This window comes from Chenopodium quinoa, unplaced genomic scaffold (assembly GCF_001683475.1).
Source record: "Chenopodium quinoa cultivar QQ74 unplaced genomic scaffold, ASM168347v1, whole genome shotgun sequence".
NCBI lineage: Eukaryota > Viridiplantae > Streptophyta > Magnoliopsida > Caryophyllales > Amaranthaceae > Chenopodium > Chenopodium quinoa.
In genome coordinates, this window is record NW_018743977.1 from 2,390,632 (window position 1) to 2,454,400 (window position 63,769).

Below are 63,769 nucleotides of genomic sequence, written 5' to 3' on the forward strand. Positions count from 1 at the left end.
TCTAAGGATGAAGCCTTTGACATATTTAAAATCTACAAAGTGAAGTAGTGTTGCAAACTAACGGAAAGATTAAAAAGTTAAGAACCAGTAAAGGAGGTGAATACTATGATCCAAGTTATTTCCAATCTTTAGATTCAGTACATGAAACTACCGTGGAATATTCACCAAGCCACAACAAAATGGTGTAGCGGAAAGGAAGAATAGGACTTTAGAAGAAATGGTTAATTCCATGTTATTTTATTCGGGTTCGAGTGATGGATTTTGGGGTGAAGCCGCTTTTATGTCTTGTTACGTGTTTAATCGTGTTCCCATGAAAGGGAATGATATCACCCCATATGAGTTATGGTATAAAAGGAAACCAAACTTGTGTCATCTCAAAGTTTGGGGTCGTAGGGCAATCGTAAAATTGCCCGAACCTAAACGTAAAATTTAGGTGAAAGAGGAGTGAAATGCATTTTTATAGGATATGAGAAACATAGCAAATCCTATAGGTTTTATGTAATAAAGCAAAATGACTTTTGGTCGGTTCACACTACCATTGAGTCAAGGGATGCATTGTTTGATGAAAATAGATTTTCTTCAATTCCTAGACCGAAAGATGTTACTCCAAATACCGAAGCTCAAAGTTTTGATCAAATTGTAATTGATCATGAAGTGGATGACCAAACTCATTTAAATGAGGCATCTACATCATCATCACAACCTACGAAAAGTAAACGGGTAAGGAAAGAAAAATCTTTGGGCCTGGATTTTCATGTGTACTTGATTGAAGGATCAAGGGATGAAGTTTCAATGTAACATCCATACATTTTTAATGTGGAATGATCCTTTGAATTATGAAAAGGCTATGAAGTCTCGGGATGCTCCATTTTGGAAGGAAGTAATTAATGATGAGATGGAATCCATCATGAGAAACAATACTTGGGTGTTAGCTAATTTACCGCCTAATTTTAAACCAATAGGGTGCAAATGGATCTTCAAAAAGAAATTGAGGAATGATGGAACTGTTGAAAAGTTCAAAGCCCGGTTAGTGGCACAAGGTTTTACACAAAAGCCTGGTATTGATTATTTTGATACATATGCACCGATAGCTAGATTCTCAACTGTTAGATTGTTTGTTGCTCTTGCGGCCATTAAGAATCTAGTGATCCATCAAATGGGTGTCAAGACAGCGTTCTTGAATGAAGATTTGGAAGAAGAGGTTTATATACAACAACCGGAAGGGTTTGTTGTGGAAGGTCAAGAAGGAAAAGTTTGCAAGTTGATTAAATTACTATATGGGCTAAAACAAGCACCTAAGCAATGGCATCAAAAGTTTGATAGGTTGTGTTGTCTAATGGTTTCAATTTAAACAATTCAAACAAGTATATATATAGCAAATTTGATGACAATGGTCAAGGTGTCATAATTTGTCTATATGTAGATGACGTGTTGATCTTTGGAACGGATTTGTCACAAGTTGAAATGACAAAGTATTTCCTTAGTTCTCAGTTTTCCATGAAAAACATGGGAGAAGCGGATGTCATCTTGGGCATAAGAATATAAAGAGAGGAAAGGAGAAATTGATCTTGTCACAATCTCATTACATTGAGAAAGTGCTCAAGAAATTCAATGTTAGTGAAAGTTCGACCTTTCTTTATTCAACACCTATGGACCCTAGCATAAAGTTGATACCTAATGAAGGTAATGCAGTTTCACAACTGGAATATGCTAGAGTTATAGGATGTTTGATGTATGCCATGAAAAGTACTAGGCCGGATATCGCTTGTGCGGTTGGTCAATTAAGTAGGTACACTAGCAATTCTAGTATGCTACATTGGCAAGCGGATCAACGCTTGTTGAAGTACTTGAAGAAAACCATGGATTATGGTTTGTCGTATAGTGGATATCCTTCGGTTGTAGAGGGGTATTCGGATGCAAGTTGGATCTCTAACAAAGATCATTCCTCCACAAGTATATGGGTTTTCCTATACGGGGGAGTTGCTATTTCATGGGCTTCTAAGAAGCAAAATTGCATTGCGGACTCCACAATGACATCGGAGTTCATCTTCATTCCTTTGCAATTGGCTAGTAAAGAAGCCGAATGGTTAAAAGATCTCATGTTTGAGATTCCTTTGTTACAAAAGTCAATATCACCAATAGTGATAAATTGTGATAACAATGCAACCTTGGCTAAAGTATATAGCCAAGTGTATAATGGTAAGTTAAGGCATATTGATGTAAGGTATAGTTACATCCAAAGACTTAACAAAGATAGTGTAATTACTATTGTTTATATTCGTACGAAGTTTAATCTCGTCGGTTGCTTCACAAAAGCATGGGTAAGAGATGTTAATAAAAGGATGGCAATCAATTTGAGATTGGAGCCTTATAATAATCACAAATAAGGGAATCTTAACTTAACGCCCAATAAGACTTTGGTCTTAAGTTCAATAATATTACTTTCCTTGTTGGGTGATTGGGAACTTGTTATTCATCTTAAGTAAGTTCTGGTTTTCTGTAATAAAAAGAGGTTGTACAACTTAATAGATTTCCTGATATAGTGCTCAGTCATAGGAGTATGTTTTGAAAGTCTACTTATATAAGTACGAAGTTTAGCCGCTTCAAGAAGCTATTGGAGCATAGCTTTGAAGTACTTACGAAAAGATAGGGACACATGGCTTTACGTGTCAAGTATTAATGTAATCAAGTAATTGCTCTTGTGTGTGTAATATATTCAAGTGTCTAATATGTATTGCCTTTGGTTCAATCATTTTATGATACCAAATGGAAACGAATTCTTGGAATGTGTATTGCACTAAGTGTGAGTTCAAGTCTTTGTACACTTTCATTTATGCATAAGATTGTTTTATGATGATGATGTTTTGCAATGAGTCTAGTTAAATACTCTAAATGGGGGAGAATGGTTGAATAATTTAGAGTATTGTAGACAATAATCATATTATTTGGTTAATTAGCTTAGGTTAAGGTGTTTCTATTAACATATACAAGGATTAGAAGCAATTATATTCTCGGTGTGGAGAAGTGGTCCTCCTCCTGGTAAGTCGTCCGATAGCGCGCCCGGCAGGGCGAGTCACTGCCCGGTCAGGGCAGGCCTCTACCCGGTAGGGCGCGAGAACGAAGAAGATTATTGCTGGGCAATCGCCCGGCAGGGCCACCATCGCCGGCTAGGGTGTGAGAGCACCTAGATTTATCTGGGTTGCTTGGTTTCTCTCGCCCGGTAAGCCAAGGGCCCGCTTGGTAGGGCGCAGGTCTGGGCTGAGCAATTTCTAACGGTTATTTCTTCAGATTTGCTTCATTGATTTGCTTCATGTATGACAGAGTGATTTCAAGAAAAAAAAAAGAAACAGTTTATATTTTCTTCTTGAAAACCTTTTGCAATTTCCAATTATCATCATCATAATTTCTCAAGTTTGATTACATTAGATCACTAACATATTACACACTGTTGTGATTGTATTCGTTGTATCTCCAAGTAATTTCGTGATACCCGGTGTGTATATTAGGGTCGAAATTTTTTACTTTGAAAAAGTGATTTGGTTCACGCTTCGAAGTGATTAATTTGTCTATTTTCGTTCCATTTTTATGACCCTTGTATCAATTTCCCCAATATAAAGGATATGAAGGACTTATCCTTTAGGTAGGTATGATTTACAACAACGCTATATTGAATCTCTAAGATGAAAAACCTAATTTAATTTCATGTTCTCTTTTCTTTTCCATTGTATTTCACCACTATTTGTATACTTATATATTATCTATTTTTAGTGTATATCACTATTGAAGATGGTTTTAGCTTTTAAGTAGAAAATTCTAAATGGTTAATGAGTAAAACAAAAAGAAGAACAAGTGATGAAAAGTAATTCTTTATACTATTTCCGTTTCATTTTTTTTTATCTCACAAATAATACCCCAAAGTTGCAAAAAAAAAAAAAATTGAAACAGAGGTAGTATCTATTTTCTCTACTTTTAAGTAATTCAACTAATCATCTACTTGTTTAAGGATCAAAGACGAAGTGAAGGCTATAGGCTATAAATTGTTGTGTGTCACTACTATTCTTTCTTTCTTATAATGCATCCAAATGTCGTCTTCACCTTAGATCACTTGACCTAGAAAATAACGAGTAATCAAGAACCTCTCCTATGATTCTCAATCATGCATTTTCGACCGTTATTTTAAGGATTCGAGGAATCCGACTTTGACGATCATTAGGTTTGGCTGATATATACTTTATTCTCCTATCCTAGCTGCTCACGAATCATGATTGCTGTGTTTCTAAGAAATAACGGGCCATATCAAATTATTATTGGGCCAAGCTTGGACTTATTGGCTCTCACATAGAGTTGTTATGGGCTAGCCTTTACTAATTGTGTTGGTTGTCTTGTTACATTGGACCATATCTACCATGGATTAGTAGCCATGTCATGAGTATTTAATGCTATGGATTTTGGGTTTTTTTGTTTGCTACTTTGGATAATTAGGCCGTGTAATTGATCTCAAGTATATAACAATTGAAAGTGGGCTATGCCTAAATGTACTGCAACTTTTTCCAAGTTGTTAAGCAAGTGCTCAATTGATCTAAATTGCACCCTTGTGTAGCTACTCTAGCTGTAACACCAACCCATAAGCCTAATTTCAAACACACCCTACTAAAAAAAGCCCCAAATCAAAACGAGTCTACCCAAAAAACTGAACATATCTTTAAACTGCAGCCCACCCAATTGTCATTTATACAAAACCGTCACTTCCAACAGCTACTTTTTAAAAAAAAAAATTAAAAAAAATCGTCACTTTCAAACTTAAATTTTTGAAATTTATTATTCCTCTCTTTGATTTTCTCTCTCTTACAATCAAACACAATTCACTCTCTCTCCTCCAAAACAACCATGGATATATGAAAATCAAACTGATTCTCCTAAAAAATGTAATTTTATGTAAATTTCACTTAATTTTGTTTGAATTTATATGAATATCACTTAATTTTGTTTGAATATTGTTCGATACTCTGTTGTTCGAAATTTTTATAGGTTAAAAAATTAATGAAATCATATGGATACCTTATGTTCATAAAATGTTTTGAAATGTTCATAATATTATTATTTGGTGTTTGATGTTTATAAAATGTTCTCATTTTGTCTGTTTTGTCTGTGTTATGCTTATGTTCACTTTCTGAAATGCATATGTTCATATTTTTATGTATATGTTCACTTTCGTTTTTAAATGCTTATGTTCATATTTTGAATTCTTTTGTAAACTTTCTGAAATGCATATGTAAACTTTCTGAAATGCATATGTTCACTTTCTGAAATCCATATGTTCATATATTTTTATGTATATATTCACCTTCTAAAACGCTTAATTACGTTCATACGCATTCAAAAATGAACCAATGCATATGTTCATATTTTGAATGCGTATGTTCATTTTCTAAAATGCATATATTCATATTTTTTAGTGCATATTTAATACTTATAATGCGTATTTTTCATAATCATTTTATTTTTATTTCTTCAATTTTCTTATGTTCATATTTAAAGGCTGTAAATTCAATTCATATGAATTGCATGTTCACAAACCTGATCAAATTGATCAAAATTCATTACAAAATCACCACAAAAAAGATCGAAATTCATACATAGATCAAATTGATAGAAATTAAACAAAATACAATTACAATTGAATATAACCTAAAAAAAACCTAATTTTAATCAACAAAACAAAACACTAACCTGCATTGACGATCTTTTGAGGAATAACAACTAATTTCATAGTAAGCAACATAGTCAATCGAAAAAGTAAAACAAAAGAGAAAAATAAAGAAAACAGATCGAGGAGAGAGAAAATGAAGAACGAAAGAGGAAAAACAGAGGAGAATAAAATTTTGATGAAAATTATGATCGAAATTTTGATGAATTTTGATTAAAATTATTATAGGAAAGAAAAGTGAAGAGAAAAGTACTACAATCAATTTGTGTTCATCACCTATTACAAATTGGAAAATATCCCAAAAATTATATATGTAATATCAATCACAAATTTAGAAATATAACCAATTAAACCAAATTACAAATCAATAACATAAACTAACTTATATCAACAATCTCTTCAAGATTCCAATTAAATCCATCACGAATCAACGAAAATACAAAAAATGGAGGAGAGAGAAAATCTTAAAAGAAGAAGATAATGCCAAACACAGTGGAGAGAGAAAATTTCAACCAAAATTAAGAATTAAGTAAAGAATTTGCAAAAAAGAGAAAAATTTATGTAAAAATTAAGAAATAATAAAAGAAATAAAATAAGAAGAAGATTGAAGGAAGGAGATGAAGTAATATATACCAGTACTCCATTAGTACATAGTATATATGTGTGTTTGGTGTATAAAAGGGAGTATTTGATAAGTGGTGCAGCCAGCGTAGATGCATAAGTGTGCATCTAAGAATACGCGGCAATCGTATTATCCGAGTTATTCATATCTCACAAGTTTGTTAAGTGTTGTTTTTGCTTTCTTTTTGACAAATGATCATATTGACAATGTAAAAGTGTATTTGCAACTCACGTGCTATTGCCTCAAGTGCATACAATTATTGCCCATTATAATAAAGGAGAAAATTCAAGTTTATACCCTAGATAAACAAGTTTTGTTTATCCAGGGCTAGCATCGTAATTTTCTCGTTTAGTTGCGAGGGCAGAATCGTATTTTTGTCTGTACGTTGCAATTGGTAATAACGAAGGACTTGACGTCTGTTAACTAGTGCTAACCAGAAATTTTTTCACCGGAGAAAATCAAGCAACAGGGAAATACTCTAACAATGGTTTTCAACTACTAACGTAAAACCAAAAGTAACCGGCGTTAAATCACATGTTGGGCCCACGCTTGTTACTTTCCACTAACCTTTTCCAACTTTTATAATATTTTAATCAGCACTAAGTGCTTTATGACGTTTATACTTCCTCCGTTTTTAAATACTTGCTCCATTTTTTCGTGTGCGAGCTTTACGAGAAATTGGAGAAAGTAATAAAATATGAAGGTAGTGGGGTAGGTGGAAGGATAAAAAATTGTAAAAAAAAACAAAAGTAGTAGAGAGAATTGGAGGTGAGAGAATTGGAGGAAAGAGATTATGAAATTAATAAAATATAATTTATGTTGAGTTCATTACGTGAGAAATGAATTAAATATTGTAAAAGCATTCTCAATAAAGAAATGGAGCAAGTATTTAAAAACAGCCGGAAATGAAAAGTGGAGCAAGTATTTAAAAACGGAGGGAGTACAAGTTTTGTATATCTAGGAGATGAATGGGGACGTGGTCATAACAGAGGCTAATGATTTGGATGTCAATTAGTTCCCCTTTTTCTTTTTCTTTTTTTTTTTTTTAATTTATTGTTGACTTAAATTGTCCATATCATAACTGTAGATATTGGACAAACAATTAGGGATGGATGGAGTACTGACATACTGTGATAATAAACACAACTTAGAAAAGGCATTAAGGTGTACATAATACACCGATGTAAAATTACACAATCTTACATTCTTTTTCTAGTACTATGCAAGGAAAAACACATAGGACTATTAGACTATAGGAGTAGCGTTCAGCCCATGAGCAAACCTACATATGAGTGGAAGTGTTGTCCCACATTTATCTAGTGTAAAAGTAAGAGTGGGTATTGGAAACATTTATCTAGTGTAAAAGTAAAAGTGGGTATTGAAATATGTATTCCACATTAAAGAAAAAGAGAATATTGTATCCACCTTATAAGAGTAAGGGATTATTCCCTTCATTGTCATATGCTTTTGAGATGTAATCTTCTTAGACTTATAAATTAAACACTTATAATGGATGTGATTCAAGCCCGTTTATAAAGTAATTACTATTTACCCTATTATGTAAGAGAAAGCATAACATTTAAGTACTTAAAATTTACTCCCAGATATAAGATGAAAAAATTTCCGGGAGTCGAAAGCTGTCTTTGACTCTCGCCTCTCGGGCTCTCGGATATCTGAATCGAAAAGATCTAGCAAGGGAAGTTATGCCAAATAAATGTTTACTTATTCAATTTGAAGACAATTTTAAATTTTATCGTTAGATGAGCTTAGATATTTGGATTTTGCTATTACAACTCTACGCTGGCAGTTCCTCTGACCTCCACGAGCACCAGCACAGAAATTTCAAAGTGGAAATGACTGCCTATCCTCACATTAATACTTCACTGACCACTGTATTTGTCCACGTATTTTCTCAGCAACATTGAGCAATTACATCCAGGGGTTGTTTGGTTGAAAAATCAAAATGAGGGAAGTGAACATTCACGGAATTTTGTAATTTGGATAGTTGTTTGGTTGACACAAAAAAAAACAAAAATGGGAGAAGTTGAAATTCCCGAGAAGTTGAAATTCATGGGAATTTCCACTTCCCACAAAATGTAGGAAGTAAATTACCTAGCTCCCCCTTGGTCATTCAAAATTTATGGGAATTCCAACTTTCCATTGGCACAACCAAATAAATTAAAGAAATTCCTAGGAATTTCATTTGGGAAATAATTTCCCATGAAATATAACTTCCTATGGGAATTTATTTCCCTTTGTCAACCGAACGATGCCCTACTCTTTTTTTGATCCATTTTCTGTGATCATTTCATCACGTATTATTAGTTTGAATTCCAATTTTTTGTTTTGTTTTGCTTTTTTTCTTTGTTTTTTTTTTTTTTTTGTTTTTTTTGTTTTTTTTTTGTTTTCCTTTTCAATTCAAACTTGACTTAATTGAGAAATTTTGTTTAATGCTACTAAATGGTTTAATTTTCAAAATACGGTTTCTCGCTCTATCGTAATTTTTTTTATTCTACCGTCCAAGTCACATTTTATTTTTTTACATGCTACTTCAAATATCGGTTGTGGCTTAGTAGATGGTTTTAAAGGTTATAATTTTAAGTAGAGGCTTTTCAAATGGAAATTGCTACTTGAAGTTGTGGTTTTTAGGCTCATAAATGTTTTCAGGCTTATAAATCCCTACTTCATAAAGCGATTTTCTTTTGAAAAAGAAAAACAACAAAGCGTTTTTCCTCATTGACGCGGTGGATTGGGAAATTATAAAAAGATGGACTGTAATTTGAGAATTGTATCGTTTATTAATATTATTAAGGGAAAGCGCTCCTTTAGGTCTTTAAAAGCGCGTTTTGTTGTTGACTAGGATTGTTTTCCAATATTCCGACTGTTGCTCGCCACCTTTTAATATTGACCACCACTTTTCGTTCTGAACATCATGAGCAAAGCACGTGCCTTCATCAAAAGCCTTAAAATTTCTCCTTTACCTCCTCAACCACCATTTCCATCATCCCACCACCAATCTGCCATTTTTCGGCCTGGGTGACGACTTAAATAGGGTGGTTGCATGATGTTGTGTTTGAGGAGGGGAGAGAGAGAGAGAGAGAGAGAGATGTCAAATGCGCATGGGGAAAGAGTGATAGGAAAAAGAATGGTTGAAAGAGGGTGGTAAGGGGCGAAAGGGATGCAAGGTGGTGGCAGTTATGGTTGCAAGAAGAGAAAGATATGTAGGAGAAAGGATATTTGGCAGTGGCGGCTACATATGTGTGATCGATATTCATAGGTCTTGGTGGCACTGGGAGATAGTGATGTCGGTTTGCTATTGTAATACCCCAAGTCAACATGAGCCCACTATTAGATATTGTCCTCTAGAAACCTAGCCCGCAAGGATTTGCTTTGGTGAAAGGACAAGAAGTCCTACCTAATAGGCCTCTACTAGGTTAAGGTATCAATCCTCATATAAGGAAAGCTTCGTTATCTTCAACTTCATCACCATATTTTTGGTTAAACAAAAACCCTAAAAAAAATGGAATGGTTAGTCTTAAAAGAGGTAGGGGTGTCTACCTCCTCCATTGAAGCTCATTGTCGTGTTCGATTTCTCCATTGAATACAAGTTTCTCTAGTAATGTTCTTTGTATCTCCATCGAAGGTCTTTTGATTATGCTTGAATACATTGATTTGTTAGCCAAATTTAACCCAAACTTATCGGCTGAATAATAAATTTCCCCCTTTGAGATCTTTAGCAGGTTTCTCAGGTTGAGAAACTTGTATTTTCTCAATTATTATACAATAATCAAGAAGAATATCAATTACTCAATTTTTTTTTAATATATAATATAAACTCGAAATCAATGCTGTTTAATTATTATTTTATACGATATTTTATCGAATTAGAGTGGATATGACAAACTCACACGAGTCAACCCAACTCATTAGTTGGCTAAACATTTAAGAATTATGTGTTGGATAAGGGATGTCTTTCACTGAAAGTGCCCATAGTCGAAATCTAGAGATTTAATTTACAAATTTAAGGTTGAAAGATGATTTCCTTTTCACTAGGCTAACCCTTTGCTTAACTATAAACCGTACGGAGTTGGAAAAGCAAAAGACCAAAAACTAAAAACCAAAACAACCATGAGTATAGTTAGATTAGAAGAACAAATAACTATATTAACAAAAAAATGCGCTACTTAAGGATGGAACCCAATTCTATGGTGGAGAAAAGCAAAGCATACCCCCCACATTTTAATATCCAACCTGGAAATTACAATTCACATATACATTCTCTCTCCTCCCATCTTCACTCTCTTCTCTGCTGCTCTTCACCTTCACCCCTCTCACCCTCTTTCTCTCTCCTCCCCCTTCAAGAGAGAGAAATTCAGAAAATACCCCCATTTAATTTTATTCTACGGAGTACATCACTAATTTAACCAAAATAAATAAATAAATTATTATTCACAAAAATATAAAGTTAGAGGAGAGAGAAAAATCAACCATCATCATCAATTACAGTGGTTGGGTGGGGTTGTACCACCGCCCTTACCACCACCTCCACCACCACTTTCGCCGCCTTCATGGATTCTCTCCCTCCTCCCTCTCTCTCCTTCCCATTTCTTCTAGAAGGAGGAGAGAGAATTTAATTTCACCATTATAAAAATTAGATTCGGATTCTCATTTCAGGTAATCCACGCATTTCAATTCCATAATATCATACAATTTGAATTTTGTTAGTTTGTAATGAATTTTGATTAATACCCTAATTTTTGTTTGATGGGAGATTTTGATTTTTTTTGCAGATTTTGGGAAGAATAGAAACAAGAAGAACCAGAACCCTAGTTTTTTCAATTTTTTCCCCAAATCAGACCGTTAAAATGCAGTGGCTTCTTCGATTTTCCGGCTTCTTTTCCGCCGCATTAATCATGATTATTTTATCTCCTTCCCTTCAATCTTTCCCACCAGCAGAAGCAATTCGATCATCTTCGCCATTTTTAGATCATCGATTTTCATTCCGAAGCTCCCCGGCTTTTCGCAACGCCGATGAATGTCGTTCAACAACTCATTCTAGCGTCTGTGACCCCTCATTGGTCCACGTGGCTATCACCCTTGACGTCGATTACCTCCGTGGGTCAATCGCCGCCGTGCATTCCGTCTTGCAACACTCTTTCTGTCCGGAGAATGTTTTCTTCCATTTTCTCACCTCCCACGAAACTCGAAACCTCGAGAGTCTCGTGAAATCCACCTTCCCTAACCTCAAATTCAAGCTCTACACCTTCGATGATCGCATCGTTCGCCCGTTAATATCGACCTCTGTTCGTCAAGCTCTTGAACAACCCTTGAATTACGCGAGGAATTACCTCGCTTCCCTGCTCGAGCCCTGCGTTCGTCGCGTCATCTATTTCGACTCCGATCTCATTCTTGTCGACGACATTGCTAAGCTATGGAACACGAAACTCGGGTACAAGACAATCGGGGCACCGGAATACTGCCACGCCAACTTCACCAAGTACTTCACCCCGGTATTCTGGTCACAACCCCGGTATTCCGGCACATTCAAAAACCGGAAACCATGCTACTTCAACACAGGGGTAATGGTAATTGATCTTGTAAAATGGAGGGCGCAAGGTTACACAAGAAGAATTGAAAGGTGGATGGAAATTCAAAGGAAAGAAAGGATCTACGAGCTCGGCTCATTGCCACCGTTCCTATTGGTGTTTGCCGGACATGTAGCTCCAATCGAACATCGATGGAACCAACATGGATTAGGAGGTGACAATGTAAGAGGGAGTTGCAGAGATTTACACCCTGGTCCGGTATCTCTTCTCCATTGGAGTGGCTCCGGGAAGCCATGGTTGCGACTCGACGCCCGTAACGCTTGTCCTTTGGACTCGCTTTGGGCGCCTTACGACTTGTACGTTCACACCACGCGCCGGTAACTTTCACCCGTGTTATTTTTTTCTTTTTTCAATGATTTTTACGGTTCTTTTAATTGTTCATTTTTTATTTACTCTTCTTCCCCCTTGTGATTTTTAATTTATGTTCTTTGTTTTTTTTTCTTATAATTTTTATTAAAATGGGGGAATTTGTCAATTTTTTTGGTCTTTAATTGGATGGATGGAAGGTTGGGTACTAGCTTTTGTCATCAATTATCGGGTAATGGAGAGTATAATCATGATATGATGGAATATATTATTATCATTAGTTTCTCAAAGTGTTTGTATTTGTTGCTAATTTGCTACTCTTACTCTCATTGTTACTGTTGTTATTACCCTCAATAAAAAGAAATAAGCAAAAAAATTGAAAAAAATAAAAATAAAATTATGATGATTTCTTTCCATTTTTGCTCGTGTTATCTTTGTTCTTTTGCTACTTCAAGTGTAACTTATTGGTGCATATAGAGTCACTCCTAACGGTAGTGATATTCGAGTAATTGGGATTTAATCGAGGTCTTGAGTATTGACCAAAAAGCCTTTATTACTAATTAAGCTAGTTTACATCGATATTTCGAGTGCATTTTGATCAACTAGGTAATTACCAACTACTCTTGACATTTGGTAGATAATTCAACGGTTATATAAGTGCTGCTTTTTTGTGTAGAAAAATTTTGTCGGTGAAATATTGAAATGTACTAGTATGTTCTTCTGTCCAAGTAGTAGCAATTAAGGTGTTTCTTTTTTCCCTTGACTAAACTGGTACAAAGCTGGGAAACTATTTCTGAAACAATAAACTGAGTACTATGCTGTCTTGCTTTTGATTTTCTCAATAAATTACATTTGTAACATTCTACTGTATGAACTTCGGATACGGGTACGGGTACAATGAGTACCGTGTGTGTTCTGGTTTACAGGTGAATGTACCAACTTGTATTATAATTTGCTTATCAAGCTAATCAAGTAGTTGATCATTTTTTTTAATGCGAAACTTACTAGTTGCTGATTGAGATGGTTGAAGAATCCTTTGAGCCTGTAGATGGTCCAAGTTTAGCTCGAGATTTTAGCACCTAAGCTAGCAATAAACAAAGTAAACCCCAAATGCCCTGCCCCTACCCCTGGGTTTTCCCGTGTCGTACATTTTCACCCATCTTCTATAAAATGTTTACCCGTCCGTAGTTAATTTTCATGGGAGAATATTTTGAACACTTCTTTTTCCATCCGTCTCAGAATAGTTTAATTAAACAGATCATAAGATTATTTAATTAACAGTATTAAGTTATGTTGGCTTATTATCCATTTGAACATAATAACAAAGGTATTACAGAGACAAAATAATAATGTCGGATAGTATAGTAAGTACAAGTACATAGTAGGAGTACATGTGAAATAATCTCTCGGCAATTGATGCAGGCATTGTAATCTTGACTAGATTCTTGTTGCTATTAATAGGAAAGAAAGATGCTGCTGCTCCCTCTTCTGTTCTCTTCAGTTGTTGCAGTCGTTCTATTTAATTGAATTTTTAATTACTTTTTATCTGTTTTAAGCAATTATCTTAATTAAACTATCAAATTAATTAATTTCACTGCAACTTGTTCTATAGAATAGGTAGGAAGGTTTTTACTCTAGTGTTTTGAGTTGTCAGTCATGTTGTTCAATTCTTTTATCAATAATAATTTCTGACTTGTATTTTTTATTTCTGATAACTTTTCCCTAAAAGTTCGTTTGTTTTTAATAAGTAGAGTATTTACTCTTGAATGGAGGAAGTTGGGTATATGCATGAATTAATTGCACTAGGTTATGCAAATCTATTGTGCTACAGGTGTACTATATATTTATATGACATGGATGGGTTGATTCTAGGTCATATAAAGTTTATGACACTAGGCAAATCTGTCAATAGGTCTAATGTGATTCATGGGGTTTGTGGGTGGGCAATGACTTTGAAAATAGTAAATATTCGAGGTGAGAGTCAAGTGGTTTGGATTGAGTCATATTCAGGTGATGAATCATCTGGTTAGTCTTAGGTCTATTTGGATTGACTGACTTTAAAAAAGAATAAGTTCCATGGCTAATCAGTTTAAACTTCAAATAAGCTCATGTGAATAGAATACACCTTTAGGTTTAATGTCGGTTAGTTGTTTACCTTGTTCATCATTTGACACATTAGTTTTTTTTTTTTTTTTTTTTTGACACATTAGTATTCACTTTCAGTAAGATATTTTTAATCATTATGAATTTAGGTAGGTGGTGAAATTGAGTGATTTATCACACTAATCAAAACAATTAAACAAGTGATTACTTCACTTCCTTTTAGATTGATGAATTAGTTATGGTTTGATGATATTTTTTTTGGATGAGTTAGCTCAAGTACCTAGGATGGGGGGTGGGTATCGTGTTGGTAGAAACCTATGCGTAAATAAAATAATATTTCCTGTTATTGATGGTGTTTTATTTTATCCTACGTTAATGCTAAACCAGGTGTGTGATACTTTTTCAAATTCAATTGATACCGTACGTTTCACCATTTGCGTGTCCATTTTTTGGTAGGAATCACCAAAGATAATCCCTCTTCATAGTTCTATTGCAACTCACCTTGGATTCAGGGGATTGGAAAAAGGAGATGGTTTGACCAATCAACTTAACTCATGAGAATGGTCGATAAAAAAAGGGTAAAATATGTTAATATGATTAATGTAAAAATCAAAATGTATAAACGAGAAAGTAGTGAGAAACAAAGAAAGTATTCTGTATTTATCGTACATAACAAGTACTTTGTTAATGTAATCAACTAACCGGTTATGCAATTAGTTAGTCAAATCACATGTTGTAAATACTCCCTCCGTCCTTGAACAACGTACTTATTTCTAACATTTATTACTCACATAATAAAGGAAATAGGCACGTAGTTAAGGGACGGAGGAAGTAGCTTACAACAAACCGTAAAAACTGTTAATGAAATCAACTAGCTAATGTAAGTAGTATTAATCATGTAGAATTTGGTTAATGAAATCAACTAGCTATTGTAAGTAAGTCAATTAACTATTATGAGTATTAATCATGTAGAATTTGGTTTAGTGGTAAGGATTATAATCATGAGATTTTAGGATTGATATTCATTAAGAAAAATTTGAGAGTTGAGATTGATCGAGTTGACTTATGAGAAATTTTAATATGATAGGGTCGAAAAAAAATATTGAATTAAGCAAACTTTTATATGTGTCCGACAATACAGTGTGGCCAACCATTATAGGGTTAATTTGTTAGTGCTATAGGGATTATTCACTCGGTCGGGGGTTATTCACTCGGTCAAGGGTTACTCGGTCAGGAGTTACTAAGTCGGTCAGAGGTTACTCGATCAAAAATTGCTTGATCGGTTAGGGGTTACTTAATCGGTCAGGGATTACTCATCGGTCAAGGTTTACATGGTGTGTGTCAGCTGACCACCGTGGCACACAAAAGTTGCTTATTGAATTATGCTTTTGCTACAACCAGAGATTAACGGGATTTATTTGATTGGAATATCATTGTCCTAATTAAATACCTAGCCGTTTACCTTCAAAAGAAAACTAAAATATTTTATTCAAACATTTAAAGGCCGTTAATCTTTCTTAATGTACTAGGTTTGTATACAAAACTCAAAAGCTTATGGTACTTTTTATATTTATTTGTAATATTTAGAAAATTTGTATTCCGTATTTATTAGTTTCATTAATGCTCAAGTGGGGGTAGTAATTTATTATTTTTGTGTCCAATAAAATAGCGACAAAATAGAGAAAGTCCCAAATATTAATACTCTTGGAATATTTAACTTATAATAATAAAAGAAGGAAAGTGAAACCATAAAGGGATTAAGATGTGTGTGTCAATTTCCTCCAAAAAACAAAAAAAGTGTGAGCACTCAACATTTATTAAAAAAATAAATCTAAAGATGGTTTTTATTTTTATTTTTTATATATAATAAAAAAATTAAAGAAAATAAATTGAAGGATACAATGTAATAGGAGAGAGAATGGGAGTGTGTGCGGTGGCAGCGGTGGGAGTCTTGTGAACTACCTCACCTTTCGCTGTTGCCCTCTTCCCCTTCTTCCATTTGTTTGTTTTTTTAATTTATCATTAATTATAATTGACTACCTTTCACCATTATCTTCTTCTTTTCCTCTTTTTTCTCTGTTTTCTTTAATTAATAAATAAAAATCAACTACTGCTGGAGTGTTACAATTTGTCTGAACATGGTGGAGCCTAAATAGAAGCTTCTATGAGTTCCATAACAAATTTTTTTTGTTTTTGTTTTTTTCTAGATGTATTTATACATAAAATGTTATATTTTTAGTTGATGGTGTGACACGTTCAAATAAGGTACAAATTATAGACAAATACGAAGTAGATAGTCATAGACTGATATGCATTGGTAGAGACATTAAATTAAAGCTTTACTCCATTATAGATGTAATTGGTTAAAATGTGAAAAATTAACTTATAATGTTAAATAAGTTAATTTATCAATTAATCTATCGATAAATGCACCAATGTTAGATAAAGACAATATCTACAGCCAAAGTTGTTACTTGAGGAATACGTCGAATGATTATATAAACATATGAGAATGAAGGGAGTAATAGTTACATGCAATTAATAAATACTCTGTAATCATGCATCAATGAAAAGAGTACTAGTTAATTATATCCATTTCATAAAAAATAAAATGGTTAAATCACTTAAATAATTATGATAATCAAACCACTACATAACAGTGTAACCAAGCACTATTTTTTTTAAAAAAAAAATATACATCTTACAAGTATAAATAACATTATACCTATACTCCCTTGATTTTGATTTTTTATTTATATTTTTCTACTATTGTTTTATTCTTTTACATGGCAAATAATTCAATCTTTTACCATCTCTTACCTATTTCATGGGTTTTTACTTATATTTATTTCTATACGTATCTTTTTCCTACCCAAAAAGTCTTGAAGCTAAGGCTATATAATTTAATTCATAACAATTTATTTCAAGAAAAATAAATTCAGATAGATAAATTTTAAGAAAAAAGAAAAATACTTTTAATAATCTCAACTATAGGCGATTTACTTTTAATAATTCCAACTAAGTTTTAGTATCTAATAATCCCAACTATGGGGTCAGTTTGCCTCTAATAGTCCCAATGACCGGTGACCTGCTGAAAGAGTTTTTTGTTTTTTGTTTTGTTTTTTTTTTTTTTTTTGTTTGTTGTTTTAAACGCCACGTGTCAACACTTGAATGGTCCAAAATTAAATTTTTTTAAAAAAACATATAAAACATAAAAAATATAAAATATAAAACCGAAAATTCCACCCATCCTTTCCCACCCCCTAACCTCGCCGGAACCCTAACCCCACCCCCTAACCTCGTCGGCAACTGGCCAACCGACCCCATTAACCACCAAAAATGGCAGGTTGGCCTCTGCCACCCATCCTCGACCCCCGAAACCACCCACCCACCCACCCACCCCCCGACCCCCAAAACCACCAAAATTCCAGTGAAGCTCCCATCGACAACGACAAAAGCTCAACACTGCCTTTGAGTTCAGCGCAATTGAATCCACAAAATGCGCCTTATAATCCGCAACAACGAGTCAACGACGATGAAGAACACGGAAATCGTAGCAATGGCGGAAGAGGAAGAGAGAGAAATGGTGGAGAGAGAAAATGGAGGCTTTGGAGGTCGGGGTGGGTGGTTTCGGGGGTCGGGAATGGGTGGTAGAGGATGGACGGCTGTTTTTGGTGGTTAAGGGGGTTGGCAGGCCGTTTTCCGGCGAGGTTAGGGGTGGGGTACGGTTAAAGTTCCGGCGAGGTTAAGGGAGGGGAGAGGGTGGTTGGATTTTTGGGGTTATTTATTTATTTTTTTTAAAAAAATATTTTGGACCATTCACGTGTTGACACGTGTCATGGTCACTTATTATAACAGGTCATTGACCCGTAGTTGACCAGTTGGGACCAATGGAGGCAAACTGGCTCCATAGTTGAGATTATTAGAAATAAACCTTAGTTGGGATTATTAGACCACTCTCAATGGTGAGCAAAAAAAATGCTCACCCACTCTCTCTCTACCCACTTTCTCTCTCAAGAAATAAGTTTTGCTCATGGGCAAATTTTTTCACATATTCTCTCCCAATGGTGAGCAAAAAAATTGCCCACCCACCACTCTCTCTCTCTTACTTTTTCAATACCCCACCATTACTTTCTCTCTCCTACACAACACTTCTTTATTTATTTATTTCATTTATATTTTAACAATGTTACTCCAAATAAATAAAAACTAGTTAAACTAGTTCGGGAACTGGTGGAGGATATTGCGGCGTCTCTGGTACGCTGTCCTCTTCGCTCTCATTGAATTGTGTGTTGCTATCATGTACAGTTTCAGGTGTACATTCTTCAATAACATGGTTTCGTAGGGGAAACTGAGTGGGTGTCTGATACTGTGGAGATGGTTGCAAAGACGTATTGCCCATTCTTTGCAAGAACAATTGAAACTCGGGATTAGTTAGCAAATCATCACTAAAACCAGAAAATTGTTGGCGGAAATTTGGGTTGTTTGGATCCATTAAAAGATTCTACATCACAAAACAAAAGATAAATATTTGTACTAAAATTTACTAATTTTTTACAAAAGATAATTTTTTTTTTTCACATAATCACATATATACTAATTTTAATACATAACTAAATTTATATATTAAAAAAAAAATTAACCAATAATTGGAAGACTTTATTAACTACGAATTTAGTAATGTTTGAATTTAGTAATGTATGGAGAAAACACACATATACTAATTTTAATACATAACTAAATTTATATATTAGAAAAAAAAAAGTAACCAATAAATGCAACACTTTTGCAACTACAAATTTAGTAATGTATGGAGAAAATATCAACAACTTTCTTCAATTACATAATGCAATTAAACAACATGGTTTTATATTTTTTTTTTTTCAAAAAAACACACATATAATAATTTTAATACATAACTAAATTTATATATTAGAAAAAAAAGCAAATATATCAAATAAATGCAACACTTTTTTTACTACAAATTTAGTAATGTATGGAGAAAATATCAACAAATTTCTTCAATTGGGTTTTTCAATTAAGTAAACATGGCATATAATATTTTTTTTTTCAAAAAAACACACATATACTAATTTTAATACATAACTTAATATTACAAAAAAAAAAAAAGTAACCAATAAATGCAACACTTTTTTTACTACAAATTTAGTAATGTATGGAGAACATATCAACAACTTTCTTCAATTACATAATGCAATTAAACAACATATATTTTTTTTTCAATTACATAATGCAATTACATAATATTTTTTTTTTCAAAAAATCACATATATATTAATTTTATTACATAACTTTATTTAAATAATAAAAAAAAAAAAAATTTACCTCAATATGGGTGTGTTGCAACAAAAATGCTCTTCAACAAATTTAAAATGCTTAAGAAAATAAAAAAGTGGAGGATTTTAAGTGATTTCGAAAATATATCAAAATATATCAAAATGCATGTCTATTTATAGAGAATTTAATTTTATGACCGTTGGTAATTTTTTTTTTTTTTTTTACTGAAAATATTTTTCAGAAAATGCAATGGGAAGATTATAACCGTTGTAAAACGGCTAATTTTGTCATTGGCCAACACCCTGAACATGCCACGTGTCGCGCTCCTACTCGCTGGCAGCCTGGCATGAACAGTACCCGTATTTTTTTTTTCCAGCTTTCCTCCAGCTTGTGGGCCCCACCGAGATCACTGTTCATCAGAAGAAATGCCCATGCTATGGACATTTTCATTTTTGCCCATGGGCTTTTTCTTGCATTTTTGGTTTAGCTCATCATTGTGGGTGATGAGCAAAATATTTGCTCACAAGAAATGCCCATGAGCATATATTTTGCTCATGGTTGTGAGTGCTCTTAGAAGTAAATCGCCCATATTTGGGATTATTAAGTGTTTTTTTTCCTAAGAAAAATAAATTACATGAATTAATTTTAGGAAAAAGAAGGGTTATAAACTTTAATTTAAAAGCATAATAAGGTACAACAAGTTCATATAAATTAGAGTTTGTTATTTTAACTTATAAAATTATATCACGAGTATTGATACTCTTAGAGTTTGTTAAAATGACTAGTCATTCTCCACGCTTATCCTTTTAGTCTTTTACATCACTATTTTATAAATACTACGTTACACTTACACTCTTTAATCATAATCACAAAGAAAATTGACAAGCGTAAAATTTTAAGCAGGAAGTATAAATTGTACACCTCAATTTATGATTTCATACAATCTTACACTAGTATTCGTGAATTGTCCCATGAAGTCTAGCGAATTCTTGACGTAACAAAGTAGGCACTATGAACATCAAGAGAGAAATCAATCATACTAGTAGAAACAAACACTACAAGTATGATTTTAAAGTGTTAAATAAATGTTGAGGAACATGGGAAGGTACTCAATACGTCATTGTTGCTTAATATCGTATATAAGGAATAGAATTTTCACCTTCAACTTTTTTTATCTATTTTTTTTTTTTTTTTTTTGCTTTTTATTTTTGTAAATTTTTTTTAAAAAAATTAATGGATAGGACCGATTCTATACCCACGTGGCCACTTGCTTACATGTAACATTAGTCGCTTTTCAACTTTGATCACATCATAAGCCTCTCTGGCATCTATGATTGGATTTTATTTTAACATTAATTTTCGTATTAAAATCTTGATTGATAGACCATACTAAATATTACGTAGTATTAGAAATTAAAATAAAGTTAATTGTTTCTTAATTTTTGGCAGTTTATAGGGTGAAATATGAGCTGGGGTTTTTGGGTTTTTAAAAATGATTGGGATTGAACAACCGACACCTCCTCTTAGGCCAATTTTTGATAGATTTTTTTTTTCATATTTATTTTGCTGTTGATTTTGACAGTTTTGTTGTTTTGTCTTCAACATTCCAATCATGTTATCAAACTTATTTTATTATTTTCTTGCACAAAAAATGGACCATATCCTAGAATTTGAGTTACAAATTGGAATAGATTATATGGAAGCACATGCGATATACGGTTTTTTCATCTAAGATTTTTAATTATTTGATTTATTGTATTTAATAATTTTATACAAAATTACAAAAGTTTAATATTTTTTTTACTATAATTTATAATGAATTTATTAAATATAAATAAATTATAAATATGATATTTTTTCCGTTGTATAAAATCTTTAATGTGAAATGATAAATTTTTAATAATTTAAATCTTAAATCATTATTCATTGTTTTACCATATCTTTTATTTCGATAGAATCACCAACCTTGTCCACAACCAACCTACTACATCAATAGATAAATTCAACCGAGAAATGTTAGCCAAACTGAAATTGATATAAATTAAATCTTTACATTTATATAAAATAAATCAATATATTTACCAATAAATGAAAAATTGTTGCGATATAAAATCAAATCTATGCATTGGAATTTTTTCATCATCTCCAAAAATAACCAAAGTCATCCATATATTAAGTATACAACATCTAATCGTTAAGTATCCTAAATAAATACAATGTAACTAATAATTACAAATATAAATTTAAACATAAGATTTTAAAAATTACCCGGACATTGATGACCTAAAACTAACACAAAATTTGCTTGATGGGGTTTTGTATTAATACGAAATTTTATTTGTGTTTATAATTTTTTTTGGATTTCTTATACTCGTAGCATTGAATTAATAAATATATCTTTTCCTATATTTTTACTTTATTTTTTTCATTAATTTAATTTAATTCGTGGATTATAATCTACGTGGCATTAAAATTTTAAATATATTAAATCTAATTCATTACTTTTATCTAGGTGGCGACATAATTTTTTAATTTAAAAATAAAATACAAATTTTTCTTCTTATTGGTCGAAATACGTATATTTTTTACGTGCCGCTCCGAATGCTCTCCAAAAATACCTACTTTATTATATAATATTAGATTAAAGTGATCCTTATTGAGGAATTAACATACCAAACTTGGATATAGGATATATAAAATCAACAAGGTTTATGATAGTAGATGATTTGGTGCTTGTATATTTCTACTAAAGGAGATGTTTTAGAGAGAAAAAAGAGCGTGTAAACTATTAAGGCTAATTACTACATAGTACACAAGATTTACAATTTGACTATGTTATCACTTTAGTCGGGTACACTAAGTTTATGACCTTTAACTTATATAAGGGTTATATCTTAATCCACAAACTAGTTATCAGACTTTCAACATGAGGTCAGATGACCCCACGACAAGGATCATTATTTGCTGATATCAAGATAAATATTAACTTAGTTTATCACAAGTTTATGTTAGAAAAGAATCTAACCACATACATTTTTTTTTATTTTTTTTTTTTACGAAACCACATACAAGTTAAGCCGTGCAAAATCATTTAGTAATAACAATTTCCGCATATACGTGAGTTGCATCTTAATAAATCTTGTATGGCCCGCATCTAATTCAATTACGTTTGGGCTTAGCCGGGCTGTTTACTAGCCAGAGTAACTTACTGTCACTTCTCAATTACTATGAAGGTCTTGTTTGAATTGGGGGTAATATATTAAGGGAGTAATAAAAGTCAAATTTGAAAAAATATAAGTAATTAGAGGTGGTGTTGTATGAGACATGGTGTTTACAAATGAAATAAGATACTTGTGCCATGAGGAAAAGAGAGAGATGGAGGAATTATTACCCTCATAATGAGGGTAATAGTTACACGCCTCTCCTAGTGTAACTATTACCCCCAAAATGAGGGTATTAGTTCCTCTTTCTTCACCTCATATCACACCATCACTACATAATTTTCCTTACAATCACACCATCACTATCTCCTCCTTCCTTATTTTCACTTTCAGTTTGCTTAGTTTGACTTTACCCTACTAATACATCTCCCCCAATCCAAGCATGCCTAATAATAGTAGGTTAGTAGTGTTTAGGGTAAAAATTACCCTGGACACGTGGCCCTATAGGGATCTGACACGTGTCATCACCCTATTGCACCATGGGCATCCAACCAACGGATGCCACGTGGCATTGTACCCCTAATGGGGGAGCAGACCCATCTGCTATAAATAGAGGAATCTACCTCATTTATTGACATTCATAAATACACCCACAAAACCCGAGCAATAGTAATTGCGGAATCTCCCGGAATCCGAGAGAACCAATCTACCTTCCGTACGTAATTTCATCCGGAATCATACTAACTTGACCTTCGGAGGTGGAACTCCACCCAACCGGAGTTTCGTGGTTTTGCAGGTACAGAATTCAGGCGTACATTCCCGGTGCTGTAACTCTCCCGTAGGACACCTCAAAAAACCCCGAAACATTTGGCGCCGTCTGTGGGGAGAGTACCACTTGAATGACATCTGAAAATGTACCAAACGTAGAGGGCAGCCGGCCCACGGCTGACCCTGAGGTCCACACGGACCATGAAGGCGGAAGTGGGGACGACTACAATGTCGAAACCTATATGGCCCCAGACGGGTCTTTCCACTCTAGGCGCACCCGTTCCATAGAAAAGAAGGAACGGGGCCAAGACAAGGCTTACCCCAACAACCCAGGCGGCAAGCATACCGGACAATCCCAGGCGGCGGAGGGGTCGGCCCCCGTCACCAGAGATGAGCTCATGAACCTCATGAGTAGCTTCAAAGGGGAAATCACCGACATCATCAAAAAGTCAGCTGGTTCCAGCAAGGGCCAGTCGGCCAAGAGGGCTTCAGTAAAGAAGCCAATCAAAGACCGGGTGCCTACTCCTCACCCGAAGCCTAAAGGGGTGGATGGGCCCCTAATTGACCTTTCAAAAATTCGTTTCCCTGAATCAGGGCTGCGAAAGGCCATCCGGCAAATACAGCCGGATGGGTCAAAAAAGACCTTCACAAATGCCCGGTTGTTTATCCAGGATAAGAGAGGTCAGAGTATGTCCCAGACGGCTTCTACATCGACATACCCAAACAGTTTTCGTAATTCTTCGATCAAGCATTCGGAAACTCACCCTAGGAGCCAGACGCACGGCACGTCCGTCCGTACTGCTCCTCAAGTGATCCACCAGGCTCCATTTGTGCCTCAGCAACCATATGGAGCTGGATCACCATACATGCAGCATTCTCCTTTTGGGGGAATGGCGGCAAACACCGTCCAACCCATGGACTGGCAGCTCAGGCTGCTAAACCTAGGGGAACAGCCTTCGGCTTTCTCCCGCGAAATAACCGAGGCGGCACAGCCGGCTAAGGTTAAGAATGTGTTGGTAGGTACCTACGACGGTACCACCAACCCAGAAGACCATTTGATGGCCTACACCAACCTCATGTACCTACAGGGGTTGGACGACGTCGCCTGATGTCGATGCTTCCCGGCAACACTAAAGGGCATAGCCCAACAGTGGTTCGGCAACCTGTCGACTGGGTGCATCAATAACTTTAAGACGCTTGCATATTTGTTCACGTCCAACTTCTCCATGAACATCCCGGCCAAGAAAACCAGTCTCGACCTAGGGGCAATCCGGCAGGGTGACAAGGAGGGACTTCGGTCCTATGTCAGGCGGTTCAATCTGATGAGAATTCAGATACAAGGACTGTCTGACGAAGTTGCGTACACAGACTTCTTCAAGGGTCTGAAAGATGGGTCGACTTTCAAGTTCGACCTAGTTCGCAAGAGGGTTGCTACCCTCCAGGAGGCACTAATGGAGGCTGAAGCCTATATACAGGCGACGGAGCTCTGTGCCGTCAAGCACCCGTCAGAACCTAGGCGGTCTGACATAAAGGAAAGCCGGCTCCATCAGCCGGCCAGAAAAGAAGAAAAGAAGAAAAGAAGAGAAAAGAAGTCTGGGCAGCTGACCGCCCAGGTCAGTCATCCCAGAAGAAGCAAAAGAAGTTGGAACCGTACGTCCCTAAGTACGAGTTCAACAAGGACTGCTCCTCCATCCTCATGGAGATAAAAAAACCGCTTGACCATTGAAAAGCTAGCTCCTCTAAAGAGCGCTGTCAAGAATCGGGATAAGAGAAAGTATTGCCAATTCCATGAGGACATTGGCCATGACACCAATGGTTGCTACAGCCTCAGGCGGCTATTGGACCAATTGGCTGATGAGGGGGCTTTGAAATCCTATCTGACAAAGTCCAAGGGTAACCCTACAAATGGAGGGCAATCGTCTAAGAAGCCGATGGTGAGCTCTGACACAGATGAAGAGCATATCTACACCATTGCAAGCGGCTTCGTTAGTGGTGGCCCCACCATTCGGGGTGCCAAGGACAACATCAGGAAGTTGTCCGCCTCAGAGGACGAAGGCCAGGCGTCGATAGACGTCTTCCGAGAAGTCTTCATCTCTGAGAAAGACAGGGGTACGGTCAGGCGGCCCCACGATGACCCCATTGTCATCGAATGTAAAGTTGTCAATCAACGAGTTGGCCGGATCCTAATCGATACCGGGAGCTTGTCTGACCTGATAAGCTATCGCTGCTTGGCGAAGCTGAAATACAAGCCCAGCAGTATGCACAAGGCCCACCACCCCCTAGTCGGCTTTGGAGGTGGGGTAGTGCATCCGGTAGGTAGGATAGACCTACCCATCCGGCTGGGAGGCAAGGGGAAGGGCGACACATGGTCGTCAAGTTTCTGGTAGTCGAAGAGCTCACTGCCTACAATCTCATATTGGGACGTCCAACCCTCAATGAGTCCAAGGCGGTAATCATCCCCCCCCTCATGCTGATTAAATTCGAGAGGGATGATTGGTCAGTAGGCTCCCTAAGCGGGGACCAAAAGGCGACAAGAGAGTGTTATCTCTCGGATGTTAGGCCGACTGCCCATGCAGCCGGCCCCAGCGAGGAACCTACTGACCTCGATGACAAAGAAGTCGGGCCTGTGCCTAAGGCAGGCGGTACAAAGAGAAAGGCGGACCAATTGCCCCTGCCAAGAAAATAAAATAGCAATCACTAGCCGGGGAAAGGCCGGATGACTCCCGGCCCCAGCCGGCTGGTGAAAGCATTGATGTCGTCCTGGACGACAGCTGTCCTAACAGAACAATTAAAGTTGGGGCTGTTGCTTTTGAAAAGTTGGGGGCAGACTTGCTCCAACTCCTGAGAGAGTTCAAAGACCTCTTCGCCTTTGAAGTGGAGGAGATGCCAGGCGTCAGCCCGGATCTAGCCGTCCACAAGCTAGCTGTTGATCCCAAAATAAAGCCAGTTAGGCAAAAGAAGAGGGATCATGGCGAGGAGAGGTCACAGGCGGCAGCCGCCGAGGTCAGAAAGCTCCTCGACGCTGGGTTCATTCGGCAATGCTACTACCCGGATTGGATAGCTAATGTGGTCCTTGTCAAAAAATCGAATGGTACCTGGCGGATGTGTGTAGACTACACTGACCTGAACAGGGCATGTCCAAAGGATAGCTATCCGCTTCCTAAGATAGACAGTCTGGTTGACTCTACAGCCGCCATGCCCTGATGAGTTTCATGGATGCCTACTCAGGCTTCCATCAAATTCCCCTATGGAAGAAGGATCAGGAAAAGACGGCCTTCGTCACTGATCAGGGGTTGTACTGCTACACGGTGATGCCGTTTGGGTTGAAGAATGCGCCTGCTACTTTCCAACGAATGATCAACACGGTTTTCACCCATAAAATTGGAAGGAATGTAGAGGCTTATATAGACGACATGATAGTCAAATCCAAGCTCCAGGCGGATCACCTAGCTGACCTCCGAGAAACCTTCACCACACTCAGGCGGCACAAGGTCATGCTTAACCCCAAGAAGTGTGTCTTTGGTGTTGAGTCTGGGAAGTTTCTCGGATTCTTGATTGATCAAAGAGGCATAGAAGCTAATCCGGAGAAGGTCCAGGCGGTGATTAACATGCAGTCACCTCGAACCGTGAAGGAAGCCCAAAAGTTAACCGGTTGCCTGGCGGCATTAGGAAGATTCCTCAGCTGGTTAGGCGACAAGTGCCTTTACTTCTTTCAAGCAATCAGGAAGAGGTCCAGGTTTGAATGGGGAGAAGAGGCTGAGGCGGCATTCCAAAGGTTAAAGCAACACTTGCACTCGTTGCCCAGACTAGTTAGCCCCCTGCCCAAGGAGGTTCTCTACATGTATTTAGCCGTCTCAGATCACTCCCTTAGTGCCGTTCTCCTCGCTGAGAGAGACGGCAAGCATCTTCTAGTGTATTTCATCAGCCATATTCTCAGAAATGCTGAACTCCGGTACCCAATGATTGAAAAATTTGGGCTGGCTCTCTACAAAGCAATCAAGCGGCTGAAGTCATACTTCTTGGCCCATTCAGTAACTGTCTATACTGATCATCCACTCAAGCGACCAATGACCACCATGGAGTCATCCGGCCGAATGATCAAATGGGCTGTTGAAATTCAGAGCCTGGAAATAACTTTTGAGCCTAGGCAGGCAGTAAAGGGTCAGACGTTTGCTGACTTCATTGTCGAAATGACTAGGCCCGCTCAGCCGGAGGATGCTGGCCAGGTTTGGAAGTTATTTGTAGTCGGAAGCTCTACGGTAAACGGTTGTGGTGCAGGCGTAATTTGCATATCTCTAGAAGGAGATACATACGAATATGCACTGCGGTTCAAATTTCAAGCTTCAAACAATGAAGCTGAGTATGAGGCCCTGCTAGCCGGTATGCGCATGTGTAAGGCGGCGGGGGCAAGGAAAGTTGATGCCTGCTCCGACTCTCAATTGATCGTCAGCCAATTCAATGGTGACTACGAGGCCACCCATCCGGCAATGATCAAATACATGCAGGCGGTAAAAGAGGAGGCGGGGGCATTTGATGAGTTCCATTTGGAACAAGTGCCCCGGTCCGAGAACAACCAGGCGGATGCCTTGTCCAAACTGTACCCTGCCGGATGGTAAACGACACCCTGCCGGATGCCTCTTCAGAAGCGGCAACACTTAAAAAGCGAGCTTTAAGCTTTGAAATTTTCAAGGGGGAACTCTTTAGAAAGGGGTACCTCCAGCCGTTACTGAAGTGCGTAACCCCAAAGCGGGGAAGAGAGGTGTTAGAGGATCTGCATGCGGGCTTTTGCGCTTCACATATAGGCGGCAGGACTCTAGCAAAGAGAGCCAGACGGCAAGGTTATTTTTTGCCGACCCTTGAGGCGGATGCCATGGACTTGGTGAAAAAGTGTGACAAATGTCAGAAGTTTGCCCGGCTCATACACCGTCCGACAACCGACCTGACGGCAATCTACAGCCCGGTTTCCTTTGCAAAGTGGGGCATGAACATCTTGGGTCCTTACACACCTGCCTCAGGCGGTAGGAGATACATTCTGGTGGCTGTAGATTACTTCACTAAGTGGGTTGAGGCCGAGGCGGTCAAAGGCATCAAGACAAAGGACGTCATCTCCTTCATATGGAGAAACATCATCACCCGGTTTGGGGTGCCTATGTCCATAGTTTTTGACAACGGTCCTCAGTTTGAAACGCCTGGCCTCAAGGATTGGTTAGGAGATCAGGGGATCTCGCATTTTTTTGCATCTGTTGGCCGACCCCAAGAAAACGGTCAGGTTGAGGCCTTCAACAAACTCATCTCAAACGGCATAAAAAAGAAGATCGAAAGAGCCGGTGGTCTGTGGGCGGATGAGTTACCTCACGTCCTTTGGGCCATCAGAACGACTGAGAAGGGGGCAGCCGGTGAAACCCCGTTTCTAATGACGTACGACACTGAAGCGGTTCTGCCAATAGAGCTCTATGAGCCAACACTCCGAGTCATGCTCTATGACGAGGAGGCTAACTGGGAGGCCATGCGCCTAGCATTGGATTCACTCCCAGAACGCAGGGGCAATGTCGCCTTACGTCATGAAATATACCGTCTGAGAATGATGTGGGCTTACAACAAAAGAGTACGTCAAAGTTGGGGACTTCGTACTCAAAAGATGGAGGCCACTGGCAGGGCAAATGAGCAAGGGAAGCTGACCCCCAATTGGGAAGGCCCCTATCGGATATATGACGAAGTCAGAGGCGGCACCTACCGCCTGGAAACTCCAGACGGTAGGAAGCTACCTAGGACCTAGAATGTGGATAACTTGAAAAAGTACTACTTCTAGGAAGATGTAGTCATTTTTTGTAAATAGAGTAAATTAATGAGAAATACTTTATTTTAATTTCTTTGTGTACCAAAGTCCCGATGTGAACAACACATCCAGGTATTTTTTAAGATCGGGCAACCGTTTGCCCCAAACATAAACCAAAAAACGCTAAGTACCTACTTTAGTCGGTTAAATGGCACAAAGCTTACAATAAACCGTCTGCTCAACCTCCGAACAGACATCCGGCAACGCCCATCCGGGTGAATTTGTCGAAGAGAAAATCTCCCTTCCGGGTGGTATACTGTTCTAAGCGTCAAAACGTCGGATGGTCTTAACCGACTAGGTTAGGCCCATGACCGTCCGAATGACCTATTGCAAACAAGATAAGAGCCGGTTATTGCCCCCAAGGCAATACAGGCGGCAAAATTAAATTTTGTTGGGCAGGCGGCTATTGCCAAAAAGCAACCTAGCCGGCTTATGCGCCCATTAACCAACTTATAACAGATCTTGACCGACTGTTACCCCATGGTACCCCAGACGGGGAAATTACAATTCAAGCCACAGCCTTCTTTGCCTCAAGGCAACTAAGGCGGCGAAAATTCCATCTAATTTACTTCCCACCAATTTGGGAAAGATTCCATATGGCTGTTACCCCAAGGTAACCCAGCCGGTAAGAAGTCTATAGTCGGCCGGAATAGACTGGCTCATACTTCTCTCGCAAGAGGTCACATAAACCCCTATTTCGTTCTCTAAGTGCGACTCAAGCGGCAACCAGCACATTAACTTGTCTGACCTAAATCCGCTTGACCCAGATCGGTTGATTGTTGATCTAGGAATGTATGGGCGGCTATTTTCTTAGTGTTTGCACTAAACAATCACCCACCCAGGGGCAGGCATAGTCAACCCATTCAGCATTATCAGTTCAAAAAAAAAAAGAAAAAAAAAGAGAAGAACAGAGAAGCAAACAAACAGTGAAAAGCAAAAAATAGAACAAGGTTTGCAAAGATGACCGACTCAGTCGGCATAAAATCATATTAACATTAAAATTTGTTCAAGTGTTAGCCGGACCCCCGTCTGGTGAAAAAAGATGCATCAGATACACGGCACGCAGGCCGGAAAGTTAGAAGACAAAAAGCTTAAGGCTGAGGCGGAGGCTGATCCTGATTCTGGCTCTGCAAGGCGGCTCTTGGGACAGGAGGGACAATCTCCTCTTGATTCTCTCCCCCTTCTGAGCCGTTCTCCGCCTGCATGGCCTCAATTTTCTTTTGGACCCTCTCCTCATAAGGCTCCGGAGCCGGCTGGTTCGTTTCTTGCGCATCAATGGCAAGATCTGCATATTTGTAGGCAAGTTCCCAGACGGTGTATTCCGCGTTCGGATGGACCAGGGACCAAGCCTTCTGCATTCGAGCGATGCAGTCTTGCTCATTCTCTTCGATGAGCCGTATCTGTTCAGCCTCCAGCGTAGCCTTGAAATTGTCGTTGGCCTAGGCTGCCGCCTCCTTCAAGCGGACGTTGTCAGCAAGGAGATTTGTGTTCTCCTTCCTGGCCACCTCCAGGAGTTTGGAAGAGTCTTTCACCTTCTTCAGCTCCGCCTCGACATTATCCTTTTCCGCCTTGAGGTTGTGGATCTTGGTGCCGGCTTCATCGAGCGCCTTTTGGAGCCGCTTGATGTTGTCCGCTTGATGTTGTCCGCCTGTTGCATGATTATGCTTCTAGTTTTCAATTCATGCATAATCATCGAATACTGGGCAACGTTATGGGCGTCAGACGCATCCTGTTTAGCCCGTCTTACCTCCTCACACTTGCGGGCATAAGCCTTCTTGAGCCCTTCTACGTGCAGCATTGACTGCAAAAGCCCAGACGGGGTCAGAAGTGACCAGGCGGCATAATAACTTAAAAAAAAAATTGAAGGATTATGTACCTCAGACAGGCCGGCCAGAACCTGGTCGGCATTGAAGGAATGGATCCCTGGGATCGCCTCCTTCTCCTCTTTTGGGATGACCTTCAGCATGGCCCGAGCGTACCTTTGTACATTCGGCCAGCGAGGGGAGTGATCTGCACTAGAAACAGATGGTGAGAAGGAAACATACTTCCCTCCTATCGACTGCCGGCTGCCAGAAGAGTCTTTTGGCTGGAGCTGGGAGTGCAACTTGACCCGCATAGGCTTGCCAAGCAAAGAAGGGTTGAAGGGGTCAAGAGTACCTTGGGTGGTAGGCTGAAGGTCGTGACTGCCCTCAGCCGGTATTGAAGCATCGGATGCCCTAGGCGGCTTCGTCTCCTTTTCAGGAACATCCAGTTGCCTCTTTGACAGATTGAACCCCAAGCCGAGGTTCTTGAGAGTTTTACCCCCAATCGTCAGACGGCTAGGTACCGTCAAAGAGGAAGTCTTCCTCGCCTTATTCTGGGAAGGCGGCTCCTCTCCAGGCCTAGGCCTGATTATTTTTGAAACAGAATGGGGCACCTTGCTCCCATCCTAAAAACAAACAAAGCAATCAGGCGGCATTGAAGCCAAATGGAAATATATGTAGAAAGAAAAAAGGAAAAGAAAGATACCTTCTTCGCCGCCTGAGCAGCAAGTTTTTTCTCCGCATTTGCCTTGCGGATTTCAGTAGCTGACTTGGCGGGTGTCTTGTCAGCAGGCAACAATACTAATCCACGCACTGCACAAAAGAACCCATCCGGTCAGAGAAACAAATAAAACAAGGAACAAAAGATAAGATAGGGGCAATCTCTAATGTGACCTACGTTTGTCAAACTGAGTGCTAAGCATACAGACGGACAGAAACGCCTCGTCTCGAAGAAACTCGTGCCTAGGCACCCAATTTCTGGGTACGCTTAGTAAGTCTCCATCGGAGAGGGTGGCGGTGGTCTGTTCAAAGAATTTGGACTATATTATTCGCTCATAGTCCTCATCCAGGACACGAGGCTTCTTACATTTATGACCCAGGAGGGCTGGCTTCTGGTTGTATACCCTATACTCCCGGTTCTCCGCCTGAGTAGGGGCGGAAACCAAGTAGAACCTGTGCTTCCAGTCGGACCACTTAGACGGTTTGTCTAAGGTCATCAGGTACTGGGGATAGGTGGTCAATGTGTACCAGGCTCTCCAAGCGCCTGGACTTTTGCTCAAGTAATGCATGTGAGCGAAAGCCTCCCATCCGGGGTTGATTTCCTGCATCTCGCAGGCGGCAATATAACCCAATATGTTAACCCATGAGTTGGGGGTTAATTGCCAAATGCCAAGGCCATATCCTCAAAGGATGGCCTTTATTGTGTTATGAAGGGGGAAGCGGAGACCAGCTAGGAATGCCGCTTCATAGCAGCCAAAATATCGGTTTGCATTGGGCTGCTCGTCTTCCCAAACAATAGTGCCCATCTCAGGCGGCACAATTATTTTCCATTTCTTCCCAAGCGGGTGAATTTTTATGAAGTCCTCCAAATTATTTGCCATGCTTGCCCTATCTTTGGCAGAAACGGCGATAAGGAACAGGTCGCCTTTGTCATTCCAATTAGGCCTCTCCTCCGCCTCGCTATCAACATCCGGTGTCAAAAGGCTGCTGCTGCTGCCGCTCTACTCTCTACCGGATGAGGAGGCGGTCTCGTCGTCGCTGGCACCCTCTTCTTGGTGTTCCAGCTCAGCTTTAGAGGGCGAGGCGACATCTTTGTCACCTCCCATTCCTATTCCTAAAATCCCATCACTGGGAGTGCTTGGGGTGCCAGGCGAGAATCTCTTGTTCCCTCCGTCTGACTGGGGTCAGGCGGCAACTCGCCTGAGTCTGCCTCTCTGTACTCTGGGTCGAAGGCAGTCTTTTTTATGCGAGCCATTGCGTCCTGCACAGAGACAGAGACGGTCAGTTTCGGAGATGAAAAAGGAGACTCCCCGTACCCAGAGGCGGCACCCCCAGTCCTAGACTCAGCCGTACCAGGAGACCGGCTGACCTCTAAATTGTGGTGTGCCGTGTGTGTGATGGGTGAGGTCATTATTTTAAGGTATTTACAGCCAAAAGAATCAAAAATAAAATCCAAAAGACAACCAAGACGTTACCTTGAGATTGAATAGAAATTTGGAGACGGTTTTTGACCAAAGATACCCCAAACGGTATCACTTTGAGCAAACTGCAAATTGGCAAAAGAAGGAAAATTAATCACCAATGTTGCCCAAAGATACCACAGGCGGGAAAATCCGGTTGGGTAAGATTGGCAAAAGCAAATAATCTGGAATTTTTATCGGATTGGGCAAAGACCCCCCAGTCGGCATAAACCGGCTGAGTTTCGCAAGAAGACAGCTCAAAGAAATAGAGAAGCCAATACAGGCGGCCTGAAGGCCGGCTGTGTATTTGTTAAAGTGAAGGCTGTTTCAAGGCACCCCAGGCGGCAAAGACCGGTCAGGGGTCACAGCAAAACAGCTTAGAAAGAAATTGCTTGCTCACCCCCCAGACGGTGGGAGACTGGCTGGGAAAACAGCAAGGCAGGCCAAAAGAAAGTTTGATCAAAGATACCCCAGACGATTTACACCAGCTGAGGGTCTATGGAATGCAACTCACCAATGCGATTGCTTGAAGATACCCCAGACGGTTTACACCGGCTGAGGGTCTATTGAATGCAACTCACCAATGAGATTGCTTGAAGATACCCCAGACGGTTTACACCGGCTGAGGATCTATTGAATGCAACTCACCAATGAGATTGCTTGAAGATACCCCAGACGGTTTACACTGGCTTAGGGTCTATTGAATGCAACTCACCAATGAGATTGCTTGTTTGATGCCCCAGACGGTCCGACTGAGGGTCTATTGAGTGCAACTTCAATAAGTGCCAGAATATAACTCAGACGGTCTACACCGGTTGAGATTTTCAATAGACGCAATTTATAAAAAATTGCCTAAAAAGCTCCAGACGGCAAAAGGCAGTTGCAGCATAATCAAACATCCAATCAAAAAGACCGATTGAGTCAGAAGGATACTTTAGTGAGACGGATTGCGTAACTCAAGCGGTATCCGGAAGAACGGCTGTCTGCACAAGTAAGCAGCCACGTCAGCACCCGTGAGGGGCAAATGTTTAGGGTAAAAATTACCCTGTACACGTGGCCCTATAGGGATCTGACACGTGTCATCACCCTATTGCACCATGGGCATCCAACCAACGGATGCCACGTGGCATTGTACCCCCAATGGGGGAGCAGACCCATCTGCTATAAATAGAGGAATCTACCTCATTTATTGACATTCATAAATACACCCACAAAACCCGAGCAATAGTAATTGCGGAATCTCCCGGAATCCGAGAGAACCAATCTACCTTCCGTACGTAATTTCATCCGGAATCATACTAACTTGACCTTCGGAGGCGGAACTCCACCCAACCAGAGTTTCGTGGTTTTGCAGGTACAGAAGTCAGGCGTACATTCCCGGTGCTGTAACTCTCCCGTAGGACACCTCAAAAAACCCCAAACAAGTAGCATATAATTAAATACCACATTGTACCTTTGTTACTTTATGATATCTTTCCCACTTTAGAAAAAAGCCATAACTTTAAGATTGCATAGTATGCACAAGCATATAAAAGGTTCAAGAAGGTTGTGATCCATATAAAGGTTGATGCCATTTTGCTCGTGCATTCAGCAATTAGTAAAATAATTGTTTATTAAAAGAACTTTTTTCTTAAGCTGTTCCTAACATTGTCACGTGATTACAAGAAATTAAATTGTGAATAAGTTGTACAAGTATATTTCTTCCGTTCTTTTTTAGTTGACAACTTGACACGTTTTGGTTGTTGATGCTACTCATGTTAGATCTTGTTAAAATCATCCCAATAAATAATACAAGTATATGTTTTAAAATATCAACTTTTAATATATTTTACCTATTAATATTTAGAGATATTAACAGTTAAACTTGTAAGTTGACAAATTTGGAAAAAGAAACAGATCAACTAAAAGAGAATGGAGAGTGTAATTGATAAGCTTTGACATTATTTATATTATTTTGTTGAACTAAACTATTATTTGGCCAATCTAACTTATTTTTGCTCAATGTTATTATTTTTTGAAACTTTGCTCAATTTTTATTAGCTAAAATTAACTTATTTTTGTCGAAACTTGTTAAGGTAAGGGAAACATTGTCTTACAAACACTACTCCCTCCGTTTCGTATTAATCACAACACTTTCATTTTACATTCGTTTCATATTAATTGCAATATTTTTATTTTTGGAAAGAACCCACCATTATTTTATAATTTCTCTCTCTCACTAACCTCACTTTCACAAATATTTTTTATTTCTCTTTCCTACCAACCTCACTTATACTATTTTTTTTTATTTTTTTATTTCTCTCTTCTATTATTATAAAATCCTCTTTTGGCCCCCACTTATAAATTTTCTTAAACTTTGTGAACACCCTAGTGTTACGATTAATACGAAACGGAGGGAGTAGTTAAGAAACTTGATTTGTGGATTTCCTCAGCAAGAATCATAATAGCAAAAAAAAGGTCTTATTCTTATACTCTTATTTTAGAGTCAAATACACATTCATATGCCTAAAAAAAGGTAAAAAAATACATTGAAACAACATAACATGTGAAACGTTAGAAGGGACCAGCATAAAAAGAGGTAAATGGTACATCATATAACATAGATGCACACCACAATGTAGCCCCTCAAAAGGATCCCAAGTCTTGGAGCAAGTGGAAGCTAAGGAACCTTAACTTTACAGCTAAAAAACTTAAGTTATTGCTATACTATTCCTTTGTCCCTTGCAATTCCATTAATATTATTTGGTCCTACTATACTACCCCACATAAAATTTGTTCTCTATGATATATATGCAACATACAAGCCAACAACATCTCAGCATATCCTTAGTTTTGTGGCCCTAATTACTAGTGATCTACTATATATATACTATACGATATCAATACTACTAGTATGTTACGAATTTTAGGCATATATCTTGCAGCTAAAAGTGTAATTGTTGCTTTCATATGTAACAAATATATTTTGGAGCATAGATATTTGCAGTAATTCTTTGTTATTCTTCTAGTATCTTCTTTAAGGAAACAATTTCTTTGTTATGTTTGTGGCAAAGCACTACTAGAAAAACTTAAATGAGCACCGCAAAATGCGCACCGGTTTTTAAAAACCGGTGCGGTAAAATAATAGGCGGGATTGAGGGAAAGGGGAATTCGCACCGGTTCAACCCAAACCGGTGCGAAATGATGTTATTAGCACCGGTTCGGTTCGAACCGGTGCGAATGCTATTGTAAAAAAATAAAAAAAATCGGCCTTTAATTATCTTCTTTCTTTCTCTTTCCTCAATCTCTCCTCCTCTCTCATCTGTCTCTCTCTCATCTACAACAATGGAGCCTCAAACTCCTTCTCTCTCCTTCTCCATAACCACCGCTTTCCCTTTCCTTTTCTCTCTCCTACGATCTCCTTCTCCATAACTGCGCCGCAAGCAACGTTGCTCTCCTTCTCCTTCTCAGTCCGAAATCGGCGTCATTAGAACCAAGCACAACCACCATCGCCGCCGTCGTCAATTTGAACCAAATACAACAACAACAACAAACTTGAAATCAATTATCGATTTAAAAATCACAAATTCGAGGTTAGGGTTTCTTGGATTTGAAATCTAGGTTTTATGATTTTTTTTTTTTTATTAATGATGAACAATTGAAATTTTGATTGAATTTAATGGTGAGAATGTGAGATGATAGGATTTCTCAGTCTCTCAGATCACTCCTCCACCGGCAGCGGTGGCTTCTCTCACTCCTCCACCAGCGGCACTATCTCGCATAGTCCTCCTTGCGCTCCTTCCCTCTGTTTTTCTTCAGGTTATTTCTCTCTCCCTTACATTTTTGTTGTTGATAATTTCACATTCATTTTTTAAATTACTTGTTCCATTTTGCGATAATTAAGTGTTTGGACAAATTTCTGTTGTTCTGCTTCTGCTCATTTTTAATTTCTGTTGTTGATTAAATTTTGGAGAAATTTTAAGTTATGAGATTTGGGTTATGTTGGTATAGGTTTATTCTCAAACGAGTTAGTGTTTGGATGTTGATTTTTTGATTTGTAATGGCGTAATATGTAACGATTTGTATCAGGTTTTGGGATATTAATTTATTTTATTTATATTGGTTTAAGTCTGAGTTGTTTCTTGCTTGGATTTTTTTAAGTAGTAGTTGACTAAAAATCAAATTACCGATTGCATCAGATGATAACTATATTTCTGCTGCTTGGTGGTATACTATTATATTGATAATAGCAAATTAGCAATACCTCACCAGACTAAGTTGTCATATCTCTAAGATGGTGAAAAGTTTACTGAGCTCTCTAGATTTGCCTCGCACATAGTATCCCCACTGAAGAAGACAAAGTAAGAAGTATGAGGAAGGATTGCACTTTGGATTTTTCTATTTGAAAGCCTTTCAAGAAGCTTATGAAAGAGCAATGAGCATCAAATGTATTAACTAGAATGCAAAGGAAGTAATGAAGGGAAGCAAGAACAGACAACTGGGAGATTCTTCTTATGTAGTACAGGTTGTAAGAAGAATTGTGAAAGAGCAATCAACATCGAATCATAATGACATTGCTATTTTATTTGAAATTACATCAATATTTCACTTTTAATTAACATCAATAATAGTCAAAATTGATACTATTGATATTGCATACAAACATTAACATTTAGTCAAGTTCTATTAGTCTTGATGTGCTTTGATTTTAGTCTTGGCCAGGTTTGACTTCTAAGTTTTGGAATTGGTCTTCAAAGTCCCAAGTGTTTGATCTTCGTGAGCAGTGCACTTTCAGCGTGCACCCGGAGTGCATCATTGGTGGTTGTGGTGCAGCAACTTCTTGGTAGATGAACAAGAAAGAGAAAGTACTTGTCTCTTCTCAGCTCTCACTCTAGTCTCAGGTATTACTTCAATTTGTCTGTCATTTATAAATTCCCCTTTTAATTCCTAAATTATGATAAATTGGTGTATAAGTTTATGGTTTTTTGCCCAAATTATATTATTTCATACTCAAAAATTTCCATCCATTATTAGTGCTTAGAATTATGCCTACAGAGAAGATTGTGGATATGTTGCCCCCTAATTGATGAATAATTAGCGTGATTGATATCTTAATTTTATTGCTACTAGATCTCTTATCTTATTATATTTTTAATTGTTCATCCTTGGGCGGAACAATATATGAAATGCATTTCCTAACAATACTATTTGTGTTTTTATGTAGGAGCTTATCGCTGCTTTGCTGTCATGCTCATTCTTGTGATTGGTAAGTGACTAAATGAGTTCAATTATTACCATTGAATTTGAAAAGTTTGATCTTGTGATTGCTTGTCAGACTTCTTTGCTGATTGATTGTGCAGATAAACATGAATCATTAATATTTGACCTCCACCTAAATTGTCACTATTGGATTTTGAATGATTGATTAACATATATTTTCTGATATTGATGACTACCCATGTTGCATTTGGACTAGTTTTCTCGATTATTTTGGGTTGTGTTATTGCTTGCTGGAGTTTTGATAATTGTATGTTTCTAACTTACTAAACTGAGCCTCTACACTTCATTCGTATAATTACTGGAGTTTGTATAATTGTATGTTTCTAATTTATTGATTGATTGGGCTCTTTTTTTTCTTCTTCATTTTATGAGTTGTTTGATATTAATAAATATTTCATAACTACATGGGTTAATTGCTGACTTGCTGTATAGCAGGTGCTGGAGAGCATTAGGAGAGTTTGTGACTTAATAAGCTAAGTTGTAAGGTAATGTCTGATCCCTGTCTTATTTTGCTGCAAGCATTTTAGTTCGGTTTGTGTTGTACTCCGTATTGTTTATATAAATTATATGGTTAAAGCAACAAATAGGAAGGAAATTTATTGAAGACCTAAAATTTCAATTTTCGATTCCGAATATAGAAATTTATTGAAGAGTATGCTATGATATTTCCTCAAAAAAAAAAAAAAAAAAACTCAAATATATTACTTAAATTTCATTTCTAAAATGACTATCCATGAAACTTCAAGGCAAAATTTGTGCTGACCTTGAGTGTTAATGACATTGTTACTTCTGGAGCAAAACCCTTGTTTTTCCTAGATTACACATGTGCACAAGTCGTCTTGATGTTGACCTTGCTGAGAGGGTACTTTACTGACACACTCCCCCCACCCCCTCCTCCTCCTCCTCCTCCTCCTCCTCCTCCTCCTCCACCTCCTCTTAGTGTGTTCTCGTGTTTTCTTATCTGTAGAATAGTTCCAAGTTTTAGTTCCTGCAAATTAATTGAACACAACATAAATAATGTCTTATTTCAGGTTATTAAAGGAATTGTTGATGGTTGCCAGCAATCCGATAGTGCTCTTTTGGGTGGAGAGGTAATTCAGAGGCTCGGCATGTACTGCGCAAAAATGAAGTATAATGCATTCTCTAATTTTACGTACTCATGTGCTGGTAGGTGGGGAGGATAGATGACAGTGAGATGATGCGGACTTTCAATATGGGTATTGGAATGGTGCTTGTGGTAAGTCCAGATGTAGCCCTCAAAATTCTTGGTGATGCAAATGGAGCAACTCCAATGTATCACATTGGTGAGGTAAAGACAGGTGAAGGGGTTAGCTATCGATGAGAGGCTTCTCATCAAGTTTTTTTTATGCGAAATGACCCTAAAGACTTGAGTCTTGCTATCTCTTGAGCTCTCTCCATCTTTTCCATATAACTTATGTCAGCACATAATCTGCCAGAATATGGTCTGATGCAGACTAGGAAAATTTATGCTGTCAGGGATTTATGCTGCAGTATCATGATGCTGTAGTTTTTTCAGTTTTTTAAAGTGTAATATTACAAGTTATTGAAGAAAAAATATGTGTTTTATGTATATTATGATTATATATATATAAATATCTGGTACATTTTAAGTGGAAAAAAATGCAATTTTTTTAATTTTTTTTTTATTTTTTGGGCCATTAATGGCACCGGTTTTGGCACCGAACCGGTGCCAATTGTATTTTTTTTTAATTTTTTTGGGGCACAATTGGCACCGATTTTGAACCCGAACCGGTGCCAATTGTTGTAAATACCAAAAAAAAAAAAACATGACAGTGTTTTTTAGCACCGGTTAACTGGTGCTAAAGTTTTTGTTTTTTTGTTTTTTTTTTTTTTTTTTTTTTTTTTTTGCATCCCTCAAATCTAAACCAGTTCAAAACCGGTGCTAAAGGGGGATTTTGAATCGGTGCTCATTTACGTTTTTCGCCTAGTGTAGTTCAGACAAGAACAACGGATTTTAAGTCTTGTGATTAATAGATTGATAGTCATAAATATATACTGCTAGTACAAAACAAGGAATATACTCGGTGGTTTTTTTTTTGTTTTCGTTTTTCCTCTCAAAAATAGTCATTCTTATTAGGGGTGTACACCGGTCCAAAACCGGACCGGACCTGGACCGGACCTGTTTGGACCGGGGACCTGAATTGGGTAATTATGAGGACCGGGGACCGGACCTGAATTAACAGGTCCGGTTCCGGGCTAGACCTGAAAAATCAGGTCCGGTCCAGGTTTGGACCTGAATGGACCTGTTTTGTGATTTTTTCGTTTTTTTTTTTTTAATAAAAAACCTTAATTCATTATTTCGAATACAAAATACCCAAACATAATTAGATAATTTAGCAAAGTACTCATTAATTGAAATTCTACATGCAAAAGTTGTAAATAATCAATTAAATTCAGAATACCAAATCAATGAAAGAGCAACCACGAACGACACTCCAACTAAACGGCTTCACCGCTGCTGCTGTTTCACTTAGGTGGTTTTCTTCACAGATCCGTTGTTCTGCCAGCCCAGAAAAATCAAAGCAGAGCCTCTGAATTCCCGTAGAAAATGAAGGATTACAGAACACAGCTAAGTCACCTCGACTTCTCCGTCCGCTGCTTCGCTTCACCGCTGCTGCACTGCTTTACCGCCGCTGCTCTGCTACTTTGCAGCAGCTTCGCTAGCCCAGAGAACAACCCAACCAAGCCTCCTTCGGTGTTCTTCGCTATTCTGCTGCTCAAAAAGTTCTCCTTTTTTTGTTGCCCAGCAAGATCTCAAGATAAGCTCTAGAATCTCACCACCAAAAACCCCAAAAATAACTTACCGGAGAAATGGAAAATCGCGCAGTAGCTGTCTCATGCGGTGGCCGGTGGGCGCCTGGGCTTCGCCTGAGAGAGTGAGGAAGGCAGGAGGTGTCGGCGGTGGGCGTTGCCGCGTTGGGCTGAGACTGGAGACAGTGAGCGTGAGGGAGAGGGGGAGACAGCCAGGGAGTTTGGAGATTGGAGTCTTGGAGAATGGAGATAGTCAGATAGCTGTTTGTTAGGGTTGCAGCGTAATTTTGATTTTTGAATTTTTTTTTTTTTTTTTTTTTTTTTAAAAATACAATTTTTCCGGGTTTCAGGTCTGGACCTGAAAACCCCGGGTTTAGACCGGGTCCGGACCGGAACCGGGAACCTTGATTTTTAAGGACCGGGACCGGACCTGAATCAACAGGTCCGGGTCAGGTCCGGTCCGGATCAGGTCGGTTCAGGTCCGGTTTCAGGTCCGGTCCAGTTTTTGTACACCCCTAATTCTTATTGTGGAAAGATTTCATGGAGCTAAAGACAAAGAGTATAATCATGTGCAAGTTATTGTGGCTATAATTTCGCATATATATCTTCCTCCAATCCCCAGTGATTTATTATTTTGTCATGTTCGTTACTTCAACTTGTAGCTTAGCTTGTTATTATTGTACTTTACAATGATCTGCTTGTGCAAAAAACATTTTTTGATTTTTATTTTTTGTTTTACATTTAAGTGATGTACGTTAACCTAACTTACAAACCGAGAGATCAGATATGGTCAATTTATAGACTTGCAAGCAATTCATAACTTTCTAATGAGTATTTTCTTTAATAGTGTAAGTATTGACCATTTTGTTTTTGGAAGATTGGAACTTTTTTATATCTTTAATAGATGCATGGGAAGAAATAATGAATACACATACATGCAATTTTCAATAAATGCCTATATGAATAATGATCTTCCTTATATATCTCTCTCTATTCAAACTTAATTGTTACACCAACCTTTGTAGATATTTTAATGTGATTGCTTATTGAAGGCACGCTTAATCGTACATAATATTTGTTTCTTAATTTTTTAATTAAATGATCGATAAAAGGGTGGGGTCATTTGGAATAGACGTCACCACTAAGGTGCAGACTTTTGTGTTGGACACCTCTTCCTAGATGACGATGTATATTATTAATACAACTATTGGTTTTGGTTTTTTCCTCAAAATTTATAGAGGCTGAGGGTATAGTAAGATAGAGAAAGAGAATAGGAGGGGAGGAGAGAGAGAAAAGGGAAAGAGGTGAGATGAGGGTGGCTAGGTGTCACGGTCCGGGAGTTTGGACCCCGAAACGTGCGGCGCGCTCTAGCCTTTTGGCGGCAAGAACGCTAGCCTTGAGCGGAAGAGGGGCTTGTGAGCACAAAGCAACACAAGCGGGCAATAAAATCTCAGGAGCACTCACGTCTATCTGGGCGACGGAGTGCGGGAGGTCGGGGCTTGTGACGGCCGATACTTCAAAGCGGGCACAAGCGGGTCCGAACCACGAGTCCTTAGCGCATCAAGTTGGGTTGGAGGGGAGCTAATATGCAAGTAAGACACAATATCTATAAAGGTCTAACAACAAACAAGCATAAAAGCAAGGCAACACTTGGTAGAAGGCTTTAAGATTTCATTAATCATTCGCCCTCTAAAGAGCTTTAAATGACATACAAGGAGAATCCCTAGTGAACACTGATCTGACAGTAACACAATAATGGGACCTCAAGCTAAGAAAACATAACCTAAACTCTAGGAAAGCACTTAAATGGAATCTAATACATCAAAAGGAGTTGGATTCTAACATCCTCCCCCACTTAAGCTGTCGACGACCTCGTCGACTTACAAAAGTTACAATCAAAATTAGAAAACCCTAAACTATCTCAAGTTTCGGATGCGCCGTTGGTGCGGCTATCTTCTGGAATCTTATCTGACTCTTGAGCTGGATCTTCTTTGTTGACGAGGAGCTTGTCTCTGGAGTCGCTCGGCTCGAACATCTTGTTGAGAGCTTCATCTCTAAATTTCCTCCTAGGAGTGGAATCTGTTGAATTAAGGGGGACAACTGCTTCCACCATCATCTGTTGGGGAGCTGCTTCCTTGAGACTGTGGTGGAGAGCTTCAAGTTGTGGCTGGTGCCTCTTGGGTGACCATTTTCTTTGTAATCCCTTGCACGTGCCCTGCCTTGTTTGCTCAACCACTGTTTTTCCTCCCTCTTGGGAGGTTCTTCTTTGGTGTCTCTTTGGTGTCTCTGGGCTCGTCGCTCTTTGCTTCGAACCTTGTGACTGATTCTGGTTTTGGCGGGTGTGTATCTGGGATGTTGCCAACTCCATGGGCTTCATCTCCCGCTTCTCTGGGTTTCTGGTGCGAGCTTGTTTCTTCGATGTTGCCTTCTTCTCAGGCTCCATCACTCGCATTGCCGAAAGATATCGGACTTCTGGTTCTTCTTGAGGTGCTATCATTCTCATAGCACTCAGGCGTCGTATGGAACCCATCCTATATGTGGGCTCCTCATCGCTGCTAGTCTCTTTTGTGGCCTCTTGAACGGACATGGATGACAATCTCTTTTGGATCTTGTCAAGTTCTTCTTTATGCTCGCAATCCCACCATTTGTGTGGACCTCGACAAAGTATGCAGTTTATTGCCCTTGTGTTTGCCGAGGATGCGCCGACCCTCGAGTTTCCTGAGTTGTGGGAGGGGGTAGATGTTTGTCTCTGGGCATCACCTCCTCCACTTCTTCTATGATATGTATTAATGGTGTTGGATGATACTCGTGAGCCGTTCTCTGTACCCTTTGGAGAGCTTGGAGACGGACTGTTAGAGCGTGTTGACGTCCCACTTGAATCCTTCTCGGATTGACGACCCTTCCCGACTGAGTAGTCCATCAATCTCTCAGCAGCACACATAGCAGTAGCGAGGGTATCAATATTCTGCCTCAAAATCTCTCGCTGCGCCCATTCCTTTAACCCGTTGACAAAGTTGAACACACGATCTTTCTCATTCATGTCTGTGATGTCCAACATTATCGCCGAGTATTCCTTAACATAGTTGCGAAGAGAACCCTTCTGGCGGCACTCTTGCAACTTCATCCGTGCAACAAACGCTGTGTTGACGGGGTAGAATTGTTCTTTGAGTTCCTCTTTGAACTCCGCCCATGTATCAATCTTGATCCTTCCTGCTTCGATGTCTGCGTGCTTGGTGCGCCACCACAGCTTAGCATCTTCGGACAAGTACATGATGGCAGTATCCACCTTCTGACGTCACTTAGTTGACATATTCGAAAGTACTGCTCCATGTCGAAGAGGAAGTTATCAACTTCTTTCGCATCTCTAGCGCCACTGTAGTCGCGAGGTTTGGGCGGCTTTATCTTCGCCGCACCAACACCCAGTGCGTCTCTGCCCACAACGCGCGTTAAGGTAGCACATTTCTCAAGTGCTTCGTCGGCTTTTCCTTGAACAAATTGCAATTGTTCGCGGAGGGCATCTTTGTCAGCCATCAATTTCACAATTTTCTCGGCTTGCTCGTGTACAATGACTTGGAGCTCGGCCCATTTGTCCGCCTTCTCCTCGAGCCAAGCGAGCCTTTCTTCTACGAATTCCATCTTCGTGTAGCCCTCCTTGGTGCCTACACGGGTTGCTTGCGACAAGGTTTGAGCCTCGGCTCTGATACCAACTGTCACGGTCCGGGAGTTTGGACCCCGAAACGTGCGACACGCTCTAGCCTTTTGGCGGCAAGAACGCTAGCCTTGAGCGGAAGAGGGGCTTGTGAGCACAAAGCAACACAAGCGGGCAATAGAATCTCAGGAGCACTCACGTCTATCTGGGCGACGGAGTGCGGGTGGTCGGGGCTTGTGACAGCCGATACTTCAAAGCGGGCACAAGCGGGTCCGAACCACGAGTCCTTAGCGCATCAAGTTGGGTTGGAGGGGAGCTAATATGCAAGTAAGACACAATATCTATAAAGGTCTAACAACAAACAAGCATAAAAGCAAGGCAACACTTGGTAGAAGGCTTTAAGATTTCATTAATCATTCGCCCTCTAAAGAGCTTTAAATGACATACAAGGAGAATCCCTAGTGAACACTGATCTGACAGTAACACAATAATGGGACCTCAAGCTAAGAAAACATAACCTAAACTCTAGGAAAGCACTTAAATGGAATCTAATACATCAAAAGGAGTTGGATTCTAACACTAGGCATGAGTAGTGGAGATGGCAGCGACCGATTGGTGGTTTGTGTAGGTTGAAATAGAGGGGGAGAAGGGCAAAGCCTGCAAAGGTGTAATTTACACCGATGATAATCATCAATTTCAGACAGTAAATAATAGTGAACTAAAATATACCTCGTATAAAATAGGTCAAATAACATATCATAATAAATAGTCATTTTATATATATATAGTCAAATTTAATCATACAAAATGATGTTATAATAATCCCACTAAAATCATATTAAACCTAACAATAAAAGGCTTAAGGTATTTTGAGAAGCAAAGTTCTCATGACCTTATTTTAAATCTGGAAATAAAATATACTTTTAGACAAGTTGATACTCCCTCCGTTTTTAATTACTTGCTCCACTCTTTATTTTCGACCATTTTTAATTACTTGCTCCATTTCCTTATTTGGCAAGCTTTTGCAATATTTAATTCATTTATCTCAACTAATGGACTCAACATAAATCATATTTAATTAATTTCATACTCTCTCTCCTCCAATTCTCCCAATTACTTTTGTTTTTTACAATTTTTTATTCTTCCACCAACCCCGCTACTTCTATATTTGATTACTTTTCCAATTTCTCCTAAAACTCCGCGTATGGATAAGTGGAGCAAGTAATTATAAATGGAGGGAGTAAAAATTAGACTAGGTGGAGTTTCACCCCAAATATTATAGGCGATTTGAACTCGGATAATTTTGCATTTCAGAAATCTCCGATTAAAGTCACTCTTGTTTTTTTTTTTTTTGGGCCAGCCGGTGTTTGGGTGGGGTTGAATTTGACAAGCCTTTTCTCCTAGTACTCTGGTAGGGTCAAGGGTGACACATATGGCAAGTTGAGGGCATTGGTAGGACAAAGTATCAAGCTTTCAAATTAATTGCATGGACTGACTGACATTTGATACAGGCTTTAAGTGAGTCTGCTAATTAAAGCACATGTTTCTTAAGTTCTATGCCAACACCCTACGGCCTTCCGTACGGCTTCAACTGCATGTGTTTTGGTTATTTCGTATTCTTTTCAGCAATCTCTTTTTTTTTTAATTTTATTAAAAAATAAATGTTTTAAGCAACAAGTAATACAAGTATACTGTAAGTTGTTCTAAATTTTAGGAATCCCTTGCCTTACAAAAATACAGAGACAGCTGGAACATTAATTGATCCGTATTGTCCATTGATGCAAGAGAAGCAATTATGCATATTATTAATACTCTGTATACAATTTATAACGAGCAATGCCCAGTTCATCTCCTAGATAAACTAGGCTTGTTTATCTAGGGTTATTAACGTCTTTTCCAGTCTTTAGTCATGGGTATCAACGTAAATGGAAGCGTACCCAGAATATTGGCGTTAGGATGTCGTTAACTTTTATATGCTAACCATAGTTAGTTGTCATTGCCCCACAACATAGCTGCCAAGTGGATTTCTTCTTCCCCTCTGCACTTGTAAAATCTGTTCGTCGTCCATAGAATTAAAGGCAATTATTCGGACTAAGATTAATGGTGTGACTTTTAAAATCACTACGAGTTATGACTTAACTTTTGCCTATTATATAGTAATTTTATCGTCTTTTACAAGAATTTGCACCGATTTTACCTCAATCCATTATAGTCAAATTTCAACTTGAATTTAAAATATACTTCGTATATATGTAACAGTTTCCTTCGTATATACAAGTATGAACTAATGGAGTATGGTTTTATAATGAGATATACTTGTAAGGATTCAATTACATTGTAAGAGCACTTTTCAGATGGTACTTACTACCTACAATAATGATTTTATAAAAGTGCGGACAATGAACTGCATTGATTAATTCTTACCACTATAGTACTACACAGTATATCTTAATGAATATGAAGACCTAAATTCAAAGAAAAATATTCTTTTTTTTTTTTTTTTTAATTTTTAATTTTTTATCATCTTCTATTTAAATTGAAATTAGCAAATAAATTAACAAGCCAAAAACTTTCCTTTACTTAGGGCAAAGAAGGATCCTATTGGAGGGAGCAGGGAGGGTCATTTTATTGACGTTGGACAATGTCGTGGACAACAAGTCAGAAAATAACGTCAATTGTATAAACATGTGATTATATTTAGTCAACAATAATAATACATTAAATAAATGCTAACATTCTTCACTTAAAAAATATATTTGAATAAATTTCGTATTGCTAAGAAATGTAAAGGAATACTTCTAAGTTTTTTTTATTGTATTCGTAGTAAAATACAAAGTTGAATACTCTCAATGTCTCAAAATAATTGACAAGATCAAATTCGGCACACATGTCAATACAATAATTTCACCTCGAATATATAATTAAATATTAATAAGTAATTCGAAGAAGTTGATAATATGAAACTTTATATTAATGCCCATTTAACAACATATTTCATGATAAAATTACGTTCTCAAAAAATTTAATATAAGAATAGTTATAGTGAAAAAAAGTTCAATGTGTCAATTATTTTAAGACGGATGAATTATGAATTGAAGTACCAATTTTGACAATTAAATATGTGATTTAGTCATGGATTGCATTGCATGCAAATAATGGTTTTAATATTATTAAGGGTAGGTGATTATTATAAATAATCCGTAGTTATAATAATATAACCATAAGGAGAAGAAAGAGTCATGTTGTGATTAAAAAAAAAGGTGAGGTTGTGAAACTCTGAGAGATATGGTGTTGTGATTAACACTACTAACTACTGAGATGATGACCATGTGACCTATACATACTAAACCTTTGAAAATGTTAGCAACAACGATTTATTCAATTGTCCTCATCAATTAATCTATGGGTTTTTTTTGGTAGTAGTTGATTATGACAATTTACGACAATGTAACTATTATTTCCAGATGAAGAGAATAATCGGTAAAAAAAAATAAGTTCATAAGGGATGATAACGAGTTCAAGCTCGAGGTAGTAGTTTGACCAAGCTAGTTTTCACGAGATCAAGCTTAGAACTTTCATGCTTAACTCCTATTAATTCAAAATCATAAAACTCAGCTCAATGCTTAACAACAAGCTACAAAGCCTACAATTAGAAAATACTAGGAGTTTTTGCTGATGCTTTTACAAGAAAAAATATTTTGGGCGTCAAAATTAAGCCTTGAGGGGCGACGAAAAAAAATCGTGGCACATGAGTGAGAAAGGGCGATGAAAATTATTTGTAGCCCAAAGGGAAATCTTGGGCGACATTTTTGTATTGTCATCGCACAAAAACAAACATGGGCTACAGATTTTAAAGTGTGGCACATGAAATTAATATTGGGCGACACATTTTCAATTTTTGTGGCCCAAAACTGCTAACCCCTAATTAAATGCGCTCAGCCGTTTCTCTCCCTTAGCTTTCTTTCCCATCTCTCTTTCTCCTCTCTTTTTCTCTCACCTCTCTCCTATCTCAGCTCTCACTTTCTCTTTCTAGATCTCATTTTCTCTTTCTCTCACCTCTCTTGCTCTTACTTTCTCTCTCCTCTCTTGGCTCTATGCTTAATATTTTTCTCTCGGGGTTTCCTCTCTTCTCTTTTGAATATGAATTCAAGTATGTAAACCCATATATTCGACCAAGTCGGTTTATTTGGTCTAATTTGACCATAAAAATTCTAAATCTGGAATTTTTATGGTCGAATTTGACCATATAAACCCGTAAAAGATGAATGATATAGATATGTTAATTTTTGTTGTTATTGTTGTGGTTTATGTTAATATTCAGTTTTTTATTTTATTTTTTATGTGGTTGTATTTTTTTTTATATATAAATTCGTTATTTTTTCGGTTGTAATTCCCTTTTTTTTGTTATTATCTTGGTTTTGTTGGGATTATTCTCGTTTATTTGAAGTTCATTATGGTTTTTAGGGGTTAACTTTGTTTATTTCAAATTAATTATTGTTTTTTGGGTTTGATTTCAGATCTAGAGTTTTTTTGAGTAATTTTGTGTGATTTTGGTGTTTTCAGGGTGGTTTAGGGTGGCGGCAGGTGGGCTGTGGTGGTTGGTGTGGTCGAGGATTGTTCTTGTTTTATGATGGTCGACGCATGGGTAAAGGGTCATAAATAAGAAGTGTTGCCCAAACTCAATGTCAAGCTAGGTGGTAGGGGGTAATGGGCTACATAATTTACAAAAAGTGTTGCACAAATAAACATACATTGGCGATGAATATCAAAGAAATGTGGCACAAATGTATTAATATGGGCGACGGAATTTAAAAAGTGACGCCCGGATAAGGGCCACGTTAAAGTTAAGTGACGCCCAAAGCTACCACTTTGTGCGACGAAAATTGTAAAAGTGAAGCCCAAACTTTGGGCGACACTTCTTGCATCGAATTTTTTTCTGTCGCCTTGACGCCCAAAGTTATTTTTCTTGTAGTTAGATTTTGCTAAGATTTTAGCTATATTATGTTATTGATCATTAATTAACTCATTAGTAGTTCACGAGTAAGCTTATACACAATCAACACCTTTTTCTCATTTTGCATTCCACGTTCCCAGGGACAAATGAAAGTTTTATTTAATGGAAGAGTCAAGTATGAATTTTACTAACAAATCTCCTATGTACCAAGGAAAAAAAAAAAAGAAGAGAGAACTGATGAATCATATTTATATAGAGTTTATTGGCACGTTTATGCTAAGTTTATAGTTGCTTTTTAGGTCGCAAATGCATAAGTTGTTTGTTTTGTGCTCTATTACGCCCCATTTGTGTTTTTATTAATGTTTTAGGTGATTTCATAGTCTTTTGGACGCTTTCGTAGTGTTTGGAGTTAATCCAGATGATATTTGGATGTAAGTCGATGAATTGAGTTTATTAATCGAAGATCCCATGTTCGTGGATGTTGATTTTGAGATTTATGTGCATGGGCAATGAATATAGCATACACAAGGGTCGCATGCATCTTTCGGAAATGAATTTGAGTTTAAAATGACGAAAACGATGGTTTACAAAGTGTCAAAACAGACCTTTTCTCACTCTTTTGATCATAACTTGAGTTCAACAAATTGGATTTATGCGATTCAAATTACGTTGGAAACTAGACTTAAAGAGCTTTCCAATGATAGGTCACACGCCCTAAGAAGCCTCCTAGAACAGAAGTTATAGGCGTTTTAATCTGAGCCATGCAGTCAGCGACGAAGTGCAGCACCCGCGGCCAGCCCTGCGGGTCTGTCCTGCTGCGACTCAAATCTAGCTGATGCTGCTGCCAGATTACAGGCTCTGCCTGTGCCCGCAGGTTCTGGCGAGCAGCCAAAGCAGCCCATGAGTAGCTTGTGTCCTCGACCTCGCTTGCGGTTTTATGCCACTTCATCTTCTATCGTCCAATAATAATTCAACCTATGTAATATTTATTTTCTTATAACTTTTCTTTATTTATTTAGATTAGAATTTAGGAAGTTTATAAATACTTCATGGGATTATTATTTTTCCCTTATGCCTTTTATACCTTTTATTAATTTTAACGTTTGTAGGAGTTTTCTCTTGAACCCTAGTTTCTCATGGCATCTCCATGTATTCTTCCATGGATGATTCTTGGTTTTATTATTTCAATTTATTGAGGTATTTTTATTTTTATTTTTATTTATTGCTTTTTATTATGTTTTATTCCTTAGATCTAATTTTAATTATTTATTTCATGTTTGAGTAGTTTGATTTCTAGGGTTTGGGAATCCGTGTTTGAATAATGAATCTTGATTGATTTTATTGATACTTTGATTATTGATTTCTCTAATTGATAGTGTTTTATTGTTAATCTTGCAACTTGATCAATTGTTTGATTAATTATTGTTAATAAGAGTTTGAATTGGAAGATCTTACTTTTAGAAGCTTACCTACAATTAGCTCTTCTGATTATGTTAGCGACCGAACTGCATATGTTGAATTGAGAACGTTATGACCCGACTATAGGCTTAACAATTGCTCTAGATAATTGATTGATTGAATTGTTATTGATATTTGATAGATTTAGAATTATAAACATGGTGAACCATAACCCTAGGTCTTTTTATTATTTATATTCTTATTTTAATTTAGATTACCTTTCAATCGCGAATTTCGTTACACAGTTTAGGTTCTCCAATTTCTTAGAAGTTAGATTGAATAGTCATCTCTATGCGAATTTGACCCTACTTACCCTACTATATTGTTAGTTGGTTTTGTTAGGAATTTATTTTTGACAGGTGTACGACAACCTATCAAGAACACAGTGGTTTTGGTCAAAAGGTGGGGGTTTTCTCTATTAGACTACATTTCATATCATATGATTAGTTTATGTCAATGGCATGTAGCTTATGTTGTAGGCTGATATCAAATGGGCTATTTATGTACTGTGGAAGTGAAGTGCAAGGCATATCATACCCAAAAATTTCAATGGACTAAGTGCAGAGTAGGCCACACACTGTCTGGTCTTAGGAAGTTTACATTTATCATGAAATCCTTCTGTTTGTGGTAAGCTTAACTGCAACATTGATGATAAAAAGATCTGATTATGCGCATGGTATTGCGTACAAGCAAGAGAATAACTTGCATCATATAGCTGTAGAATCAATCACAGCTGATACAGATCAAACTAGAAATATGACAGTATTTCAGGATTCAGAATATAAAAAATTACAAGATTTTTCATGAAAGAATCATATTGAACTACTTATAAACAGCAAAATGAAGTCTGAGAAAGAGCTTCATCTATGTTACAATATCCTCAAGTGGGGAAGAAAAGGTATTATGATTAAGGAAACTCGAACCTTAAACCCTGCTGGCCTCCGGTGGGAGGACTGATATTAATCCAAAGCAACGAGATGGTAATCGAAAGTAGCCCTGACCAAACGTATACTATTGTAGGAACCCTGCCACTTCGCCCCATCAACCCTTTAGCGAAAGGATACAGATGGCATAACACCCAGAAGCTGAAGAACACTCCTCCTAGAAGCTTACTCCATTCAGGAAATGGACTGTACAAAGTCCTAGCAGAACCCACAGCAATAGCAATCATGTTAATCATCATGATTGTTATAGGAGGAAGCATTAAGAAGCTCCATTTGACAATATATAGATCAGCAAACTCGTCTTCAGCATCATCTGGAGTGGCAGATTTCGAGGTTAATGTGAAGGAGATATCGACTCCTGCTATGACTTTGAGTAAGCCTTGAAGAACGGCAGCAGGGTGTGCACTTGTTCCTCCAATGAGCCAGAACTGCTCGTTTCTCCACCAGTCGTGTAGGGTGATTCCTGACCACTTGATCTCGAGGAGGGCAAGCATACATAAGGACAGGGATACGAGCAGCAGCAAGACCAGGAAGGTTATATTGAGGGATTGGACTATGAATTGGCCTGAAAAGAGTGAGAGAGCAGGGAGGAAGCAGTAGACAATGAGGAACATAGAAGTGAAAGGGTATAAACCAACATTTAGGTATGCCACCCTTTGCAAGAACTTCATCCTCCTACTAGCAAAAAGTGCATTGTTTTTCGAGAAGAATATCTCCACTGAACCAGTTGCCCATCGAAGAACTTGATGAAGACGGTCAGTTAGATTAATTGGGGCAGTCCCTCGAAATGCATCCCTTTTAGTCACACAATAAATGGACCTCCATCCTCTATTGTGCATTCTGTAACCTGTCACGACATCTTCTGTTACAGAACCGTATATCCACCCTACTCGTTTACCCCACTCAGTTCTATCCTCGTAGAAACATGAGATAACGCTTATGGCCTCAGCAACAGTAGCAGCATCTAGAGGCTCTCGAGGGACAGCAAGTGATCCTGCAGGCCTCCCTTGGTTACCCTTGCCTTGGAGATCCTGAAGAAGCCTGCCTTGGTATTCTGCTACTGGGATAGATGCAGCTAAAGAAGTGGAATTTCCAAATCTCTTAGGGAGGAGCAATGACTCAATGTCTAAATCGTCATTATCTTCTTCATATCCTCCAACTGGTAAAGCAATCTCTTCAGGGTTTGGTTCTTTAGCCTTCTTTCGTAGAAGCAATTTGAACTTTCTCGAGCCAAACCATCCATGATGCTCAGTAGCCCTTGGAGGACTGAACCCATACAATGCAATCCTCCGAAAAATGCAGCCTGTACCAACATACATTGGGCCTTGCAACCCATCATAAGCTCTCATTGACACATCAAAGAACACAGTGTTGTGGTTTGCATAACGATCACTGGGATCGATTCCTTCAAACCTTTGAGGGAATTGGACATAACAGATTCTATCACCACCCCTGTCTAGCATAAAGCACATTCCTTCCCTCAAAGCCAAGGAGTTGTGGATGTAGTGATCACAGTCAAGATTGAGGATGAATGGACCGTTGGACATTATTGCACTAGTCCTTACTAGTGCATTCATAGCCCCGGCTTTTTTGTTGTGATCATAGCCTGGTCTTTTCTCTCTTGACACGTAGACTAGCATGGGAAGGCGTATGTCTACTTCTGTTGAGTCTATCAAGTTCTCAGCATCTGCTTCTGAGCCATACACTGGTTCAGAGTTTGGTGGTGCTAGCATAGCCTGCAGATAAGAATGTATCAGTAAACAATTCTAATGATTTCAAATACTCAGCTTTATTATATATATAAAGCAGTAAATTGGTGTTCTAAATTGATTTACTAAATTTTAATTAGCCGGTGTAATAGCATACCTAACATCATCCAAACAATTCTATTGATTCTGCAAACCCTTTATAGCATAAATTGCATACAATCTGATATTCTAGGCATGAAATTGCTCATTTACTCAACTATTTTTTATTTTACCTTTCAATGCTATGCTTTACGCTGGTATGAGATATACTGATATTGAAATTACTAAAATCAGTTACAATACAATGTATGATTCAGTCATTTAACTAGATAACGAGTAAAATTTATGAAAGAGTAAATATTGTGTATCATCTAAAAATAACAAATTGAAAACAGAAAGACACAAACAAGCTTTTAATTACAAAATCAAATTAAGGCAAAGAAAGTACCTGAATGATACCAGCATGATCACCTCTAGAGTGATCAGGTTCAGCAGAAGACCAAGTTCCAGGCCAGTGAGAACCATCAGACATCCATGTTCCCTTAGCAACCTTTAATGGTTCAGCAAGGTTCCCTCCCATTTCCATTTGTTTCTTCTTAGCACGAAGCTCTTCATGGGCGTTGTAAGCATCAGATCGTCTCCTGATAGACTCCGGTAATGAGTTAATCCTCACCTTAAACTCATCATACTCTCTCTTAACACGTCTCCTCTCTCGAACAAAGTCCAACCTGACTTTGTTCTTAAGAAAATCCTTCTTCTGTCCGAAGTATGCCTCAGGATTTCTTGGCTCTATACTATGCTTTCGACAGAAAGGCACCCAAGTTCTGGCAAAACTTGCAGTCTCAGCTAAGGCCTCGAATGTCAGAAGTGCACCTCCATCATCTGAAAGGTAACAGGCCAACTTCTCAACAGGATAGTCTACTGCAAGGATAGAAAGAATGGTATTGGCTGTTACAAGAGGAGGCTCTTTTTCTGGGTCTGCAGTGGAAACAAAGACATCGATTCCTGGAAGGTCAGATCGACCCTTTGGGTTACGAAGATTGGGAGATTCATACCGATCTTTTAGGACAGAAAGATCAGTTATTCTGTTAACAGGACAGAGTTTAGGAAGCTGGTCTAAAAGCCAAGAGAATGCAAACCAAACTTCACAGGTAACAGACATGCCCCATAACCACATGGCTTCGCGGTTAGGATGTCGAATTCTCCATGCTAGGAATAGGCCCAAGGCAGCAAAACGTATCACCATCAATAATCTGCATTAGATAAATTATTATGAGCATCAAACATCACATATTGTCACCTTTTCTGACATTGCTCAGCAAAAATGTATGTAGCCTGTAGGTATTTTCAAGTCAAAATTGAAAAGAAAATTGCTAATTGTAGGTTGTATGCCTTTGAATCATCTATTAGTTTTTCGTACAGTCCATCTACTAAGCAGAATAGCATAACATGGACTTTAAAATAAAGGAATTGAATGAAGGAGCTGGTTCCTCAGTAATTCATTCTAGTATTCCTATATCTTATCTTACAATCCCATTCATCAAAGATGCATATTATGAGTGAGATACACTCCATCTTCCTAGAATTAATAGTCACGTTTACACTTTTTAGGATGTTCAGAAAAAGTTGTCACATTTAGTTTTGTAGTTATGATTTATCACTCAAATATCCTAAATTAAATATTACAAATTTACAAGAGTTATTTCGTAAAAGTTATTGTATATCCGTCAATATGAAAAGGTTAAAACAACATGACAAATAATTATGTACCACAACACTATGACCGTACTATTAAGCGGCACATAGCTTTACTCTACAAAGAACGTACTAGTAACTATAAACAGTCTTACATAAACACCAGTAAAGTTCAGTATTATTTTCTTGAGTTTAAGTCGTTAACATTATACGAATCCTAGCAATATTTCGATATTTGGTTCGATATCCATATAATAGATAAATACACTCAGTCATTTTCATTTAAAACTATGAAATTGCTCGAAAACAAATAACCCTACATAAACGTTAACATTTACTGGACTAAGGTAATTATTACATCTAAAGCTAAAATTAACACTAAATATATTCTAAACCACACAATCAGAAAACCACAATCAACACAAACATGCTCAAACATTAATAAAAGTACCTCCTAAACACACATAACTCATCCACAATTAAAAATCTAAATTAAACCACAGCACAAGTTATACATTAAAATTAACAAAAAATTAAGATAAGGTAGCAAAATTATACCTATAAGGGCTGATAATAGCAGTAGAAACAGCAACCTTCCTAGTCAAAGGCTTCCTACACCTCTCCCCAAAATCAGGTGGATATTCAAACCCATTATTAGTATTATTATTGTTCACATTGTTCCCTCCACCACCACCTCCACCCGCTCCGAATCCGTATCCATCTTTAGGCCACAAAGCATTACCATACCCATAAGTCCCTTTAGTCTCAAACAACCACCTATTATGATCAAAATCAGGCGGATACTTGACCGATTTCACAACCGATAACCTTTTATCCAATTTAAACTCGGCCGCCATCGAACGAAGCGGCCGAGCTTCATCCTCCTCTTCCTCCTCCATTTCTTGATTCCCACCATTTTCTCTGTCCTCTTTATCATACAATTCCTTACACCCAGGACAATGCCCACCATCTTTGCTACTCAAACAATCCAAATAACATTCCCTGCAAATTTTAAACCCGCAATCACATGGATTTATAGCTTTCTCATCACACCCTTTCATCATACACTCATTAATTGATTTCCCCTGATCTTCAGATTTCTCCATTGAACAATCAATCACATGCCCACGGGTCACCGAGTTAAACCCACCTGTAAAAATCGTACCCGAGATAAAACCCGGCCCAAATCGGGCCTGATTCAGCCCAATTCGGTCCATTGACTCTGTTTCTGCAATGTTTTGCGAGTCAGAAATTGACGAAATTGGAGGTCTTTCTGGGGTTGGTGGGATATGAACAGTGTAAGAAACAAACTCTGAATTGAGTTCTTCGTCTTCTTCATCTTCTTGTTGCTTTTTCCCTTCTTCTCCTCCGCCTTCGACGGCTTCGTTTTCTTGTTGAGTGATTGAGTATCGCCGCCTTCTCGCGGAGGAGTTCCGATTAGTTTGTGCACTAAGAGGAGAGAGAGAATGGCGTTGAATTGGACTTGTTAACCCGATATTCCGGTTTCCTCCGGTTGATGTTACCGTTATTTTCACCGGAGAACTTGACGGAGATAACGGTTTCTTTATCATCTTTTTTTGGATTTCTTTCTTTTTCAGATTTTTTGCTAAATTTCAGAGAATCTGTGAGAAATTTTCATGGAGGAGAGAGAAAATATGAAGAGAGAAAACAGAGAACAGGTGATAATGAGGAAGAAGGAAGGAAGGAAGGTTATCTGGTTAAGTGGGGAAAACGGTATAATTTTTAAAATTTGAAAAAGGGGTTATAAGATGGGGACCATTTGAACCAACGGTCGACTAATCTGGACCATCAAAATGAATAGGGGTATGATCGGACGGTTTTTATGTATACTTGAATGTCTTGAAATTAGGACAAGAAAAAAATAAAGGATGAGTCAGAGAGTCAACAATATGATGACTTTATCATAACGGTCTTATTTTAGAAAATCGGTGATAAAGCAATAAAGGCTAAAAATTGTTAGTTCTGTAATAAGTAAACTTAGTAAAGTAGATTTTCTTACAATTGATTTTAAAATGTTTTGAGAGGGAGTGATTCACGTTGATGCAAATCTGAGAGAATTATGGCGTTTCATGATGATGTAATTATTTTCAATCAGTTGGTTTGTATTTTAAATTATTACCATATATGTGTAATAATAATATACTACTCCCTCTCTTTCTATTTTTTAAGAAATTGGGTCAAAATTCAAATACTTTGACCTTAAATCTCCATTAATCAACAAAAGATAAAATATTCATGTGAAGTCTTATTAGATTCGTTTTATTGTATATTTTATTAATATTACGGTTTTTCACTAAATACCCCTGATTACTTTGATAATTCCCTATGTACCCATGAAACTTTTCAAATACACCATATACCCCCAAGTTTAACAACAATGTCACCAAATGCCCAAATGACTAATGGGCGTCAACTTCGCTAGTCGTTAAGACTTAACTATGCCACATGGCAATTTCTAATTGGTTTTCTTTTCATATTCTCTTTTAATTATTAAATTAATTATTAAAAAAAGTTTTTTAGGGCTTTTAGGTTTTTCGGTTGTGGCCAAGGTTGTTTCGAGGGTTAGAGAAAGGGAGGGTGTGGATCTAGGATTTCGGGGAGGGGAAACAGCAGGGGTGGGAAGCTAGGAACGGCGACAGCCTCAGAAGCGGGGGAGGGGGATCAGGTGGTCGGGGGATGTTCCGGGCCGAAATCGGGGGATGGGGCTGGGTTCTTGCGCAACAATGTGTGAGTTTGGGGGAAGGTGGGGGTCTTAGGTGTGGGTGGGGCTCACAGGGTGGTGGTCATCGGCAAGGGGGAGGCCTGGCGCCGCCGGGATGAGGTGGTCCGGGCGTCGACGAGGGGACGAAGACTGGCTGGGGTGGGGCAGTGGTGGCTGGGGTGTAGGTTTTTTTTTATTAAGTTATTTTAAAAAAAATTTAAAGTTTTTTAATAATTAATTAAGTAATTAAAAGGGAGCCAATAAAAAGATGCCACGTGGCATACTTAACCCTTAATGACTAACGGAGTTAACGTCCATTAATCATTAAGGGCATATGGTGAATTATCGAAGTACTTAGGGGTATATGGTGTATTTAGAAAGTTTCATAGGTATATGGTGAATAATCAAAGTACTCAAGGGTATTTGGTAAAATAACCGTTAATATTAAGTTTTTATAATTTTTACACGTATAGAAATTAAGTTATATACATTATAAAACGCGTCTTAAAGACCGTGTAAAATCCAATGAAGCAAAATAATAGGGGCAGAGGGAATGCTAAAGTAATAACATGGATTATGTCCAAATGTCTAATAGTATAGTCCCTAAAATGACAAAATTGGTCAATTTTTGATGTAAATTCAAATTATAAATTCTTAAATGAACTTGGTTCACACAAATTTATTGTGGACCACTAACATTAGAGATACTATAATAGTTTTATTAATAATAAAAAAAAGGTCACTACATTAAAATAAAGGTTATTATGTTGAAATAAAAGCGATTGTGACATTATAAAAGCTATAAGAGGTTAATTTTTTGGGATGTAAACAGAAATAACATTAAAGGTCACACAAGTTTTAATAAAAGGTTATTATGTTAAAAAATAAGGATACTATGTTAAAATTACGGTCACTATGTTCCAAATAACGTTAGTTCTGCGTGTATATAAATCTCATATCCACAATAATATTATTGTGGAACAGGTCCACGCAAGAATTTCTGTCTAATTAATTAATTATTGCCATTTAAGAAAGCTTTCTCTTAAAATTACAGGTCTACAACAAATATACCAAATTGCTCGAACCAAATATAATGTAACGTGGGATCATACAACAATTGATAACATATTATATTCAATTACGAAATGATTGAAAATTTCAAAGTATTGATCCAAATTCTCTATACTATGTAATTGGAAGCTAATTATAATTATAATATATAATAAAATAATAACACCAATACGTTGTTGTGTGACTTGTCATGAGTTATGTATTGGATATATATCCAATTTCAAACATTGGGTATCGATAAGTGAGACCAAAAGCCAAAAATCTGCAGCACAATTTTAACATATGAAACTTAGCTTAAGAGTTAAGACAATCAAAATAATGTTTCTTACTAAAAAATTTCAAAATTTATAATTTCTTTTAAAATCCAATCACTGTTTTCTTCCTCCGTATTTATTGTTGTTTTTATATCTATCTCGGTATCTCCAATATTCTTTAGAATTTAATTACAAGTATTTAACTGATGATACATATTGTAGAAACTAGACTCTTTTATGAGAGTTCTGACAAAGACGTTGACACAAAATTCATGATGATTATATCATACGTAGTATTCAATGTTGTATGAAGAGATCTGGAATTCGTTCATGCCTCCTTGGAATTGTAGATTATCTTCTTGTTAATCTTGGTTCACTGTTTTGTACTTCGTACTGGTTTATCTTCAATCTCTGTTTTCATAGATGTAATTAGGTTGTCTTACCAAATTAATAGTGAACCCTTTTAACCCAATACTTTATTTTTTGGAATTTGGTGATAATCCCAGACAACAGCTTGAAATATGCTTCTCAATGGCGATCTGCGTGCTAGTCTAACTACGGCAGAACCAGATTACTTTTAACCTGCTAGAACGGCTGCAAATGTGACTCATGGTTCAGGCATTCTTTGAGATGATATCGAGTTCGGGTTCTTATAATAATGCTTGGATATTTGATACAGGAACACAGCTTTTATCAGTAGGAAGTTTTACTAGATCAAACTAAATTGATTGCAGAATTTGAAACGGATCATTTTGATTTTAACTGACAAAACCCCTGATGCAGAACAACACAAATTGATCGATTTTCTAGTATTGAAGCTATTACAGTAAATAAAATTGTACAAAGCTACAAGCAGCTGAAGATTATTATATATGTTCTCAAGAAAACGGAAGTAAAGAGAACAAGACTTGTTACTAGATACCATAACACATACAGTTGTCACTCATTTTTAGTTGATCAATGACTTCCTTGCGTATTATCACCAAAAGGAAAATCACCAGGTCCTTGCTTTCTTAGAGGGTGTTGAGCTTGAGTTGTGCAAATCCGGCCATCTTCTCCAAACTGAATAAGGGTATTGTATGTTTGTTCTTTAGTGAATATTTTCTTCGCCACGGAAGCTGAATGATCAGGGTCAAAGGGGCATATCAACCAAGGCATTATTGCAGACAGTACAGATTCATCTTCCATTTCAGTATTACTGATGGAACTACTCTCAAGACGAACAAATACCACTTCAAAACTAGGATGCTTTGCCTTAATCTCATCATACCAATTTAATAATTCATCGTAAAGGCTAAGGTCTTCCCCAAGGTGATCAAGGTACAGAATTATGTATCCTGCCTTGGAGTTGAGACACAGCAATCTTGTCATCTCCTCGAATAACATAATCCTGTGAACCATACACCAACAATGACTCTAAGGTGAGTTCCCTAAGCTTCTTCAGTCCACTTTCGATAAGGCATTCTCTACTGAAGGAAAATCCATCTATCCCAAACCTGTACATGACCTCTGCTCCATACGGTTCCACATATTCATCATGGGGTCCGACAATGATGAGCTGTTGAGAGCAAGAGCCATAGTGACAGCCGTAGGTAGTGAGTTCATGAAGCCTCCGGCTTACTGAATTATTAAAGGGCAATCTCCACCAATTGGTAGATATGTTCTGCTTCTGCAACATACTATCTACATTCGCCTTGTAGGCCTCAGGGTCAAGACAGTCATCAAAGGGAATGTAAACGAGCACAATCTCAAATGCCAGATTTTGAGTCCTGCATTGCTCATACACCTCATGGAGTCTCGGAGTAAAATTTTCCCAACCGTTCAACAAGTATAAGCCAACTACCTTCTCCCTGAGTTCCGAGACAGTAATCTCCTGCTCACGGACACCTGCTGAATTAATCTTATAAACAACATCATCAGGACTGCACCCTAAAAGCCCCTCAAGTGTTGTCGTAGAGGGAGCTTTCCATCTTGGGTACTCGTATTTGTTTGCTCCGATTTCCTGCAGTTTCTTATCAGTAAAAGGAAAGGCATCGGCTCTTTGATCCCACCAGTTGTCAGGAGATCCACACACTAAAATGTTTCTCTTAATATCTACATCATTATCCAAAACGAGACATCGAACACTCATACAACGATAACTCTCAGGGTCAAAGCCAAGGCCAAGGCCAAGGCCAAGGTACTTACATATAAAGTTACGACGCTTTGAGTCCTTCAACGGTACTACAAGACAAGAAGAGGGAAAACCCGTCAAAAAGTGATTGAATACCAACTCATGATTCGCCAATTTGTTCATCTTCACAACCACTACCATCTCAACATCAGTTCTTGTGGAATACAACTCGTAACATATATTTGCTAGACTTTGTATACGCCTTGAATATACATCTTCATGAAGACAGGCACATAAAAACAACAAACCATAACATATTTTTCACTAAACACCTTCCCTCCAACCTCAACTCGCTCACCATCATTTCGAACAAGGTAATTCATCTCACCCTCACCAGACAACAACGATACAACATTAATAGAGTTACCAATCTCAATAGCACATGACTTCTGTGATTCCAACACCATGTTATTAATTTCATCAGTATATTCCGGTTCCTGAACTTTAAATTTTCTAGCAATAGGACATTTTCAGAACTTTAAATTTTCTAGCAATAGGACATTTTCTTCCCCAACGAGGTTTATTCTGCTCTTCCCTTACCACAGGCCACATCGACTTCACAAGCCTTCCATAACACCGCGGTAAATCAAAAGAACATTCTCGATACAGGCCCTGCAGACACTCAATCAAATTCGACATGGAATCAATTTGTCCTTGGCATACAATCTTTTTCTCAACATTCACAAGAACACATTTTAAGCCAGGCTCATCCATATCCATATTAAGGTACTCACAAACAAAGTCACGACTGAGTCATTGAATGGTACTACAAGACTCAAACCGGGTAGACGCCTCGTTAAACCATAAAAACTATCTTCTTGATGGTAATTGTCCAGTTCATTCGGCTTGATCACGACCACCATCTCAAAATCTTCTCGTACGAAAAACACATCATGACACGCAGTTATCAGATCTTGTGGACAGACTGTAACAATGTGGTCTTAGTTGTCGAAGCCGTGAGCAACAGGCAAGTGAAAACAACACAAAAGAATGTATTTGCCACTAAGAGTATTCTCATCAAGTAGTTCGATTTCATTGCCATCGACTTGATCGTACCTTCGTTGAAGGCGATTCGACTCACCAATGTAAGACAACAAAGGCATAACATTTAAATCCTCCATATCCTCAAAGCCTGATTTTAAATATTTAATTAACGTGATCAAGTCAAAATAAAAATAAAAATAAAAATTTAAAATTTAGAAGAAAGTGTTTGGGGTACAAATAACTTGTATTTGGGTCCAGTCCACAAATGAAAATAAACAAAGCCCAATAAGCAAGGTCCAACCCTCTAACACATATGCCAAGTCAAAGTCAGCGGGGCCCAATCAGATGGCAGCCCAACTGATTCCTCAAGCCCACTCCATTCAATTGGAGCAAGGTATAAATACTCTCATTTTGCCTCACTTACATTCATTCTCTTATATCGCCTCAAGCAACAAACACTCTTGCATAGCAATTCTCTCTCCATTTTGCACTCGTACTGACTTCGACATCGGAGGGGCCTTCCTCGACACAACCTCCGGGGCCAATTTACGTTTGTTTAGCTGTGCAGGAAATCCCCAATTCGGTCATCACTCGAATTGGGCCTCGTCTCCACTCATTCGAAGGACCTGCCGAAGGTCCCATTGTTTTTACCGAAACAATTTGGCGCCGTCTGTGG

The 63,769-nt window shown here is 38.0% G+C and overlaps 3 protein-coding genes across 9 annotated transcripts; 2 read left to right on the plus strand and 1 right to left on the minus strand.

The window, feature by feature from the left end:
* Window positions 1–10,407: 10,407 nt before the first annotated feature.
* Window positions 10,408–12,518, plus strand: LOC110689766 (probable galacturonosyltransferase-like 7). The gene is made up of 2 exons (XM_021866566.1): window positions 10,408–11,003; window positions 11,120–12,518. Exon 2 carries the CDS (start codon window positions 11,195–11,197, stop codon window positions 12,254–12,256), a length of 1,062 nt encoding a protein of 353 aa, XP_021722258.1. The 5' UTR covers window positions 10,408–11,003; window positions 11,120–11,194; the 3' UTR covers window positions 12,257–12,518.
* Window positions 12,519–36,629: 24,111 nt separating this feature from the next.
* On the plus strand, window positions 36,630–40,420 carry LOC110689767 (phosphoribosylformylglycinamidine cyclo-ligase, chloroplastic-like). 7 transcript variants are annotated; one of them, XR_002504952.1, is made up of 7 exons: window positions 36,630–36,961; window positions 37,071–37,187; window positions 38,081–38,269; window positions 38,593–38,634; window positions 39,084–39,133; window positions 39,680–39,739; window positions 39,820–40,417. XR_002504952.1 is itself a non-coding variant. In XM_021866567.1 (3 exons), the coding sequence occupies exons 1-3, from the start codon at window positions 39,472–39,474 to the stop codon at window positions 39,988–39,990; spliced, it is 270 nt and encodes an 89-aa protein (XP_021722259.1). In that variant the 5' UTR covers window positions 39,148–39,471; the 3' UTR covers window positions 39,991–40,420. The 7 variants fall into 7 exon arrangements, 1 of the variants encoding a protein (XP_021722259.1); XR_002504951.1 differs by having other exon boundaries at window positions 39,081–39,133; window positions 39,680–40,417; XR_002504953.1 differs by having other exon boundaries at window positions 37,081–37,187; window positions 39,680–40,417.
* Window positions 40,421–52,251: 11,831 nt separating this feature from the next.
* On the minus strand, window positions 52,252–57,582 carry LOC110689768 (cellulose synthase-like protein D5). Its single transcript, XM_021866569.1, has 3 exons — window positions 56,448–57,582; window positions 54,643–55,447; window positions 52,252–54,182 (listed from the first exon to the last, which is right to left on the minus strand). Exons 1-3 carry the CDS (start codon window positions 57,458–57,460, stop codon window positions 52,410–52,412), a joined length of 3,591 nt encoding a protein of 1,196 aa, XP_021722261.1. The 5' UTR covers window positions 57,461–57,582; the 3' UTR covers window positions 52,252–52,409.
* Window positions 57,583–63,769: the final 6,187 nt, after the last annotated feature.

Bases quoted from the DNA above. Each gene is read 5' to 3' on its own strand.
- LOC110689766 (XM_021866566.1), top strand. From the start codon at position 11,195: ATGCAGTGGCTTCTTCGATTTTCCGGCTTCTTTTCCGCCGCATTAATC.
- LOC110689767 (XM_021866567.1), top strand. From the start codon at position 39,472: ATGTGCACAAGTCGTCTTGATGTTGACCTTGCTGAGAGG. The intron at 39,511-39,679 runs GTACTTTACTGA...GTCTTATTTCAG, and splicing joins ATGTTGACCTTGCTGAGAGG to GTTATTAAAGGAATTGTTGA. The intron at 39,740-39,819 runs GTAATTCAGAGG...ATGTGCTGGTAG, and splicing joins GTGCTCTTTTGGGTGGAGAG to GTGGGGAGGATAGATGACAG.
- LOC110689768 (XM_021866569.1), bottom strand. From the start codon at position 57,460: ATGATAAAGAAACCGTTATCTCCGTCAAGTTCTCCGGTGAAAATAACG. The intron at 55,448-56,447 runs GTATAATTTTGC...TATCTAATGCAG, and splicing joins GCTATTATCAGCCCTTATAG to ATTATTGATGGTGATACGTT. The intron at 54,183-54,642 runs GTACTTTCTTTG...TCTTATCTGCAG, and splicing joins ATCATGCTGGTATCATTCAG to GCTATGCTAGCACCACCAAA.